This window comes from Bombyx mandarina, chromosome 01, assembly GCF_030267445.1.
Source record: "Bombyx mandarina strain Sakado chromosome 01, ASM3026744v2".
NCBI lineage: Eukaryota > Metazoa > Arthropoda > Insecta > Lepidoptera > Bombycidae > Bombyx > Bombyx mandarina.
In genome coordinates, this window is record NC_143208.1 from 15,460,528 (window position 1) to 15,517,695 (window position 57,168).

Below are 57,168 nucleotides of genomic sequence, written 5' to 3' on the forward strand. Positions count from 1 at the left end.
GCAGGCTCCCGTGATAGGATCACGGATGGGTATCATTCACGGCACGGCATTCAATTTTTTACTGGTGGTAGGACCTCTTGTGAGTCCGCACGGGTATGTACCACCAACCTGCCTATTTCTGCCGTGAAGCAGTAATGGGTTTCGGTTTGAAAGCCACCCCTAATGGCACGGCAGTCGTTGTAACTATACTGAGACTTTAGAACTTATATCTCGGCATTTACGTTGTTGATGTGTATGAGCTTCAGTAACCACTTAATAACAGGTGGGCTGTGAGCTTGACCACCCATCTAAGCCATAAAAAAATAAAAATAACGTCTAAAATGGACGGCTGATTTTATTTTGTGACGTCTATGGCCTGTGGAAACGAGCAAGGCAGGGCACCAACAAGACACTATGAAGAGGACAGTTAGAGGCAGCATCCTCTTCATCATGAGTAATGAGGGTACGACGAAGAAGAAGAAGGGCCTGTTTGTAAAGTTAAAAGTTGACAAAGAGTTGTTAATTAAAAAAAGAACTCCGTGGTTTGTGCACTTTTAGCAACGGATTAAGTATGTTTAAGAGATGATTGAGTTTCTTGAAATGGAGACAATTGGCTGGAATCTTATTTGGCACAACGTTGCCTGATCAATATCCCAGTGATATAATTTATTTCTTGTGTTGTTTGAAGAACAAACTCACGACCCAACTGATGTAAATGCCAAATAATCCAAATACAATACACATTCAATACATGTATGAGGGTTATAATTGTGATAAGAGAAAAAAGAAAATATTAAAATATTCGATAGCTTATATTTAAAATTGTGTCAACGAAAGTTAGGTTTCATTTGTAAGCATAATTTAAATTTACAAATTAAATTCGTGATTATGAATTGGCAAATAAAAAAATTTATGTTAATTTTTAGCATCACGTATTTATTTCGCCACGGCCACCTTTTAAGGTATTGTTTCTTAGACTACGATTGGTTAATTAATGTTAAAAAGTTTAAATTGTGTTACCTACTTTATAGCGGTGGTATTGACAGAATATCATACTAATAACTAGGTAATATAACTAACTCTACTGTCGTAGCTCTCAATACCGCCAATTAAGAGAGCAACCACTAGTTGATAAGTCACTATTGGACCGGCAAATTTCAATGAGCGTAGATTCGGGACGGAGTTAACGTGATAAATCAATCAAGCTACGAGGGATGCGGGGGTCGCAATATTGTTGACCTCGATATCGGGAACACGCCTAGGTATGTCGGGTAAAGTAATTTTGGGAAAGTACTAAATGTTCTTTGGGAATTTTGTCTTTTCCAATAAAATTACTAAAATAACATGGGATCCACTTGAACAAAATGCTTGTTGATAAATTATCAAAAGTTAGTCCGCTATGCAAGTTTTATATTACAATAAACTAGCCGTACTCGCCCGCTTCGCTGGGCATATAAAATTAACATTATTATTTATTGTCATTACTATTAGGGAGTCCAACACTCATATAAATGTTAGCCTATCCATTATGTACATGTATTTTCTACATGGATACCGAGTTTCAAGTCAATCGGATGCATGGTAAAAACCACTGTAGATTTATATATTAGTATAGATATAGCTTGACATATTGCTATCTAATGCCACTTCATATATGAACTTAAACCGGTCAAAGACTTAAGCAGGCATACATATGCACATGCATACATACATGTGCTCGAAAAACATCACCATTTGCGTCAGTAGATTATAAAACAAAATTTTCCGCCACATTTGGATTTCTAAGCGCGATAAATTACCGAGAGCTTTCATACGATTTAAGTCAATGAACGGCGTGTATCATGCGAAAGGCTTGGGCTTATAATTGATTACAGGTTTGTGAAAATTGGATGAAATGTGGCAATGATGGATGGTGGTCATATCTGACCCAGGCGACTAGGCAACGCAAAGACGTCGTCGCCCGTAACATCTTAGGCTCTTGAAGCACCGGTCACGGTCCTCGTCGAACTCGTCGTTCACGACGAAGAATTCGACCAGCTAACTAACCCATAGACACGTCCCACTGAGGCTCTCACCGGATTTTCTCAGTAGGTCGTGTTACGATGCGGTGGTAGATTCTGCGAAACGCCGCTCTTGCTAGGGCTCTTGCTAGTTAATAAATTCTCTCTGGTTGAGTCTGTGAGCTCATCTACCCGTGCGCTTGTAGTCCTTTAGGTTACCAGCGAATAAATAGGGAAAATAATATGGCGTGCGGCGCGTAATCTAATAGTTAAACAAAAACAATGTATTAAAGAATTTTTTTCTTAAAATTATCAGTTGGACTTTAAGAATGCTATATGTATATATGTAGGTATATGTATATCTTCTGACACAAAAACGATGAAGTAATGTTAGAAAATGGTTTAAAACATAATATTTTTCTTTTATATTTTATTTATTATTATAATTATTTACATATTATTTACATGTACATAGGGGTAGAGGTCCCAAACGATGGTCGGACCAAATAGCGGAGGAACTGGGGATACCTGTCAGCGACGCAGTCCACCGGGCTGCAGGGCGGGATTGATGGAGACAGCTGGTTGAAGAAATCGGACGGAATCACGATCCTCAGCAGTGAGGGACCGATCGAAGAGAGAGAGAGAGACATATATTTACTGGTGGTAGGACCTCTTGTGAGTCCGCGCGGGTGGGTACCACCTTCATGCCTATTTCTGCCGTGAAGCAGTAATGCGTTTCGGTTTGAAGGGTGGGGCAGCCGTTGTAACTATACCTGAGACCTTAGAACTTATATCTCAAGGTGGGTGGCGCATTTACGTTGTGGATGTCTATGGGCTCCAGTAACCACTTAACACCAGGTGGGCTGTGAGCTCGTCCACCCATCTAAGCAATAAATAAAAAATAAAAAAGACATATTATTATTAAATTAAATCAGACCATCATCTTACACATTTTATCTAGAGTAGGTACTTAGTCTAGTTACATGCATTTTCTTAGTAAAATGTATAGGTTTGGCAAGATTTTCAATACGTGTAAAGCCACGGCGGGTTGATAATAATGAATAATAACAATAAAGAAAATTGTATTCTGTAATAAAGTGAATTAGTTCGATCGTAGTTTTTTAGAGATATAGGGCCATCTATGTGCCTGTTTGGCTCAAAAATTCCACTAAGTTCGCAAGTGGTCCACAGAACGTAGGTAATCAAGAATACCCTAGATGGCTCTATCTGCCTTTAAAATTTGGATTTGATATTAAAATGCTACTTTAAAGATTTAGGTGGCTTCCTTAGGACTGGACATATAAGTTTAAAAATTTCGCTAGAAAAACGCTGCAATTCTGAATGCTCATTACAACTGGGTAGGTGACTATGAACAAACTTCTATACATAGTATAATGTTGTAGTTGATCTTTGGAAATTAGTGCAAATCTACTAATATCTGGGATGTGCATGCAAACGAAGTGTAAATTTTAAAAGACCAACAAATATATAACAAACTTTAAATTGTTTTGTTAAAAGTAGGTTTTTATTTAACGTAAAGGACAGTTAACTCAAACGCCATCTATGTTGAGCATTAGGTACTGCGTTCAACGGCTGGTCACCGAAGAGGAAATTTAATAGCAGTATAATAAATTTGTTATCCAAGATAAGATTACGAATCGATCCTTAATTCTTATACTTTTATATATGTATTTCCTTTCCTTTGTCGTATCACTCTTGTCAGAGCGGTCGTGGTCGTCATTTAGCATCATTGCTGTGGGCAGATGTTACCTCACGAGCAATCGCCACTCCTCAGTTTGTGGTGAACCTGGTACACACACTGCTATATGAGGCCGTCAGCGCAAAAGTGGCCTAATCTTACCATAGTTATTTTTTAATATTAATTTGAGTAGGCAAAAAAACAATACCTACGCGCTAAAATAACGTTTACAAAGCCATCTGTTATTTATGGGTGAAACTATGGATATGCCGGTTTTGCACCAAAAATTTTTATATTTTAAATAAGCTCCAATATACATATTATAAGCTTGAATATTAAAAATTGTGGGATTGTCCACTTTTGCGCTGTCGGCCTCATATCTGTTTTAGTAGAAGATAAACGAGTTGCGACACGAGCGAAATCACAATGCGCTGAAAAGACAGCTGATGGTTGGTGTAGCACATAACATGATTGGTTCACAGAACGTTATTGGGGAAAGACCTCACACTTGAATATTTTTTAGAAATCTTCTTCATAAGTTATTACGTAACAATGGTGGTATAGAATTTGTCGCGAAGCACTAAGCGATCGGGCGTATGTCAGCCGTAATACAGAGACTTCGAACACATATTTCAAGGTGGGTAGCATCAAGTTATGATGTCTAAGAACTTTGATACACACAACACTGTATTTAGTTAGAATTAAAACACGATTCCAATCAAAGGACATTTATTTCAGAGAGAACAAAACATCGATTGACATCCATTACACAATTGATTATTAAATAGACATTAATTCTAAACACAATCAGTCAGCAAGACTTGGTGACCCCGTCTATTACTCAGAGCGTTTTGCCTTCCTTTTCACGAGACTTAAATGCATTCGAACTCATTGATTAAAGTTATTATGCAGCAAAGGATGCAGAAATAAACGCTCCGAGCTCCATAACGCAGTGCCAGTAGGATCTTATCAGTTTGAACAATTTTAATTTTATAGCGTGGGATCTATCTCGTTTTTAAATAATGTAATGATTGTTGATTCAAAGTTGAAAAGTGAATTTCGTAACGGTATGGCTATTACGCTCTTATAAATTTTAAAAATTGTTGTTAAACTTTATGGATTCTATTCATGTAAGATCTTCGTGTGTATTCGGGGATATTTTAACACCAGTTTTACTTGAGCCTTTGTTTGCCAGTCTGTGCTTACATTTAAATGGTAATATACACCATTGATACTTAAATACTAAAGTTAAATATAACATCGAATATTAAAAGTAATGTGGTATAGTATAGGTCCACGTTAGTTATATTTAAAATGAATTAGGTCAAAGGTTTCACGCCTCCTCACTTATAAATGTTGGCAATTCTGAAAATGTTCAGTACATAGTTAAAAAGATTTTTTTATTCTTGGTCAAACATGAAGGTATTTTTGCAAAATAAAGTAAGAAAACATCAATCTTTCAAGTGTTGCAACTATGAAAATTGAAGTCGAGTATATAGAGTAGAGAAGTATTAGTTTTGGCAGATAAAAAACTGGCGTTTTTATTAGAAACTTACTCCATTCCTTTCCCCCCCGCTATGCTAACTTCCAATACCCTGTTCCCCAATTTTTGATTCTAAACTCGTTTACAATCATTGAACACCGTACCGATGTTTAGCAAGTTTCTTTATAGCACCAATTTTGGCCAACATTTAATTAAGTGAAAAGCGTTTTACCCTTTCGTTGTAAAATAAAATAATGAATAAAATAACCACGGGATCGCTAAGAGATACCCGCTTTGGAATTTTGCAATTAAAATGTAAAAACTTTGAGCATCCCTAAAGTACTTCCTGTTCGAGATCAGGAGAAATTTACAGAAATTCTTAGAAATACAACTGATTGCACTAGATATAAATTGACTTCTGCTGTGATCACGACTCAATCGTTTCTAACCTATTTCTAACGTATTTTCCTTTTCTTCTCAACAACTTATTCCATTTTTTTTCAAATCTAAACGATGTTGATTTTAACCATTTCGAGAGAAAATTCAAATACTTAATATCCAGTTCTTTACAGATTGGTCGAGAGAACAGAGAACTCAAACTAGTACAATCCGCCGTTTGTGATCCACTTGTAAATTACATTAGTTTACAAGCATATCATCTACGTATTACATATTATACTACTAAAGTAGTAAATACTTATTTGACGTTATATTGCGACCCAAATATCGTATAAGCTTACATTGTTAACCGGGTAGGGAAAACAAACACGTACTTTAGACACGAAGATCGCTTATAACGTTATTGGGTCACTTTATGACCACCGTAAACCATTGATAAGGTTTAAAATAAACGACAGTACGGACCATAATAAATTAGTTGTTTTCATTGTAAGCACGCAGTTTTAATCGAATTTAACGTGTTGTAAGACATTGCAAATTTTTTTATTATTGTCAGACGTGTTTGACGGAACGTTCCCTATTTGCCCAGAATCCACGGCCATTGCGATGGGCAATCGTATTTACTCAAGCAAAAAGCGCGCGTGTAACAGCTCCAATAACGAAATCGGCTATCACCTGAAACGGACCATGGCATTCATCAACGTCAGTACACGTACTAGTGTTTCACAATCAGCGTCTGTCGATGTTAGAGCTTTTGATTACATCATTAGCTTGTTAGAGGTTCTTCGAAATTCAGAGCGACACGCAGGACGTAGCTACAGTTCTAACGATGGTTTCAATTGAATTACCTTTACCGAATGTTAACCTCATCTTCGTTATAACCATCGTTCGTTGTACAAATTACACTTACAAAGACGATAAAGAATGATTCTGTATGAATATAAGACGGTGCAATCAAACCAACGATGTTAAGCATTCTCATGTCTTATATCCTTTTCGGAATCATATTGACGCGAAGGGAACTTACATTTCGATACTTGTAGGCAGACCAAACAATACCTCAGAATGCCGGCAAGGCTTGCCACCTGAAACTAACCAGACCTACGACACGTTAAGCACGTACGAGCGTTTCACTATCGAGCATTGCCGTTGGCGTGCCACAAGTATTCAAACGTAAGCTCGGAAATAGTTAAGCACGCCTGGCAAGCCCTCCCAACGATACGAAGCTGACATACTGAAACAGACCAAAACCAACGACACGTCAATACACGTACTAGTGTTTCACGACCATGCTTGTATCGTCGGAAGCGCAGCAATTTGCGCTTGAAGATATTAAATAATAAAAATTAAACGTAATAGAAGATTTATTTCAATAGCGTCAAGGCCCTACGAAACCCACGAAGATCGTTCGGAATAATGTAAACGAGCGGCTGCCATCGTCAATGGGAAATCAGATGTGAAACAACGAGAGATCCAACTGAAACTTATCCAAGACCTACAAAACGTTAAGCACGTACAATGTTTCACATCCTACCCTCGTCGTTCGAACCAACTGATTACATAGTGGACCCTGAACCTAACTCTTACCCCTCAGCCTCTCTTAACCTGCACCCCCGTGATTGGCACCTTGATCTCTCTCAAAGCCCCGAATAACCGGTCCCAATTTATTTAGTGGTTGATTATTTTTAATCGTTTCAGTAGCAACATCCCGTTTTTTATAACATCTCGACTCTCCTATTTACTGCCAACAATTACACCACAGCGTTAAGAGTACCAATCACAGATATTTTCCTTACGTCTGACAATAACAAAGTTTCACATCGTTAACAAACAAACATTCAGAAACGTGACGAACCTTCGATACGTTACACAACGCATGCTATCCTGTTTATACACTACTCCCGATGTTTACAACGAAAACATTTAAATTTAAAATTAGTTGAATTTAAATACTCATACGGCTAGGTATAGTTCTAGATGCCAATGTAAACGTCAATAAACGTTTAAAATTCGCGAGATTCGCTTCAGCGAACGCCAATCGCAATTCGATTGGGTCTATTTAAAAGAAAATAAGACGTTGTGCGACTAAAAAGAGAACCGGCTCAATCTTTTTTCAAAGTCACTCTCCCTTTCGGATGTTCCATGTCTTATCTACATACCGAATTCAGTCACAGTAAAATATATGTTCACACAATCTTTGGTATTTGACAGTTCACATTCAACTTTTAAACGTGGAATCGCTCGGTTTACTCATCAAAAGTAGAAGGTCCAAAGAAAACAATAAATAAAAAACAATTAAGCGAACGTAATTAAAATCGTTTACGGCAGTCGAACCCGTTCACGGTGTGCGTGTTATAATGCGCCCATCCAAAAAATGAGATTAAGGAGCATTCCACACGCCGCCAACAGGAACTTTAAAAAATTATAACCTAAGTCAAACCGCCTGAATCGTTTAGTTCAAACAAATTCCTAAACTAAGTCTAATATTATGCAAGTATTGCCTCAAGTTTACGTTGTATATCGCGCTGTTTGTGTTTCTTTCGTAATATTAAAACATTAGTCCTTATCCTAGTCTCGTCTAGCGCGATGTTTAGTCAACTTGTAATTGTGATTCTTCCGATTATGGTATGATTTATTGCTTGAACTAAACAGACCATGCGTTTTATTTAAAAATACAAGTTTATCTTTGACAAGTCTACCCGTTAAAATTACAATTGTAAAAAGTTAATATTATGCGAATTTATGATGAAATACCAAAAAGGGTTTTTGTTTTGTGTAACCGTATTAATGTACGGCCCAATATGTCATTGTTATAGCAAACATATTGATTATTTAAATTAAATAAAAGTTATGAAACTTCCTAGTTAAATTCTCCCAATCAAAGTCTCCTTTGGATGGACTCGTTTTACGTAATCTGTTAAGATAAACTAAGGTGCCTAGGAAACACCCGTCGCCATTTACAACGTACCTAAATAAATATGCTGTATGTTTTAAGAAGCAGTCAAAAGCGATGAAATATATATTTATAAATATATAAATATCGATATATAGATAGATACACATGCAGTTCCTACTAAGGTACACATACTACCTATTTCACAATAAATTCAAAAACACAGATACCTTGAATATTACGAACATTGAAGATTAAAATTACGTTAAGCCAGCATGAGAACTCATAATGGTGTGCATTAAAAAAATGTTGCCGTGTCAGATTGCGTATTCGCAATTCAACTGAATAAAACTTCACTTTATTCTATTGCACAAAATAAATTTGAACATAACATTGCGTCGTTGACACGGCAACTTTAAAGCGCAAATAGAACGGTGACGCTTAAATCTATTTGCGCGATCCCCCACCGCTGGACATAGGTCTTATAATCCCATGCGTTTTTTTTTAAAACGCCCCATGAGGCGCTGGAACCTCCCCAACCCAGGATATAAACTTTTTTATAACTTGTCGATAAACCTCAACAAATTACATTTTGCTGGAAATTTCTACGTCACATAAACATTATTAGCTCTTTGACATCTCTAGTAAGTTCTTCGTTTTACTTGAAAATCGCACTACTGATGCATTATGCTAACCTGTTCCTGTGACGTCACGGTTGTAACTAACTTCCATTTCTAACTACCTTTCATCAATAATATGAAAGATTTCGCAGATGGTATCACTAATTCAAAATAAAAAGTATTACGTAAACTTAAATTTGTTCTACTTGAATGCAATATTTAAGAAAAAAAATCATGAATGTTGATTTTTTTAATGTTCTCTAACTCAGACACCTAAGGTGCTTCTAAATAAAATAGGCCACATTTTTACTTCAATATTGGCGGCTGGTAGCATAACCGACATAAAACGAATGTCCGGTGCAAGCTCTACTATTTATAACTCATACTGCATAATATCGTCCATCCTAGCCAACACATGGTCAATATTGATTCCAATATGTTGGCTTACCAAATTGCGTAGATCTAACATCGTGTAGATGGAATGACGATTCAATCTTAAAGCTCAAAGATGAACAGACGAGAAAAAGAAAAAAGAGAGTAACGTAACGCAAGGACGCATCACAATTAGCGTTAGAAAGAGCTAACGCGATAGAAGAAAAAGAGAGTAACGTAACGCAAGGACGCGTAACAATTAGGGTTAGAAAGAGCTAACGAGATAGCAGAAAAAGAGAGTAACGTAACGCAAGGACGCGTAACAATTAGCGTTAGAAAGAGCTAACAAGATAGAAGAAAAAGAGCGTAACGTAACGCAAGGACGCGTAACAATTAGCGTTAGAAAGAGCTAACGAGATAGAAGAAAACGAACGAAGAGTTAGGCAAGAAGTAAAACGTGCAAAAATTGATGTAAGTAAAACGAACAACAAAATTTAATAAAAATGAAACTTGGCTTATATTGCACTAAGGTTTTTTTTTTGTCCCGCACAACTACCACAATTGGCTGATGCGAAACATACACTGACTGAGTGATAAGAAATTAAAGCTACTGCCTGTATTAAAATAATTTCGCATTTATAAGGCGAGATTCTCAGTCCCATTGCCTGAACGAATGTTGATATTTTTTTGATGACTGTCTTGAAAGCTGCCTTCTTTGATTAAAATAATGGCGTTATTTGGTTAACATCAACGTAAAATGCTTGTAATGTCCTCATTTTTTAAATTGTACGCTTTAGGTTTTGTTGATTAATTGTGGTTTTAAGACAAAACTAAGTACTAAAAACATTTGAACGTATAGCCGGGTACGAGATATTGCAATTGTTGACTTTATTATCGCTACATATTTCCGTGAAAATGTGGCCCGTTTGGAGGCAGCCCTACGGAAACGACCAACAGTATTAAAAACACAATAATTTAAGAACTATTGTCTACTTTGATAACGTTTGGAGGGCAGCCCTATGAAAACGACAAACAGTATTAAAAACACAATAATTTAAGAACTATTGTCTACTTGATTATTATGTTTGGAGACTAAATTAAGATTTGAATTTAAATTATTCGTTACGAGTTTTCGCAACACAGAATTCTTAAAAATTGCAGAATCGATTATAAAACATAATATACAGCTAAAATTCAATTGAATGTTAATAAATAATTACGCTCGTATTAAAACAAATAAAAACAAATAAAATGGTTGTACGATCCGTACTTGCAACACATCAACGCTCAAACTGATACATGAACTTAAAACACTAATCACATACTTTCATTAAAAGAATAATTAACTTAATTATAACAATTGTATAGTAGTATAATATTAAAATAATATTAAAATTATGCTTTAAATGGTTTATATAAAGAAATACAGGGTCTCATTTATTATGTAATGTATTATGTAAATGTAATGTAATTTTAAACAATTTTATGTTAGAAAAATATATTCAAAATATTAAATTAGGAAACAATATGAATAGTTCAAAGTGCGATGAATATTCGAATTGTTGAATTATTATTACACACATTAATTACAATAATGTAATACATATTGCACAAAGCTTTGTGAGTTTTTATTAACTTCTTCTGTTCATAATAGCATACTTTGTTTTTTTTTGGCTTTAGTACATATTAAATGAGATCCTGTATGGAAATATAGACAAAGTAATAAAACAGTTAACCAAAATGGTATATAAATATAGACAAAATAATAAAATAGCCACTTAAAATGACACAATTCACATGGGAATCAAAACTAATTCTACTAATTCTCAAAATTAATGCAAACTGTTGAAATTAATGCAAACTGGATAGATGACAATTTATATATTTTTTTTATATAAAACAATTATATTGTATAGTAGTACGTTTAAAATAGTTTATAAGTGTGTTATAATTACAAAACAAAAACATTTTGCAATGAGATCAAAAAGCTCTTATCAAAAAGCGATAAGAGAAAAAGACAAAATAATTGATCTCATCGTAAAACGATTATATTTCTCCGACGCCTTCAGGATGGTATTTCCTTCCTTCCATAACGTTCGATGCGGCTCGAACACTGTTATGATGCGTATCTCATTCAAAATCACCAGAATCATTAACGTGGCATCATTTGCTTTTTATTTTCGGCGATTTTTCCCATGTCCACATCGACATTAAAATTCTTGGCTTTCAAAAGCGAGGCTCCTTCCTTATTTCTTCTCAACGTTCGAGAGACAATAGACAAATAATATGCCATTGCCTTTGAGGTCATTTTCAGGTTCGCGCCATGCAGGCGAAATATCAATCCAGTGAACGTCAATACAGAGTAGTCGTCCGATCCGGTAGTTCTTGGCGAAGTTATCTTCTCAATATTTTACGACATAGTCTCGATCAAAATTCGCTTAGAATCTCAGCTGAAAGTTTTTTTTATTTTATTTTCTTTATTAACCACATATACAAATAGATCACAGACCTTTAGGCCAGTCATCACATTAATCACTACAATGACGCAATGTACGCGACAACCTACAACCTAATCGATGCTAACAACAGGGTTATTCAATTGTTCGGGAGGAACTTTATTCAATGTCAGAATTCAATATATGGATCACATTCTAGAAATGTCTCACAATTAATTAACTTTTTAAAAGGTTCTACGGAGTTACGTCACCAATTATAATGTAATCTAAATAAACGTCCTCGTGTATGATAACGAGATAATATCGTCTAATGATCGAACTTGAGTATAGCATCGATGGAGAAGTCTGCCCTGCGGCGTTGCTCAGTGAAGATGAATGATTGTACGGCGCGCAGGGCTTGAGGGTCGCCCGCGGAAGGGCCGGGCTGAGGCACGCCCCCTCCGCCGCCACCCCTCTCCTTTCAGCTGGGCTTTTGTTGCATATCACGCATCATAAGCTGAAATAAATATTTAGCTCATTTATAGAGTACTATTACCGAGTCCAGGCTCCCCCGTGACCGGGAACTAGGGATGACCTAGGGACTACCAGCGCTACACTATAAAAACGCGCATTTTTTTTTTTTTTTTCCTACCTATGCTGATAGCCTTGAGAGGCTATTTCAGCTTCGCCCTAACGTTAGTAGGTGAGCTCGCGGGGCTCAACCGGAGAGTTGCTAACACTGACCCTAGCAAGAGCAGTGCTTCGCAGAATCTACCACCGGATCGGAAACGCGACCCACTGAGAAGATCCGGCGAGAAACTCAGTGGGCTGTGTCTATGGGTTAGTTCGCTCGTCGAGCCCTTCGTCGCAAGCGACGGGTTCGACGAGGACGGTGACCGGTTAAACGCGCCCTCGCTGGACTTTCGTTTATTTTTTGTGCGTGGCGTTCGAGCGCGGCAGTCCTTGTTGAAAGAATGGAATGAATGTTTCATACGAAAAGATATGGCGGCTCTATTCGCTCTTCTGCAGATCTCTTTATTTATGATAATCAAGAATCCTTCTTGGACTTAATTTTGACTATAAATACTAAATTTAAGTCTAACATTGTTTTAGGTACCTAAAAAAACTGTTCGGTTAGCAATTTTATTATGTAAACCGTTTTCGAAGGCGAATTATTATATTAATAATATTATTAATAAACTTAAACAACAGGCAACACTATTTGGAGCTAAAACTGATCGCATTAGCAAGTTGGTGTCTCTCAAACCTGTAATCTGAGCCCAAGGCAGTTCAAGGACAGACCACTATGCTACAAACTGTCCACTGTTCACGTCAGTTGACTGTTACATTAAGCAGAACATTTAACATTATTAGAATCGAAATAAACTTTATGGTTATATGTGATTTTATGGTTACTAGCGGTGCCCGGTAGTCGAAATTCGACTATAATTAATTGAAATTATAAGTTTGTACAGTATTAAGATTATATTGTCAAAGACTATTTATTATGCTTCTATAATCACAGATTTCGCCAAGACTATTTATTATTTACTTTTCACAAATATTAATAAAGACAAACAATATTTAATCTTTCTTTTATTTGGATTTTACGGCCTGGTAACGAGACCTTTAAGCCATTTCTTTTTTCGGTCACTTTCCCTTTGAGAACACTTCACGACTGTTCACTAACTTTTAAATGTTATTTAGAGTACCCTTAATGTATTTGTACAAAGGCTTGAAATTATGTACATCACTTAGCAATATTTCAAGCGGCGATGGGCGGGAAGAAAGATAATCGTTGACTTCACTCAACTCAGTTGCAAGCACTAATCTGTCTGTTGTTTAATCTACTCTCAATTTGACCACAGACTACAAGCAATAAGAAAAGTTTGACAGTAAGCAAATAGTAGGTATGCGTGCGTGTGTGTGTGTGTCAAATGCACGGTAGTGTGTGTAATGTTTTTTTTATTGATTTAATGTAATGTTTATGCATAATTTAAACAAATATTAGAATTCTGCACTCCTTCTCTATATTCTCTATAAGTGTGGGAAATTTCATACTCCTCCGTCCGCGCAATTTTCATAAAAATGGGGTACAAAGTTTTTGCTTTACGTATTAATATATAAATACTAGCTGACCTGACATACTTCATAGTGCCTCAATTGATAAATAAAAGACCTAACTAAACTTTTGTATAAAATATACTTAAAACAAATAAAATGAAGGACGGGGGACACATCAAAGGAAAAACAAAATTATTATTTTTATATAATTCCGAGCATTTTCATATTTATCTACCTTTTAGACCTTCTCTGGACTTCCACAAATAATTCAAGACCAAAATTACCCAATTCGGTCCAGCCGTTCTCGAGTGACTAACGAACATCAATTCATTTATATATACATATATAGATAGAAGATAAGACTAGAAATGACTAGCTCACTCGTCTTCGTAACGGTTCGATAGATTTTCACGCGATACAGTACCTGGTGGGACCGGTCAGAGGTGATGGTCTCGGTGGCGCGTACAGGCGGTGGCGGGCCGCGCATCTGGGACCCGCTGTCCCGGGCGCATCTTGGTGGTTCGGGGGGACCCGCAGACACTGCGTATAACATACACATGCTCTCCTCAAAAACATCTAATACACGAAAAATAAAATAGGGATGTACATACATGCACTAAATAAACAAGCACGCAAACATGAGGGCGAAATTTTTTTTTTCGCAAACTACGCTTGAACCTTCTTTTTTTTTAAATCTAGATATTCTTTTTAATATTCATATTACTTTATTTTATTAGAATCGTTAAAATATTAACAGATTTCATATTTAAAAAAAAGTTTATTATAATGTCGTTTATTTTAATAGCTGTATCCGTGTTTTAATCGGTTTTGTTTACGATACGACGACAATAAGAGCATCATTTTCAAAGTTGCTCCACATAATTCAAAATGTATTTTGTTGGATTCCAACACGATTAAAATTATATATGGGTACGTTTCCTACTGCAGAGTAAAAATAAAACTATACAGAAAATAATAAGTTAGGTAAAAAAAATTGGGAGAGGTGCACTAGTCTCATGAGGTCTTTGTTTAAGATTATATTTTTACTATTATTATCATTATTCTATTGTACACAACAGCCATAATTACTAATAGAGGCTTTTCAACATTAAAATATACGAATTTTGGTTTTGTATCAATTTTTTTTCATTTATTCTGTTATGAATACTAGCGCCATCTATTGTATAAAGGTTACAACGCTTTTGACGTAAAAGAATCTATTTAAATTTAGAGAATGAGAATGTCAAAATATTGATATTGACGGTTGACAGATAGGGATGTCATTAATTTAAATAAAAAAAGTTAAGCTTTCATAAAACATAACATCGCATTCACTACTAAAAACATATGTTTTTATTAATATCATTTTATTAATTTTTATTAATCAGTTGCTATGTACAATGAAGAATAAGATTGATATTGCGACCTGTGAAACTATTAAAATTTATTAAAGGAGTTGCACTGCACGTCAAGCCTTACAAAGCGTTACTTACTGGCGGTGAGAGGTATCGCGAGACGAGCGTTCACTGCAAGCAGATGGTCACGACGCTGTAGCAGACTACCCACATGCTCCTCCAGACGCACGTTCTCCGTGCGGAGCTGGTGCAGGCATGAGAGTAGTGATGCTACTGTTGGAAAATTAACTTCAGTATCCCGATTTATACGGAGCTTTGAAGCTTCGAACTTTATACTTTATCTTTCGAAATTGATAATCAATTGTCTTTCATTAAACAGTGTTTTGATTCGATTATTGCGTTCATCAATTATGGTTCAAAGCTGTAATTAGTTTGAAGTCAAGTAATAGGGTATCGGATACAAATAGCAGAATAATATTTAAAAACATAAATTATACTATTATTTTTGAGACATTAATGATTTTCAAATCACCCAATAAAACGTAAACCCATCAACGATCAACCGAATGCTGTGATATGATTTGAGTTTTCCGGTTCCCTGTTGTAGCTATGGTCGTTCAAACATCGTTAATCTTGGCTTCAAACTTGCCATTCATAGTACGGACTCGATATAATCAAGTTTAAAAACTCACTATCGAAGTGCTGGGCTTGCTCCATTAAAAACTGCGATCCCTGCTCCCACTGACGCTCGAGCAGCTGATCGAGGCTCTGAGCACTCGAAGAACTACGCCCCGCTGGGCCTCCAGCACCCTGGACAAAAATGAACACGATATAATATTTTCTTTTAACACACACGCGTAATTTTGAAATTATTAGAACTAGTGGGCCCCCGGTAGTCGAAATTCGACTATAATTTACTGAAATTATAAGTTTGTACACTATTATGATTCTATTGTCAAAACTTCTATAATCAAAAATTTCGCCAAGACTACACTTTAGACAAATATTAATAAAGACAAGTAATATTTAATCTATCCTCAATTTGACCACAGACTATAAGCAATAAGAAAAGTTTGACAATAAACAAATAGTATGCATGCGTGTGTGTGTGTGTCAAATAAATGTTTTATTTTTATTGATTTAATGTATTTGTTATGCATAATAAAAAAAATATTAACATTCTGCACTCCTTCTCTATATTATCTATAAGTGCGGGAAATTTCATACTCCTCCGTCCGCGCAATTTTCGTAAAAAGGGGGTAAAAGTTTTTTTTTTATATGCTTAGATGGGTGGGCGAGCTCACAGCCCACCTGGTGTTAAATGGTTACTGGAGCCCATAGACATCTACAGCGTAAATGCGCCACCCACCTTGAGATATAAGTTCTAAGGTCTCAGTTTAGTTACAACGACTGCTCCACCCTTCAAACCGAAACGCATTACTGCTTCACGGCAGAAATAGGCAGGGTGGTGGTACCTACCCGCGCAGACTCCCAAGAGGTCCTACCAACTAGTTTTTGCTTCACATATTAATATATAGATGAGCTCACTGTTCCGGCCTTGTTGATGAGCGGTGGCGGAATCAGTGGGTCTGGGCCACCGCTCCCGGCGGCATGTGCGGCCAGCTCGGCGCTCAGTTGCTCTTGAAGCCGGGCCGCAGCCCCACTTTCCGGATTCAATTCATTGCCGAGCATGTGCGGCGCTGTACAACTCGGACCAATCCTGAAAATAGTCACATAACATTATCGTACACATTATATTCAAGGTTTATAATCGCCAATTTATTATACATTTTCCGCGATCGCATATGCGGCGTATAACACAATATACCACTTCCACAGGCATTTTAGCGTATTTTATATGTAATATTTTATTATATCTGTTGTTTGCTTACTTTGTTTCCATTTTCGGTTTCATGGCGCGTTCTGTACCTGTAATTAAAAATTCAAATTGATCTAAGTATGTTTTAAATTAAAATTATCAACGTTATCGCAAAACAAGCCTAAAAACATCAACCAAACATCTGATTAATGTTAGTACACAAACAATAAACCGGTCAGCACACAAAAACAACTGTTTTCGTTAGTAGAAAGCGACGGAAACACCCGCGAGTGCGTAAGGTAACCTTTACAAAACCTTGTTCGCGTAATAAAATGTAAATAAATAATGTTAATGCCGTAATGCTTGTTCGAATTATCGCAACAAAACATATTATGCATGAGTGCAGTGTGGGTGTTGTCCATACATTATTGTAAGCGTTAATTATGTTGGTACGTGTTGTACGATTACCTGGCGAGCTTGGAGGTGAATCTTTGATAGTTTCCTGGTATATCGGAGGCGGGGTCTGCTGCGGTTGACGGCGTACATTAGCCAATGATTGTGTACCCGAAGTTTCTGCTCGGAAATGTACGTATGTAATTTAATTTTACGTTTCGTTTTTGATTACGACTTGAGCGACGACGTTACATTAGCTGCGTGTTAGCTGTTAGTTTGGGTTAGTCAGAATGAGAGTTACGCACAAGACTTACGCACTTGCGGGTTATGTAACAAAAAAAATTGTTAATGAATGAAATTATAGGTTAATAATGTTAGTTGAAGTTCCCAAGCTGTATTCGACCCGTTCAATACCTGTATAAGATCCAAACCAGTTTTAGTGCGTCTAATTAAGGGTACGTACGTATTGCAGACGGTCCTGGTGGACATGGAGGACCGGAAGGACCGGGAAGCATAGGAGCCGGCGCCATGTTGACGACAGACGCCATCGCTGCTCGTTTCTTGTTCCTGATAGCCGGCGGCATCGGGCATATGGGAACCGGGCCCATATTGTCTTTGCTAGTACTGGCCATCCCACTGACGCTGTCGGCAACATAATAAAATATAAAGGCTGGGGCTCATACAAGGTTTATTTTCACAATATTACACAACACACTGAGTTTCTCGCCGGATCTTCTCAGCGGGTCGCGTGTCCGATCTGGTGCTAGATTCTGCCAAACACTGCTGTTTTTTTTCCTACCTAAGCTAGGCTATTTCAGCGTAACCTTAACTAGTAGATGAGCTCATGGGTTCAAACCGGAGTGTTGCTAACACTGACCCTAGCAAAAGCAGTGCTTCGCAGAATCGACCACCGGATCGGAAACGCGACCCACTGAGAAGATCCGGTGAGAAACTCAGTGGGCTGAGCCCCGTGAGCTCACCTAGACGTCAAGGAGACGCTGCAATAGCCAGTCAAGGCTATCAGCATAGATAAGAAAAAGAAAAAAACAGTACTATGTGCGTTATTATGAATGGAAATATTTTTAGAGGTTAAATTGGTAATACTGTTCAATTAAAATCGTATGTTTTTGCATTAGTGCCAATGTCTTTATATAGCAAACACATGCCCAATGAGCAGTCGATACAAGGTTAGTACGTTCAACCAGTTGTGAAGCGATGTCAGATGTGATGTCACAATACAGATTACAGCAATTAGCGATCGCTGAAATATGCAAATTACTCGCCAAAGACGCGCGACTTGGCGAATAATAATTAATCCACGCCATTTCGCAAAGGTTTTCATACGAAGGTAGGCGGAATGCGTAGTAAATTGAAACTATAGTACCTTTATAAGTAATTGAACATTGTGTTTCGTAGAGCACTTGTGACTAGGATCTAATTATTTTCATTGCAATTTCTCAGTTATGAACAATATTGTGCTCTACGCTCGAAAATTAATTGCTCACTATTTAGCTACCTCAAATCAATATGAAATTAGTAGGATAAACGTATCGTAATTTTGATTTTTAAATTACGTAAAGCATACGCACTATATACTATAAGCACAAAAGTAATTTAATTTATTTAACTTTGTATTTCGTTCACATCGCACACACGTGTTGTATATTTTCAAATACTATGATGCTTATTATATGGCCACTTGAAAAACCATTACACATGAAGCACAAGGAAGTTATGTTGATAATGTTATGAGCAAAAAAACCCTGTCGGGTACAGTTGGATAATACAACAGAAATAAACATTCACAACGGCTCTTTCAGTACAGTTAACATAAGTTTTGTTTTCGCCACATGTTTAACACATTGCAATATACAATTCCACTTATTACGATTGATAATTTTCAAACACATTGTAACAAATATGGATAGCAACAAAATTTGACTCAAAATATAATGGTTGCATGACTCATGTACGATGTTAATGAGACTTTATGCATTACGGTCGCTCAAACTATTTTCCAACAAATTTTATTTTTAACCTTAATCTTTTTTTTCTTTGAGGGAAGCGATCATAGGTCTCTCCAGTTTCACCAGGACAGGTTTTCATAAGCTTCCAGTATACTGACAAATTTATATTAAATCAGGCGACATCGTGTGGATGCAAGTAATGGTACATTCGTTTATTATTTTTTCAAATATTCGATATCAGACGAAATTTTTTCGTACTACCTTCTATTACTGTAAAAGAAAAATTGTGCTGGAAAAGACATTTTTTTTTGTGTCACCGTGATTGCATTGCTCAACGTTCCTGCGCAGGTTTATGTTTTGAAGACAAAGGCACTGTTATACTACGCTGATTCGAAAATTTCGATTTGAGCGATTAGAAATTTAATATTTCTCTTGGAAACATCCAGCTCATAGAGGCTATTCTCAACAACGCGCAATGTAATACATATATCATACAAAAAACACAACCTCTGCTGCAAATACTGTTATTTTTAAACATCACTTACCTTCGGTTCATTTAAAAAGACCAAATAAGTTTTATTGTGTTTCCTTTATCTTTGACTTCTTGCTTCTGTACCATTAGATACAAACTCATATCCTACGATTAGGGCAATCATTACTCACATTTCAGAACATAACGATTTAAGAAGTTGTTGTTTATTTTTTGGGTCAATTTTATTTCCACAATATTATAAATTATTATTTTACATTAATGTATTGAACTGACCCTGGTTTATTTGGATCTTGCTGCATTTCGTAGGCAACGTTCAGACCACCCCAAGAAGAGCGACCAGGAACGGTATGCGGTGAATGCCCTGAGACGCCAGGCTGTTCCATAGAAGTCTGTAAAGCATAAAACATGTTTAATGGTGTAATATTCGATTTGATTACCAACTTTTCTTTAGTGGATCAGGATTTCAATTCTTTCAAAGACCTTGCCGCTTAGGTAACTACGACGGATGGGCGAACCAAATGTCTAAGCTAGGGGGTAAGTTTGCTTAGTTTCCCGAGCGATAGAAGAGGAAACCTAACAGTTCAAGGATAGACGCTCCGTGAGTGTGCCTCTACCACCACATCTGAATTCTGACCGCCTGAGAATATTATGCTAATTATTTCCTTTTCGATCATTTTCTAGGCGATAACACAATATTAGAGTTTATTTTCGTATTGTTCATTTTACACTTTTATTTTATTATATTTATTTGTTTAGATTACAAATAATTCATATAATTGAAGTTTAGTATTAAATGACAATTTTAATATTATGTGTCAAAATGTATAATCAAATATTAATATAAGAATAAACGACAAAGAAGTAAAAATACTTCTTAGACGATTGACGTTGTTATTATTTATTGACTTAGATGCTTACACGTGTCCAAAAATTCTAATGTAATATAATTTATGTTTTGTTGTTCAAAAACAATTTATATGTGCATTATTCTAATGAGAGATTCCGTATGGAGTGCGATAAGGATCTAAATACATAGTAGATTGTTATGTCAGAGAAGCCCTAAGATTAGGTGGTCCATTGTATATATGTAAATGATATAGAGAAATAAAAAAACCTCATCTTAAAATACATCGATTTAGACTAGTTAAAAGTGACCTTTGTTCCTCTTAGTGTAAAAGGTTGTTTTTCTATTGCAGAAGATTGTTTATCTAATCTCTGCTATTACGGTTTATGGCGTATCATCAACATATTAGCTTTTAGCAAACTCGGGGGTTAGGGGTGGTAGTGTTTATGTCTGCAGTTTGAAATTTTGTTTTCAATTGAAATGTCAAAAAATGAACAAATCTTCAAAAGAGTTTTTTGAAATTTCGTGTTAGTTAATGAATTTATGCTTATGCTATATATACTCTGAATAAGACTTGAAAAATAATCTAATAGTATATTATATTATCGCTAAACACTGACTACGAGATGTACCAGTATAACGGATTGTTTTATTGTTTGATAAAAATACGTATTTATTCGAATTGTACTTGACGTCCACAAGTGGCTATAACGAGCCGCAATACCAGTGAATAAATTATTTGGATGGTTGACATTGCCAAATCAATTTATTGGGCCTGTATACACCTACAGGAGCATTTGTTTAATAATAGTTCATCACTTAGGTTCTATCAGGATAATCTAGCTAATACGTATTTTTTCTCGTACTACTTACATATATTTTGTGCACTTCTTTTAGGAAAAGCTACTATTTAAATAATGACATTTATTAGTTTTTCAGCTTTATTCACTGGTAATAATAATTAATTTCGATTTTGCTAAACGTGGAATAACTGCTATGCAGTTTCTAGTATGCAAAGATATAATTTACATTTTATTTTAGTACGGCAATGTTTTCATCGAAACTCCACGACAAAAGATATGCAGTATCAACACGTGTTAATAAATTTTAAGATGGCATAATATCTTACCATTATATACATTAAGCTAAGTGTTCACATTATTTCTAAATTTAATTAAACGAAACGAACACGATTTCCCGAGACATTACCGCCGGGCGGCAGATCTCGCCAAAACCGGCGATACTGCGAGACTGATTGAATGGATGGACGCGAGTATTTTACTCCCGTATCCCCGTCGTAGTATTTGTAAATATTTATATCTCACACTCCCGATACCGTAGTCGAGCGAAGAGGAAGCGAGATAGAGTTAATATCTTCGTGACGTTTTCTAGTGTAACATATTTTTAATTTTTTCATTTGCAACGAATGGCGAGCACATGTTTAAACAACGCGCGAACGCTTCATAGTTCAGGTAGTTGATGGGATGGGCAGGTACCAAAACGCAATCTTGGTGTTCCCCGGGGCACATCTCACAGGAATTTCGTCATTTGTCGAAATATCTTTTGACTTCGGGTACTTTCGCCGAAAATAGCGAATGACGTAAGAATGTTTTTGCGTCGAGAATATGGCAAAGAAAAATGTTAAATACCTACAGTACTTAAATAATATATAGACCGATGGTAGCATTAAGAATAGCAATAAAAATGCATAACAGCGCTTATTTTTACACTTTGTTTTTGTAATAGCATAGATCGAGTCTACAACTCACTCGGTCTTAAGTGGTTTCCGGAGCCCATGGATATCAGACGGTTAGCACACACAACCAGGACTACTTTGGGGCAGAAATAGGCAATCGTTTTCAAATAAAAATTAATAATTTAAATAAAGGATTTATTTTGTTTACATTGGGTAATATTTAAAAAATGGTATATTAGTGACAAAACACTTAAATATGTAAAAAATATACTATAAAATTATTTTTATCAATTACCATACAAACATTGAAATAATACTTTTTTGCTTTGTTTTGTTTTGTTGAAACCTAATGATTTATAAAATATAATGAACTAGCGATTTGTACGAATTGGTTTCCAATTGAAGAAAATATTAAGTACCTACCTACTTTTATCTATGAAGACATCCATTCCGTCTTTTTTGTTCATTTTTGTCATTTGTAAGACGGCTAAAGATTTACACCGTAAGAATATTAATTAAATATCTTAATATGATTCCATTATGGTAATTGCTTGTCACAAATTTCAATACAATTTCATTTCACTAATTCCATAAATTTAGACACAATTTTTACCTGTGGGTAATAGACATTAAAATTATATTATTATATGGTATATTTGACCGTGGTAAAAAAGTAAGAGTTCATTTACGTCGGACGAGAATTAAACATTATAAATATGTATTAGTAGGTACCTACCATTCAAATTAGAAAAAAAAAAACACTCACTGGCTTTTGTGGTTGTGGCTGATGGAAAATATGCTGCGATGGACCAGGAATTTCAGATTGAACCGAAACCTGTATAAAATAAGCTACGTGAATATTTTGAGACGAACAAAAATTAACAGCGAATATTAAATAATTCAAACACAAAAACATTGCATTATAAAGGTCGAAACAGTAATGAACGAGTTTCATATTAGACTATTCTTAAAAGAACGCGCGAAAGCAAAGCATACCATGACACCATGCTTCAGGAAACATTAATTTTTAGAAGCAAACATTTGAATTACGTATAAATGTTAGTAATACTTAATAACGGTACCGTCACATTGCAATTTTTCAGTGAAAACTTTAAACGGTTTAAGAACAGCTTTGAAATGTTATGAGATATATAAATATCGAAAGAACATTGCCGTTTTAGATTTTAATATTAAGCACTCCATTCAAATGGCCTAGTCTCGAAATATGATTGTAGCTAATGAGACGGTACCTATAGGCTATGTTGCATAGAACGCACAACTGTCATTTAGGATGCACAAGTCTACCTACATTTAGTAATATTGTATCAATTTAAACTTTTAGCATTTTTTGTGACTGTATTTCTAATAACGTTTTCTGTAAGCATTGTTGTGGAACAATTTTCTTTTTCTTTGTGTCCACCTTATCCCACTAGGTGGGGTCGACGCAAGTCGGTTGTGGAACAATCAGTTCCTTTAATATAATAGTCAATGTTAAGAAATTTAATGATGATAAATATCTTGCATATTCAAGGTATGGTAATGAGAATACCGATTTTAATGTACTGCCATGCTAGTTAGAATTCATTTTTTTATGTGACTAAATACTATTTATTCAGATTCTAATTATTCGTTTTCAATTCGATCTTTGTTGTTAAAGTAAGTTATTAGTTTTACTAAATTAATCTATCTCTCTCCTAATAATGGTAATTAGGGAATCGTTTTTTTGGAAATGAAATTGTACAAACATATACATATATCATATACATATACACCTACGGAAAAATTAAAAAATAAATATTTTGAGAATTCGGTCGCATGATGGAAATCCTCAGAGAAATGAAGTTTAAAATTATTTTCTTAAAAAATACTACCGGAGCTATGCATGGCAAGCAAGCACTTGGATAATTTCAAACCGAAACGCATTACTGCTTCAAGGCAGAAATAAGCGGGTGGTGGGTCCTACCCGTGCAGACTCACAAGAGGTCCTACCACCAGTTTACAAGTTTTGACATATATCTTCATTACGTAGAACACGGATTACAAGATTTTTTTTTATTTACAAAGGCGTCACTTCGCATGCGTAACAATACGTTGAGCACGCGCATTCTAGTGACAATTTTGTTTTGCGAAATTTTAGTGTAAATTTATCAAATGCCAATAGTGTCAGATGATTATAGATCGTTATAAAATAATCGTCGACAGTATGTAATTGATATCCATACTATATAGAGGTTTTTGTGGCATTTTCAGGTGACAGCTATGTATTTAGTTGGTCATCAAATTAAGCGTAGGTACACATTGTCAGCGTGACATGAAACAACATTTCAACCAGAGGCAAAAAAGTTCTACTCCCGGTAGATACATAAATAAATATATTTCTACAATAACGTGAGCGAAGCCGCGTGAAAAACTATAATAGTGATTCAATAACTCATATTATTTACAGATTTTATATTATATTGTAGCAGTATCAGTGCATGAAAAAGTCTACCCTACGAAGGAGTTTACTTAGTTTATTGATCAATTTCTCCGGTCCGCGCGAAGTTGGAATAGCCCCTTCGGCTACTAACGATTAGGTAGGAAAAAAAGGATCAATTGTATTTCTAAACAAAAATTTCAAATTAAAAAATTAAATTTTCATACGCAAAATTAAGGTATTTAATCAATAATTTTCAATAAATTTTATATGAAACCACCGTAAGCCTGGTAAATGAATCATACTCTGAACATGTTACAAATAAAAACATGCGTTGGACCAACGATGCAATCTCATCAGCCTCTTCCGAGATATGTTTAGTTTTTATTATTGAACTTTTATTTTCAATAGATACTACAATGTGTCTGGCCTTTTAAACAATCGTGTAACTATTTCATACTACTATAATATAACCAATTCATAGTATATTGAACAAATATCAGTGATTATACTAGGAGCTAAATGTATCGAATAAAAAATCGTAGACTAAGACTAGGCAAGACTATTTCAATTATTATGATCTTAAGAATTGAGGAAACGATCGGATTAAACGTTTCAATCAGTCTAATGAATTCAATTTTTTTTTAAATATATATAACGAATACCAGTAGGGCTATACGTATCGATTAATCGATTAAATATATTTTATAATCTCAATTTGACTCGAAATGACAATTTCTTTTATTTTTTTTTAAAGTTACGTATTTGTTGTGCCTGTTACAAGAAAGAATAACGTTCTCAAATTTAAATCATAGAATGATGCTTTTTTTAATGTCAGTTGTGCGTTCAGGTTATGCGGTATAAACCTGTGGGTGTGCGGAGAGGTTCAGTCCATGGCTCGTGGAGGGTAACGGCACCGACACGAGGAGCGACGTTGGTCCGTCACGGTCGGCCTTCCCGCCCTACACAGCCCAAGCTATTATTAGTACGCTCTTATTGTTTCCGCGTCAATCACAACAAGCCTTGCGTCCATAGCGATCGTACGTAGCTTGTTAGTGATATATTTACTAAATTATCATTTTCATAGTTGACCTTTTTTTTAACGCTGGGGAATCCGTATACGGATACCCGGTCGAGAGGATAAATTAATTAACTATTCATAGTTAACCTACCGAAATGAAATAATATAGATTTGCTCTAGTAAAGTTTATTTTAGTGAATTTAATTTATTAATGAAATTATGCCCTATTTATGTTTTTTTGTATATAATTCGGACAGGAAAATATCAAAATAAAAAAAAAAACCACTATACTTTCTAGCTATTAATTCAGTTAAGATATTTTATCACTTACTGATGAATGATTTGAGAAATTTCATTAAATTAGCACAAACTTAAAAAAATCATGCAACATAATATTAAGGTATTGTTATTTACTAATCACACATTCTAGTTTTTTTTTTTAGTTTCTATTCAAGCATGCTGTCGCTGTCAAAGCGATTAAGCTTACATTACTCTTACATAAATATAAAACATCTAAAATAACATTACACATATTATTTGAGGGTTAATTGCGTCACAACACAACGACAATATAGAGTATATTTTCATGAAATTAATACACATTGCTAACGTTGCGGCATCGGTGTGAATGTTCAGCTTCGTCGTGGGTTTACGAATGTCAAAGCGCGCACTCACCTGAGGCTGTGAAGGCGATCGTATAGTCGATACAGGATTCAGACCGCTCGGACCGGGCATTGGGCTCGGCAGGTGTCTGTGATGGTACCTATTCACACATTGATACAACTAACATTTTTGTCTGCGGTACGAGAATACCGCGAGATGTGGTAACATCCGTACCAGGGTTGCTAGGTGCTACTAACCATTTTTATTTTAACGTTATTGAAATTATACAACTATAGGTTGTTCTAGCATTTTATATATACAAATAAATAAAATTTAAGTGTCTGTTTGTAATAATAAAATAACCACTTTTTACTATATGCGGTATGTATGTATATACGGTACATATAACACAATAACGTTTTTTACAATTTATATCGGTCTCTTCGTCTATTTTTTGTTCCGACTAATCTCTGGAATGGCTGGACCAATTTTGACGGGACTATCACTGGCAGATAGCTGATGTAATAAGGAGAAAAAATCTAAAATTGTCATAGAATAAAATAAGGTTTTGATAAATTCCACACGGACGAAGTCGCGGGCACAGCTTAAAGTCTTAAATATTTTGATATGGTTGAATTTTTCTTCTTTTTTTTGTCGAGAGCATTTCTGATGAAACGATATGAACAGCAATAATCTGTCTGCGCTTGCGCAGGTCTCGCGTGCTCCATCCAAAAGTAAATTCAGTAGAAATGAATTCGTTATTTGCTGTCTTTCTTCTTTAGTGTATTGAGGACAAACAATTTAGAATACAACGGAAGCATCGCACATATAGCGTCACGTATGAAGTTAGTCTTCTAAAAATGTTTATAAGTTATGTTTGGGTTTTCTTCGATGTCTCTCCAATGGTATTCAATAAAACATTATTGCTCCAGAGTCAATTGGATCAAATGTATAAAAGCAGACCACCTTCAATCATTTCTTGCGTGTCATGCCTAGGATTCAACACTTCTTAAAATATAATACATTACCTTTTGTAATTTTTTAATGTATATTATGTTATATTTATTATATTATATTATTTATTTGTACAGATCCCCTTTCGAATACCCAATCAAATATTTACGGGGCCAACCCCTAGCCCAAGAACACTTCTATATTGTTATCAAGCGAATTTATTAATTATTTTCCATTGTATCTTTATACTACATGCCCAATTAATATTCACCCTGTATTGTTAATCCAATTAATACGAGAATTAATGTCAAAACTACTAGGACACAAAAATAATCTAAAAGCAAACACCATTATCGTTTTGTTAGAAATTATTGTTTTAAGAATTTAAAAGAAATAAAAGAATCTTTTTATTTCGAAAAATAACTTGTGTAATAAATAAAAAAATTGTTGTTATTAAAATATAAAAAGAGCATCGTAAAGCAAAACTTTAATAATTATTTATTTTTATATTTTAACAATACTTTGAGAACTGTAAGAAAAATTTTAATTTAGGAAATCAAGGAAGATCGTCAATAATTTCTTCAATTAATTTAATGTACTCACACACTAATAATGCTTGCATAGTTTAATAAGTACTTTAAATTATTGCGTACAGTCTACAAAACAATAAAACATTTTCGGGCGGGAAATTGGACAACGATCTTTTAATACTGCAAAACAAAACTGTTTTCATTATTATTAATTTTTAAGTTTTATTTACTCAAATACATAAACGCAAAAAGGTGCGTTACTCAAAATTTATATTTTCTGGTACATATAGGTAATTTTTATATTTATGTTTCAGGCTGGTCTGTTGCCGTCGAAAATTATGTGTACTGTGTCTAAGGTTTGTTGAAAATTGTGCCAGAGTTAAAGCTATGGGAATACTAAGAATCATACTAAACTCAAAATACTTAAATTAGTGTTTTGTGTTTATGTCTTTTCATTTTGAACGTGTCTGGTGTCTGGTGATGTCTGTCTGTTAATGTCTGGTAGTTACCTAGGGCTCGGTTGAGAAGCAGGGCTGTGGGCTGGTGGCGGAGGCGGTGGTGGTGGCGCAATCGGGTTGTAGTGGCTCTGCATGTTCAGAGGCTCGGGATGATCCGTCTTAGCCTACAAGGAACTCAACAGTTAGTATGGAAATTCAATAAGTGCTATTGAAGCCGAATTACTCTTTTAATTTTTAATAGACTTTGATCTAACAAATGTGCCAAACAATTTTGAATCTTAAGTTTGTAAACTTTTAAAGTTTAATGCGCGTAATGAATTCACTATTTAATTTCCGCACTTCGTAGCTTATAAACAAAAAATTAATTCAAAGTAATTTTTCTTTTAAACAGTAGTAAGAAATTTATTAGCTGGTTTCGGTTAGGTAGTAAGTTTAGGTGATGCGAACTAATATATATATATATTTTTTGCTCTAATTCTGTAATATGTCGGATATCGTCCGATGTACAAACATTAGGAATTTAATACGTGGTTTATTAATAAAAATAATCTAAATGATGATTAATCCAATAGTACATTGTGCACTGCATATTTCCTCCCGCGTGTAAAATATTTATTTATTATATTTAAAAAAAAAATATTTTGTCTCCTACCAGGCCGAAAGTTCGTAAAGTACCGAGCCGGGGTCCAGGGGCGAAGCCCCGGTGGGGTTCAGGGGCGAAGCCCTGGCAGGGGGTAGGGGGACGGAGCCCCCCCATACTCATAAAAAAACAATTTAACTGTTTTTTAAATTTTTAAATAAACTACTACTAATTGAATAAGAACCGTCTGATGAACTTATCTTTGTCTAATACTTCACTATGAAATTTTATTGCCTTTTGTTTATTTCACTTTTACACTAAACACAATATTGCAAATTACCCGAGCACAACAATGGCGGAGAATTTTAGGTGCGTGAGAGCAGACGTAGACACTAACGCGCATGCGCACTTGTCAGTACCCAGGGAGGAAAAGTTAGTCTTTCTTCCCTGTACAGCGGGAGGAAAACTTTCCGAACCGAACTTTCGGCGTAGGTAAGAGAAAAAAATATATTTTTTTAAATCTAAATATACTGTTTTCGTCGACGTTTAATAAAATACTATCACAATGCTGATGATCCCAAAGATGGCTATATTCATATTATATTTTTTAACACATTTATATCTTCCAAGAATATAAATCCGAGAAACCCTAAAGTATACGACAGATTTTAACGAAATTTAATCTATTTTTTTTAAGATACCGATAATGTATCATTAGGTTGCGTCGTAATAATTATTATTTTTGTTTTATTGCTGCTCAGTAATGATATAGAAAATACTCCCAAGACGGCTGGTCACCGAGGGAGGATTAGACCATCACCCTCTAACAATAAAACAAAAATTAGATACTGCAACCCCAAATATTAGATCTACCCCAAGCCGATTGGTGGGGGATAGGAACCACAACCCCCCAATAACACAAGAAATCAATTGCGAAAACAGCTACACGAAATCAAAAATTTATATTGCAGCCCTCAATGTACTTACACTGAAAAACGATGAAAGCCTTACAGAACTAGTATATGCGTTGAAACATATTAAATGGGACATTGTCGGCCTGAGTGAGGTAAGGCGAATGGGAGAAAGAATTATTTCCCATCCAGACTTCCTTCTATACCATATAGGAACGACCCCAGGTCAGTATGGAGTTGGTTTTATTATAAAAAAATACCTCACAAACTATGTTGAGAGCTTTATAGGAGTATCAGAACGCATAGCACTGATGAATCTTAAGCTACCTGGGTACAAAGATCCATGGACCATCCATGGAAGATCCATGGACCTTCATATAGGAACAAAAGGCAAACTATTCAATGTTTGCATTCTACCAATTTTAATGTATGGAAGCCAAACATGGGCTTTAACAAAAAACATATCCAATAGAATTGCTATTTGCCAACGAGCAATGGAAAGAAGCATGATAGGAGTAAAAAGGAAGGATAAAATAAGAAACACTAACATTAGGAAAAATACTAAGACACAAGACGTAACTCTAAAAATAAAAAGGCTAAAATGGAAGTGGGCGGGACACATGGTCAGAGGAAAAGAAAAATGGAGCAAAATTATTACACATTGGTACCCAAGGGAAGGCAAGAGGAAAAGAGGCAGGCCACAAAAAAGATGGGACGATGATATCAGGCAGGTTGCGGGCATAACATGGAGTAGAGTAGCCAGAGAGAGATCAGAATGGAGTAGGTTAGAGGAGGCCTTTGCCAACTGGCAAACGGACTTACAGAGAGTAAACAAGCACCAAATACACCAATTTTAATTTTCTAAAATACATATATATATACATATATCAGTATAAGTGCAGTAATATAAGAAACTTAATTTTATATCTGTTTTCCGAATAAAGGGCTCTATTATTAATGATATAGAAACATCTCATTCGGAATGTGAAACGAAAATTAAAAGTACTTGAGCCAAAAGAGCTGTTAGGGAAGCTGGTTTATAAAAATTAAAAAAAAAACTGTTACGTTTCATTTTTCACATTATTGACGGTATGATCGATTAAAATAGGGGATGATGCGTGCTCGTTATACAAATAATTCTTAGTGATTTCTGTAAAACCTCCTTGGGCGGCGGTTAGCTTCACTTATTATGTACCTCTCAATCAATACCCATCTAAGACTTTACTGAAGTAAGCACGAAATATATGCGGGTGTTGTTTGGAAATTTCTACCAGAATAAAAAAATAAAAAAATGGTACGTATGTCGTTAGAGAACTGTTCCAATTTTCAACCAATTTCAAATCGAAAAGAAAGGGGAGGTTTTCCGTTCGGGGCGTGGGTTCCTTTCGGTTCATACCAACGTTAACCGGGTCGCGATCCACAAAACGTACCTTTTTGATGTACTTTTCATGTTCTTGCATTTCTGAAGAACACGAGGGCCCCGCCTCCCAATTACAGCCGCCCGGTATGTTACCGTTAGCATCCAACTGTCAAACCGAAACGGACACCATGATACCAGAATCACTTTCATTATTATGGAATGAATAGGAAGGGTCTTCAAAATAAAACACAAATGAACAATTTTATTTCTATATAAATCTAGATTTTCACTTTTGCGATCTCGTGACCCCGTAAATTTTAACGATTATGCATCGCGTCATATTTTAATTTTCGATTTTTTTTTATTGAATTCGCAGATTTTTTTATTTTGGAGATTACGTAGAACAATCTCGTACTCTGTGTTTCTGAAACGGGCAAAGGTTACCTAACTCTATAGGGAGGTTATGGCGTCTGGCCTTATTGATAGGTGACTTTAAATCATACGTCTTATGTACCATGGCTGATGAAGTACTCGGTCCGTAGTCCAGAGCCGCATTGGCAGCGGCCGCAGCGGCGGCGGCTGCGGCGGCAGCAGCTGCAGCGCTGGCTACAGCTTTACGCTTTTTCGTTTGTTTCGTTTCCATCGCTTCAGTGTTCGTGATTACTGTCTCTTGGTAAGTCGGCTTCGGCAGAGGTATTTGTACCACAGACGTCGATACCGCAGCACTATATTGAAAATGTATGTTGTTTACAATTGATTTTATTTATTTCCGATTTTCATCATTTGTTATTGCCGTTTTCGTTATTACGAACCTAGCTGGAGCAGTAATTGTGGACACGGGTGTCGCAGTAGCAGACGCTACCGAGCTTATGACTCCCACTGGTTCGGGAGGCTTGGAACCGCTCGGCGAGGCTGGTGGCGGCGGTGCTTTAGGGGTCGAACCACCCGCTGAAATATAATTATTGGTCGTAAAACCAAAGTAAAATAATTTCGTGTTTCTATTGAATCCATATTTAAAATGAGCTTGCAATCACAGAGAGAGAACACGAGAATCACGTTATCCCTGAGTAATAAATAAAAAAAACCCATCGCAAATTATTTGAACAAGTCAATTATTTGCGAACATGTAGCCAATTGTTTGGATACAAAGGGGATGGCCCATTTTAGGCCCAAAGCGGACAATAGATTATAGAAAAAATACTTAGTGCATTAATTTTGTCATAAATAAATATGCATTTACTTTCTTGCAAATAAGCGCCACTATAGTTTACAATAAGTAGTTTAAAAAAAGTAACTCTATTGAAAAAACAAGGATTTTTATTTTTGCGGGAAAAATATTGCCAGCTTCAAATCCTTTTACGTATGAAATAAATATTTTGAGTATATAAATAAAACATATAAATAAATCATTTTAAGTATTATCATTAATCAAACGATTTTAATGGATTTTATGCACATAAAATAACATCGAAGACATACCCATTGGACTTTAACTTGTAACTATACTTGAGACCTTAGAACTTATATCTCAAGGTGGGTGGCGCATTTACGTTGTAGATGTATGTGGGTTCGAGTAACCACTTAGCAACACCAGGGTGGCTGTGAGCTCGCCCACCCATCTAAGCAATAAAAAAAACTTTACTAGTATTGTTATTTAAATATGTACAACTAAAACAAAAACATAAAAAATAATGTGTACTCGTAAAAAAAAGATTAAGATATAAATCAATTATCGGTTATTTAAAAAAATAATCGATATATGAATTTCATGTAATTATTTTTCTTTATACTGACAACACTGAATTTAATCTGACTGACTGACACTTCGCTTGCTGCTTGTGGTGTTGTGCTTGCGTACAAAATGGATGTGTTTTGATTTTTCTTCGATTTATTTTACTTTTATCAATAACGTTTCATACTACGACTAAAAAACATTGTGTGAATTGTGGTTTTACCCTGACCGAGATTTAAAACCGTGTATATGCTCTCCTTTGCTATTTTTAGATGATACTAATTGTGTATGAAGATGAAGAAAATATAGATATTTAAAGAATTAAGTGTGTTTTTATACCCTATTGGATAAAAATACATTAGGAACATCTTAAACATTAAGAAAAGAAAAGTTCTTGAAGTATCTCACAATCCGACACTTATTTATATAGAAAATTAACCTCAAAACGAGTTTTTATTTTTATTATATTTTTTATAATAGTGGCGTCAATTTCAATATATTTTTTAGATACCCAATACATTTAAGAATTTGAATCAGTACATTTTTATAGTAATATTTGATGTCCATCTTGGGCCTAGCACACTATGGAGAGTGGGCAATCCCCTTTACCGTTTCTAATTAGAGTATTTCGATTAATTCAATTGTAGAGCGGACGGTTAGTGTGCTATGGACATGCGATGCGTAGAGAGAAGATGCATGTGACTAGGAGATGTATGGAAATGGTAGTGCAAGGTAGAGCGGCAAGAGATCGACCGAAAAAGACATGGATGGAGTGTGTGAATAACGATATGAGAGAGAGGAGTGAGCGTTGAGATGACGGCTGATAGAAGAGAATGGAAGATAAAATTAGCTGTGCCGATCCCATCTAGTTGGATAAGCGGGATAAGGTGGAGAAACAGGAGAAGATATTATACTTCAATTGTATCCAGTGAGTTTTTTTCGTGTTTTATATACCTTTAGCGCCTTGAGTTTGCGATGTTTCTGCAGAGTGTTGAGGTGACGGCGCCGGGGTGCTCGATTTGCTTCCAGAACCGCCTGCGTCACCGGCTGACGAGCCACGCCGTGAAGGCGACGGCTTCTTTTTGTCTGACGAGTGATGAGATTTTCCGCCTATACATTGTTGTATTATATTGTGAAATAACTAAACTAAACAGCAAACATTCTCACACAAAAGGACCAGCGATTATTTATTTGTAACAAATTATTCTAGCTTCTTGTTAATCGTTCTGAATAAGCTGCCAAATAATGCACGTTAATATATTATCGCTGCTCCTTATACGACCACATAACATACTGACTTACTACACCTATTACGGATATGCATGCAAGACTAATTTTCAAGAGCAAGTTGAAATAGTAATCATCTTGATTACTTTATGGTTTTATCGGATTTGCCTCGAATTATTGATTGTTTTTTTTAGGTAATAAGTATGATCAGTCAAAAAAGTATCGGGAATTGATTTGTTTATGGTTCCAAAGTCAGCCGTTGTTTCTTTTGTTATTATATCGGCACAACTGTTTTACGTATTGACGCGGAGTTTGAGTTGCATCTGTTAATTAGGATGTACTTTCGGCTGACTTGATTATTTTTCCTAAGCTCAAATTAGCACTTGGTGGCACCCATTTTCATTTCGTAGAAGATACAAAGGAGTAATCGCAGCGAAAACTAACCTCAATTCCCAAAAATCAAAATGTTTTGAAATAGATAATTCGTGGGCGTAAGTGTATTGTTACTATGAAGCATATTTTGGAGATGATAAAATTTGGATGAATAACTAAAATGTTGTGTATCATTGATATTTTCTTGGTACTTTCTTGACAGTGTAGTATAGTATCGGAGTCTCCTAGCTTCAACCTCTTAATTGAGTTCCCTTAACATCAACTTCGTATTATTACAAAATTAATTAGTTTAACATTTTTTTGTTGCTTAGATGGATGGACGAGCTCACGGCCCACCGTGATTATCGAGCCCATAGACATCAACAACGTAAGTACTGCCACTCACCTCGAGACACGAGTTCTAAGGTCTCGGCTCCATCGCATTATTACTTCACGGCAGAAATAGGCAGGGTGGTGGTATCTACCCGTGCGGACTCACAAGATGTCCTACCACCAGTAATAACAGTAATAACGTCTTACTAGCGAAAAGGACTTGTATTATACTTAATTCTGAAAGCTGCATAAACTGAAAACTGAAACTAGCTTGTGCTAAACATGTTGCGAAACTTGTATTTAGAAATTTAAAAAATAATAGCGGTTAAAGTATGAAATTGCCGTTTTATTGTAATAGGGGGTACTTCGAATCGACATAGAACCTTCATGGTTTGAGATTTTTGAGTGAAACTTTTTCAAATGGTACATCAGAGGTTCTTCTTTTTAAAAACGTGCAACATTCGATTATCGACTTTCAGTTGTTTTTTTTATTCAGTTTAGACAAGAAAGATGGATACTTCGAAAATTCGTGTGATTTTTTAAAACGAGTTCCGATGCGGAACTAAGACTGCAGAATCAGCTCGCAATATCAATATTGCGTTTGGAGAGGGGACTGCTAATGAACGCACCGTGCGATTCTGGTTTAAACGCTTTTGTGATGGAAATTTTGATTTGAAGAACGAACCACGTGGAAGACTGTCCACACATGTGAATAATAATGAATTGAAAGAGATGGTGGAAGTCGATCCGAGCCAAACTACCCAGGAATTAACGGCATGGGTTAACGTTACTTTACCAACAATATTGACTCATTTGTGACAAATCCATAAAATAATTTTTTTATGAAAAATGAGTGCATCATGATTTGACGGAACTGAAAAAAGAAACGCGTTTTGAAACTTGTGTCGTAACTTGTGTTGCCTTGTTGTATCGATACAGAAATGAAGTAATATTGGATTGAATTGTGACATGTGATGAAAAATGGGTTTTAAAATTAAATGGCTGACCCCAGGTCAAACGCCGCAGTAGTGTCCTAAAGCAAAGCTTACCAACAAAAAAGTAAATAGTAACTGTTTGATGGTCTCAGCATGGTGTTATTCACTAGGTATAGCTTTCTCCAATCTGATCAAGCAATAATGGCAGAAGTCTAGTGTGCCGAGCTCCGAACAATGATAGCAAAACTTGCAGTGAAACAGCCCCGACTCATGAATCGATCTTCACCATTACTGCTCCATGATAACGCGTGACCTCATACAGCACGAGAAACCGTTTAACTCTACAGGAACTGCAATTAGAAACCATTCGTCACCCTCCGTATTCGCCAGACCTTGCTCTAACGGACTACCATTTTTTTCGTGATTTTTCTACGTGATAAAACAGTTTTCTTCCCAGGAGGCAGTACAAAATGCTTTCACACACTTTGTAGAATCTAGATCACCAGAGTTCTACCGCAAAGGCATACATGACCTTTCTATTAGATGGCAGCAATGTATAAATAATAATGGAAGATATTTTGATTAAATAAATATGTTGAAATGAAAAAAAAAACGAATTTCAATTTTTCAGTACAAATCAGCAATTTCATACTTTAACCCCTAATATTGAATTATTTTTATTCGTTACACGAAGAAAGGTAGCTTCCCTATTAAAAAGTCTTAATAAACAAATACATTATCTATTGACATACTTAATTTGATTATACCTTTGTAATTCGAGTGGAATTTTGTTTCAAATTAATTTATTGTTATTTTTTTTTTGTCTTATATGCGTAATACGAATAAATACCTAAGTATTTTATAAATTTCACAATAAAACATCGTGCAACTAACTATTCACGTGTACGCAAAGAACAGCAAAATATTGACACAATTATTCAAGAGTTCAAAGAACTCTGTCAAAACGACTTACATTTCTCTGCCCTTTGGCCGCCTGTAAAATTAAAACGAGATAACTTGTTTCTAATTCCACAATCGTCTTGTTTACATAATATGAAATGCCAAATAGAACATTAGGGCAATGGAAAATATTTTTGCATTCTATATTTTTCAGTGATCATTTTCTACGTAATTAAATGCTTTCACGATATAGAGAAACTAATTAGAACTTGTAATTTATTTGTAAATTAAGCAAAAAAAATCTAAGTACCTATACATCACCAATACATGGCAACACTGTACCTAAATACCACCAATACATGGCCACACTACGTCAAACCCCGTGGCGGCGCACATCTTACAGCCTTGAATATTTCGAGAGTCAAACGTACATATTTATTTCCTTCTATTCTATTCTTAAAGTTTAAATAAAGTGTACCGTCACGGGACACAAATTCCAGCTACATCTAACAACATCAAATTGACTAATTGCATGCGACGACTACACAAAACATTCAGACACACACTTTTGTCTCCGCTTTTGTGTTTACGCGATACCGGTGGAGCTTCAGGCGGGTCCGTTTCTGTCCGAGCGCGGGCGAAAATGAAAAATAAAATAACATCATCACATTCATTCATCACGTGAGAATTAAAAATAACGTATAATACTATGTTAGATCAGCATTAACTCTCGGCGCGTTTCTAATTTGTAAAGTGAAAACTATGATATCCTTTTATCAAACTTCGAACATCGAATATATTTGCTTAAAATCACACACAGGCTTCACTTTCCTATTTCGATACAAATAATAACAGATTCGTGCCGATTTTTACACATTTGCTTGCTTGGTTGAAACACAATGTTACCGTTAGTGCTTTTAGTAATGACGCAGTTGTGTTGCGTTACTTACCCATAGGCTGAACGGTGCTAGTTGAAGCCTTCGATGTTGAAGGAGCGTTTTTGCCAGAACCAGAGCCACTAGCGTGCGACGATTTACGTCCGGGCTACAAAAAAACACAGTTAAATTTTATCGTCAACACGTTAAGTGAAGCAAACAAGGAAAATGATATTCACAATGTATTATTACATTAGTGTTTCAGTAAGTTAATTGGCATTTTCGTTTATGTTCATCATTCATGTTTTTAAAATTATTTTTCTTTTTCAATTCGTTCATTCATTTCTGGCGCTATTTACCAACGTTTTCGTACTTAAATTAACTGTCGATCAACGATATCTCCAGACGTCCATACTTTTTTACAATTACAATATTCAGATGAATTCATTTTAACGAAATACTTCGTCGATTACATCAACTATATGACGGACACGTTTTTAGAATCAGGAATATTTCGATCATATATCATATTTGAAGAAAAATAGTTCAATTATCAACAAAGAGGTAAATAAGATCAATTCTATTTCACAAAGACTCATTTTTTTTTAGCTTTCCCGCTACGCATGTTTTTTTTTAAATATTTTATTTATATTTCGTTACACATATGGGTATCAATAAACGTTTCTACCGAGTCACGATCCGTGTTTCCGAACGAACACAATTAATTCCCTAACCCGGACAAGTTCTGAAAATATCATAATAAAAAAAAAAACCTATGTTTATTTACTGTATTTCATTATCCTTACGTACCCCTTTAGATTTGCCAGCATGTGTTGGCGTGACACTTCCGGTGGTCACAGGAGAGTTACCGCCCTCCTTTTCGCAGCTCGAGTCACTCGAGTGACTGTCATGAGGGACTGGCTTGTACGGCGGAATAGTCTTCACATTGCCACCCTTTTTCTATAAACAACTGAGTTTATTAGGCATCTTGGTTTCAAATGACCGTAATGTTATTATTATTCATCTTTGAATATACTCAGCAGCACAGCATACACTATAATGTTGTCCCATTTTTCGTTTTTTTTTTTATTTATTTTTTATCTGATATTATTTTGCGTTCGTGTGTGGTTTAATATTTGTTTTTCATTTATTTTGTGTTGATAGAGATTACGTTTATCGCATTTTAGATTCAAGTATTAAGCGTAGGATATGCCACTTAATGTTACAGAGTATTTGACTTAATTTACTAAGCCTTACGATTGTTATTTAATTAGGAATTAGAAATTTTATTAACCACAAACAGTAAAGTATCAAAACAATTTTATGCAATATTCAATAGAAGAAAGTCAATTACTCCATTAAATATTATTAATATTTTAAACAAAAGCAACGATAATTCCAAAGCAATACAAAATCGGGGGAAGTTATTTAGCAATTGACTTACTGGTTAAACTACACTGTACACTTTAGTGTTTTTCGGCGTGAAGCTGTACACTTTTGTGTAACTGATAGAAGCGTAGTAGGAACGTTAGCAATGCGCATACATTAAATAAATATAAAAAAATAATATTATTTGAATGAATGAAATGATTAGTACCTTTGCGACGACGGTGACATCGTGATTGGTAAACTAAAAGAAAGGCAATGTGGTTTTAATGAATGAAAAATTTATATGAATGGTTATACATGCGGACGAAAGGGATAAGCACGTTTGTGGAACCTTGAGACTAATTCTCTGATAAAAATATTAATAAAAAGAAAATAAAAAAAAATAGTAAAAAGAAAACTACAACTAATAGCAACGTCATGTATAAACGGCACGTGTTACCTAAGATGCCTAATATTTTCGAGAAATTCATTCTTGGTAGAATTTAGAACTTTAGAGTTTATATCTAATTATATTTATTATCCATTAAAGATTTTAAGTGACTAAATGAATTCGATCGCCTGAAGCCAAGTATGTATAAGTAGGAAATAACTTATGATTCTTTAGCATTACTCGATTCTTTATTACATACGGTATAAATTCAACGAGAAAAATCCAAAACCCACTTCTGATTTTTTTAAATGCAAAGAGAGTCGCGTCTTGTTTACTGAATGGAGTTTTTAATATATCGAATGATGTTTAAGTCCCCAAGCCGAAGAAATTGAAGATAATATAACACGGGTTCGACATTTTTTTACGATTTTGTGAACAAAAATAACAACCGACGTAACATAACGTAATAACATAACTATCTGACTAAAATTGCTACTTTCCATATTTTTGGTTTTATTGTCATGTAGTAAACATTTTTGCTTTAGAGCATTTAAATCAAACATACAAATATTGACGCCAAGAACAGTGGACCGCCCTCGGGAGCCACTCTAAGCTTATCAGTATTTTCGACAGAATACCTCACAATTGTCGTGTTCATAATTTTCTCGAAATATTACTGAGATAAATGGAAACCTCAAAATTGACCCTAGTATTATTTTAGCTTGCGTGCGATCAAGCTATAGTTATAAATATATAATATAATTGAAAAAAAATAAACATTGCGGGCATCAAAATTGTTCGTTCAATTATTACATATTATCAACTAGGCACATGACATAGCGTTGGTTCTCTTTAACGAATATACACAATTTTCGTGTTTAACTGTCTCAAGGTACCCTTATCGAAATGCATAGTGCCGTACGCGATCGGCTTGCGTGAGAAGGCAGTTCACATGGCGCCCATGTTTCACTTATTCAGCATATAATATATTTGGCATCTGTACGAATACGCTAAAAGTAAATAAAATTAAGAATATGAACACCGTGATGCTAAATGAGAAACAAAACCCAATAAAGCCAATCTGATCGATTTGTCCATTTGAAAATTTATTATGATTTATATACCTACGTTATTGTACATAGATATCGAGGTGATTGATTGATTACCTATCTATCACAACGCCTCTATTTTACAAGGTCTTCTTTACTCTAGTCACCACGTGAAGTGCCGGTTTATAACGCATAGGGTGAAGCATAGTAAGGCATATGAATGTTAATTGTTAATTCCCAGTCCTTGCAAGTCGTTATATACATGTTTAGTATTATTTAACGCCCCATTTAATTGAAAATCATATGTTTACGTGTAATGAGGCTACGATCATCGAATGTGAGAATGATCGAAATATTTCTAAACTGTACTTAATTACCTATACTTAGTGACCAAAGTTATTTAATTATTAATCCCTCGTAAGTGCGTGGTAAGATAGCCACAGTAAATTACAGAGTTAAACAATACAAGACCATTAGAACCCAATCAGAAGATTCTTAGGGCAACCGGTGATGTTGATGGTCTTGTATATTTTAACTTTAAATGGTAATCATATTGCGTTTCCAGTGATGCCAGCTTCCATGCCCATGCATCTTTTTGGGAAACAACGATGTGTTCGGTGTACTGTCGTCGTATTGCTATTTAACAGCAGACGAACGGTGGTACCGATCCATATGCGTTTCGGACGTTGCTCCTTAATCATACAACCAGATTTCTCCACAATAAATTAGTTTACGATTCCATGATGTTATTGTTTAAAATGCGTGTGCTATAATAATTCAAGACTGCATAAAAATGAAAGCCAGATAAGACATAAATGATATTATGTCAAACCAATGTATATGCGTCCTTTGATCAGGATAAAATGATATTCGAGTCAAACGAGTGTTTAATGGAGAATTATGATCTTGAATGAAACTCTACTCGTCTAATTAAAACTTTCTAATTCAGTCTATATTGACTGTGTTTACATGAGCGATGACCTCGACTTCACTTTAGGGCCAGGTATAGAGCTTCCAAAAATTGGAAATTACGAGCCAAATAAAATAAAAGATTTTGAAAAATAATTAAAAAAAAAACGTTTTAACTTTAATTTGTACATCTGACCATATAGCTTTGAAGTCGAGCGATGTATCTAGAAAGAAATAAGTAAAATTAATGTACTAGTACGCACCAATTTGCTGTAGTGGTGTTGGCAGTAGCCGCAGTACTTGACGTTGTCGAGATAGTTGCCTGCTTCTTCACATAGGAAGCCCAAACTTTGGGCGCAAGTCACGTGAAATTGCTGTTTACATCCTAACGATCGAAAATTGCCTTGATAAAAACGAGTCTAAAGCCTTTCATTTAATTTAAAAAAAAAAAAACATTATGGAAAATTATTTTCCTTTTCAATTCATGTAAAAATAGGTTTACTCTGAACAATGTAATGGATTTAATTAATATGCAATCGTCGAAATCAATTCCCGTTTTATTTCGTTAATCCAATCGTTTCAATAACTATTTTTGTTAAATTTTAAATAAAACGTATTTTTAGCAATTCAAAAACCTACTTTAATTTATTATTAGGTGTCGAAATTTTTCGGATAATCAAAATAAATTACTAATAAAAATTTGTGTACCAATTTCAAAATTTTTCGGCCACGCCAGCACATTCATTTTAACTTGCAATGTAATAATAAAATAAATCGTATTGCGAAACTATAGTCATCAAATTCCAAATAATTTTCCAAAGAAACTAGGACAAATGAATTCAACTCAACGTGTTTCGAAATTTATTTTTATAATCTTTTTAATCGCCTAATAAACGAAAAGCAATTACCTGATTTGTTGCATTGCATACAAGCGCCTGCAGTTGCCCTATGAGACTTGCCCAGATCATGGCAAATGTAGCATGTCTAAAAGGAAAGAGAGATTTATTGCACAAGCGTTGTGGTTGATAATCACAAACATTTCCATTTCAGTGCAGTGCAGAATCAATAAAGTACATTCAACCGTCCATAATTGGGGAGGGGCATCTTCAATTGAGTGCCGTGGCGCATGCGCGCTTTGCAATATTGATCGGCGTCCCGGGAAATGGTCCCCGGGCATGCCGGATAGCTCGCCTTGTACATACCTATACATAATACGTACAGAGGGATATAATATTGCGAAATCTGGCGTTAGATTATTGAATCTATGTTTCGCCAGGCATCTATTACACAATTAATTCAGTAATAAATTTACCACCAACTTTGCACAGTTCATGATAACCTTTGATAGCCAGATAGCAGAGTTCACATTAGCTTAGTTTTAGTTACACTGAAATACTTTTAATTATAGAAAATAATAGTAATTGCAAAATTCACCTTGTTGTAACGCTCAGGTGGTATGAGTCTGAGAACAATAGGTTCCATAGAAGTAACATTTCCAAATCGTACTTCTGGTATGTAGAGGGCGCATACAACGTGCGCCCATCCACCTGTGTCTGTCCGTTTTAATGCGCCCGATTTTGATGGGCAAAGCTCACATCTCTGTAACAACAAATCTCAAATTTATAGACATCAAAACCATTTATAAATATCACAGTAGAAATATATAGACAAGACTTACGACTTTTCCCTTTGTGTCAGGACTCTCACATTTTCGGCAGTACCAAGGACCAGTTGGTACTGTAACAATTCCATAGCAAGCTGCAAATAAAATATGTATATTAATAATAACTCAAATCTACAACAAATTCTAAGTAAATATACATAATATCTTTGTGTGATACAATGCCTTGGTGTACGGCAACAGTGCATCCATTTCCATCGCAGTAGACCAAAGGGTTGTCCGGCCAACCCCGCTCGTCAGAGCATACACAGCATCCTCCGACCATTTCCTTCATAATGAACTCGTCATTATTACTTCGATGGCTGAAAATCATTAAAAGTGGCTAGTATACTTGCCAAATTATAGCTTAACAATAATATAGTAGAAAATGGTAAAAGCAATGTCATGGACATCTCCCATATTGATTGATGAATGTATAAGCTGCAACTTACTTACTAAGTGAGGGTGGTCTAATAAAACAAGTTTCATTTAAAATATCACATTTTTTAACTAAGGAATAAACAGTCTTACAAGTTTCATTTAAAATATCACATTTTTTAAATAAGGAATAAACAGTCACTGTCGTAAGATGCTGATGAATTGTTGAATTTTAAACACATTTTGATGTAATTTCAATTCACAGATCCTATAAGCTAATTGTTCTATTGCAGTTCTTCTAAAGGTAAAAAAATTAAATATATAGTTGAAAGGGTGTATGTATTCCAAATATTTTAGATTGTATTGCATCTTCTAGCTGTATTATTTCTTAATTCGTAAATTATTATTTGTTTCACTATTGATTTTTTCTTACTGGACAGAGAAGTGAAATTTATAATTCAATGTAACAAATTACAAATAAAAACTAAATGTGGAACATAATCATTGAGAATTATTGATTTTCAGAATTGTGAAGCACTGATACCAGTTACGATAACAAGATTTATTCCGAGAAGAGGGTGTGGTCTACATTTACATGAAACAAAAGTGAAATACTTCATATTCTGATTTGTGTTGGGCTTGTGTGACCACAGTTTGAATGCCGGCAAGATTTTTCTTGGCGACACCCAATATTGACTAGTATTGATTTTCCAAAAAAGCAATAAAAAAGCAAAAAGTACCATGATATCAAATATATTAGCAATATAATGCAAATTCGATCTTAATTTAATAAAAACTTAATATCCACACAAATTATATTTTATTATTCAATTTTCTAAATTAATATTTTTAAATACATTTTATACCAAGTTTCTAGCTTAAGTTTATTATAATTTATAAGATCCTCGAAAATAAGTCAAATTTCAACAGATAGACTCACCAAAAGAAAAATCAATACCGGTAAAAGGGGATGAAGTAGGAATGGCTTTTCACCTACTTCAAATTTTTTTTAAAACAAAGCACATCACTTTATAACATACTTATTTGAAACTGATTTTGAAAGGTAAAAGATAAATCTAAATTCTTTAAAGATTGAGGTCAAGTGAGGGCGAGTGGAGAGTACTGCACGGTCTGAAGCCCGGCGAAGCTATGAAAGAGGCTCTCGCGTATATACAATTATGGAATATTACTGCGCCGTGTCAATAAACTGCAGTATTGATTTCCCCGGGACCGGAGCTGCTCACTACCTTTGTTGAAAACGGTTGCTGCGCAGAACGAAGTTGTCATATAGAATTTATAGAAAGCACTATACAATTTAAAATACATGAGATGAAATGTGAACTTAAATGAACATGATTGTAATCTACTGCTTTTAGTTAATATTTACCACGAGAAAATAATCCTTTATTAATTGAAGGCTTACGTACTGTCGGCAACAACTTATTCATTCATTTTTACTCGATTATTGACAATTTTATCACCTCACCTGCGGCCAGCGACAACGAATAAAATGCAGAAATACACTGAGATTGAATATTACACTGACAAATACTTTAAAGAAAGCCGTATTTGTTACATTCAATTTGATTTAAATAAGTAGAAATAAACTGAGGCTTCGCAAAACCGAAGCCCGAACTGGTATAATAATATTAATAAAGCTCGCACTGGCTGCCATTTGTTCACAAAGAACAAGCTGCCAAACAGAAGCCGCAAACACCATAGAGTTTTTATTCATTTAATCCATCCAGGCAATGGGTAAAGGAGTTAGAGCCCATTCAGCCAAATGTTTTATAACAAAGCCAGGTGTTTATTGATTAAAAAATAAAATTAAATGAAATGAAATGGTATGACATTGATTATAAAATGAAATTTAATTCCATTTTCCCACACTTCTACACAAGTATTAAGCTGTAACAGATATAGCCAGAAGACAGTATCACAAGGCGTGGTGCCATAATTTTTAAAAGCTTCTACCAAAAGTTTCGTTGTAGTGGCTAGAATGGCGGCAACAATCTCGTATTAGAGGATTGTAAGCATTTAAAAAACATGTGCAAATCTCTCATAACTTCCAACATTTAAATAGATTATCATTACACTCACACGCTATCTTAATTTAAAACGTTTTAGAAAAATTGGTGCTTTTTAACTTCAGAGGTAGTCCTATTCTACCCGGCATCTTTTATTATATAACCAATAACCCATCACATGGAAATATTGTAAGCTTTTTCCAGCCCATAATATAGGTTGCCTCAGTTGTAGGTATTGCGATTGCGGCACAGCCTGGGCGACCTGGTGGGCCGTCAACTGGGATAGCCAATGTCCAGTCCAGGCAACAAAGCTTCTTTGGGGTGAGTCACGTATTAGGTTTCAGTGTTGAACACTGTTATCCTTCCTACACGTCCCGGGACGACGCCGACTAGTTGAAGTCTCAATTTTATCGGAATAACCCTTCAGAGCGGAAGATAATATGCTTCTTAGTAGAATTTGACAATCATACCGTGTACCAGCAATATATCCATGCGGTTGTCAAAAGTTTTCTTAAGATAGATACGGTACATGAAGATGTAGAGTAAGATCCCAGGGCCCCCATACGTCACGTATTTTCTGATGAACGAAATGTGGCCGATTGCGTAGTGTTAGTATGTACTAAGAACGCATGCCTACCTGCTACCTTGCTTAGACGGCCAGTTTTCAGGTATCAGGTACTCAAGGTACCTACATAAAATCATGACCTACTTCACGTATTTTCTGAAAGCTGATTTTTACGTATATTTTAGGCAATATCCTTAAAAATAAGTCGCCAATACTCCCAGACACTTTCCGTCGTGCTTTGCAGACGTTTTAAGGGGCCAATCATCCCCCAAATTCAATTTAATACCTCTGTGGGTAAAAGCGCGAGGGCATTATCGACGCGCATGAGACTGAGTGAGACATGTATTAGGATATATTGACTTCTCTCTCTCTCTTTCTCTCTATCTCTCTCTTAAAGTTGACTCATATTAATTAATTATTAATATTAAAAGAAAATCAGTTAGGACGACATGCTTAGGGCGACGTCGACAGTTTACCATTCGGTCCAACAGGATCGGATATGTAAATTCCGGCGGCCACGACAAGAGGGTTTTCATGTCGTGCCGCCTTCTCAAAGTGGCGCATTGATGTTGACTATATATACTTACTGATTGAGTCAAGCTCCAGGTCATCATGGAGATCCACACTATTTGCAGAATCACGGTGCTCCGACGGCAATCCTGCAAAAATGGGATTGAATGACTTGAAGGGGTTTCAAATTAGTGCGGGCCGCGTAAGCGAACACTACACTTGCATTAATTTAATGCCAGGTTCATATATGATGTATAATCTATATCTAAAACATACCTTGCTTTAAGTAAACGACGCACGCATTTCCGGCACATACCTAAAGCATTCTACTAACTTGTGAAGAACAACACAAATTATTATTTCATATTTTTTCGCCAAGATTTGTGCGCCCACGGGGCTGAAATTGAAATGGATTTTAAATTAGAATTTGATATTTTTTGCATAAGATAAGCTTCGAATGATATTAGGGGTTAAAGTATGAAATTACTGATTTGTACTGAAAAATTGAGATTCATTTTTTTTTTCAATTAACATATTTCTTTGATCGTAATATCTACCATTTATTATCTATACATTGCTGCCATGTAATAGGAAGGTAATTTATGCCTTTGTGATAGAACTCTGGTGATCTAGATTCTACAAACTGTGTGAAAGCATTTTGTACTGCCTCCTGGGAAAAAAACTTTTATCACGTAGAAAATTGTCCAAATCACGAAAAAAATGGTAGTTCGTTGAAGTAAGGTCTGGCGAATACGGAGGATGACGAATGGTTGTTTATATTTGCGGTTCCTGTAGAGTTAAAACGGTTTCTCGTGCTGTATGAGATCTCGCGTTATCATGGAGCAATAATGGTGAAGACCGATTCATGAGTCGGGGTTGTTTCACTGCAAGTTTTGCTATCATTGTTCGGAGTTCGGCACAGTAGACTTCTGCCGTTATTGCTTGACCAGATCAGAGAAAGCTATAGTGAATAACACCACGCTGAGACCACCTAACAGTTATTATTACCTTTTTATTGGTAAACTTTGCTTTAGGACACTGTTGCGGCGTTTGACCTGAGGTCAGCCATTGCATTTTTCGCTTACGGTTATCGTAAGGAATCCATGTCACAATTCAATCGAATATTCCTTCATTTCTGTATCGATACAACAAGGCAACATAAGTTACGACACGCGTTTCTTTCTGCAGATTAGTCAAATCATGAGGCACCCATTTTTCATATTTTTTTATCTTATTAATTTAACGCAAGTGAGTCAACATTGTTGGTAAGTTAACGCTAACCCATGCTGCTAATTCCTGGGTAGTTTGGCTCGAATCGACTTCCACCACCTCTTTCAATTCATTGTTATTCACATGTGTGGGCGGGCGGTCTTCCACGTGGTTCTTCAAATCAAAATTTCCATCACGAAAGCGTTTAAACCAAAATCGCACGGTGCGTTCATTAGCAGTCCCCTCTCCAAACGCAACATTGTTAATGCGAGCTGTTTCTGCAGCGTTCGTTCCGCGTCGGAGCTCGTATTCAAAAATCACTCGAATTTTCGAAGTATTCATCTTTCTTGTCTAAGCTGCATAAAAAACAACTGAAAGTCGATAATCGAATGTTGCACATTTTTTAAAAGAAGAACCTCATAGGTACTATTTGAAAAAAGTATCACTCAAAAATCGCAAACCATGAAGGTTCTATGTCAATTCGAAGTATCTATTACAATAAAACGGCAATTTTATACTTTAACCCCTATTAATTAATATGTTGAGCTTAAAGTGTTATTTCATCATCGCCTTTTTAGTTTCATCACAGTTAGGTAGACAAGTTTACTTAAGTAAAGTTTATTCGATACATTCATACTTACCTACATAAATACTGTTTACTCCTTAAACGCTGTCAGGAGTTCACTGACACCAGATTCTAAATATTTTTCAGACTACCACATAACACCATACCATTCGTAAGTACGATTGACCAGGGAGAGCAATAATAATACTAAATTCAAAAGGTCCAAAAAGTTCAATTTTGGCAAATGCAAAGCTACTTAGGTGTAGATATATACGCGTTAAATAAAAAAAAAACATATCAAACAAATGAACATAGATACAGTCTTTTTTAAATTAATAGACAATTTAAGGCATTAAATAATAAGACTGGGGCTTATCAATTTTAAATTTTTGTGAAAAATTTTCTCCTTACTCTTGGCAGTTTGGTAAAAAAAGAAAAAAAAATACACACGATTATTATTATGCAACAGTTAAACAGCGCCCCTTCCTTGGCAAACTGTAGCGGCGCACCGCGGCTCTAAACTGGACCGGCTGGATGTGGCAGCTGTCTAGTTTCCCCCTAGTGGTTACCTTGATTTGTTTAACGGTAATTCATTTTAAAATAACCAATGAACTGGCAATAACAATCACAGCATATCGCGACAACGCATTTTCTTTTATGTGTCATTTATGTGCCTAAAAAGGATAAAGTAAATATTTTGCATACTAGATTTCGTTATTCGTACTTGTAATGAAACGGTTAGATAACAATTGGGAATATCTCGATTAATCCTATAAATTCATTGCATTTGATTTTTAATTTAGACGTTTTTTTAACAGATCATGTACAGTCATTTTGCCTTAAATTAGCATTCTCTGTTTTATGGAAACTGACATACATAATTATTATATAAGTTTTAAATTTTTACAATAAATAGAAAATAAACACCCAGACAAAGAGCAAGCAAACCTGCTCGTCACACGAATGTTTGCCCGATGTGGGAACCGAACCCCCAACCCTCGTCACAACAGTCAAGGCCGCTAACTACTGCACCACCGAGTCAATCTAAAATTAAAAACACTTTTTTTTCAGTACAATAAATGTTGGTACGTATAATATTGATGTTGTTGTTGATTTTATAGTTTTGATTTTTACAAATAGTTAGGGTAGGTATTGGACTAGATGGCAAATGTGCAACTTCAATTTTATAGAAGAATTTAAAGACCGCTTGATACTTCAATCAAAGACCAAGTTAATTTCAAAGACACCGTCAAAGAGTAGGTATACAAACACTATGCTAGACTCACTAGTCAATATAGATATACATATTATGTATGTCTAATAGTGTGGTATGTAGTCTCACACCGATATACCTAGTCAGGTCATAAATTCTGTCACATGTTTAATGTAAAATAATTGAAACAAGTTTATTCATTATGTAACCATTCATATACCAAAATGAACTTAACAAAACATAGATTCTTATGACACTAAAGTTTATGCAAAATGACCTCCGTGATTTTGAAAACAGGCCTTCAATCTGCGCGGCCAGTCGTCTATCGCAGCACGAACGAGGTCCATGTCAATATCGGCGGCTGCCTTAATCAAGGATGTCTTGAGTGACTCCAAATTGGGATGAGGCTTTGAGCACGCCTTTTCCTCCAAGTGCTGCCATATCTTGTAATCTAACGGATTCAAATCTGGACTGGAGGAGGGCCAGTCTTCGTGCCGGATGAAGTCGATTTCACGCGCCGCCAGCCAGTCTTGTGTGCTCTTCGCTCTATGAAGTGGCGCCGAATCTTGTTGGAATACCCAGTGCCTGTTATTGAACATGGTATGAGAAACAGGTTCCACAAGGTTCGTTAGGACTGTATTTTGATACACAACTGCATTCGTTTTTACACCTTTCTCACAAAAATGTACCTCTGTTAAGCCGCATTAAGAAACTCCCAACCATACCATGAGCGAGGATGGAAAAGGACCTCGTTGGACACGCGGAATACGGTTGCTCGCTTCTTCACTACTGTGTGCGTACACCTTATCATTTTGTTTGTTGTAGCTCTCTTCTACGGTAAAAATTTTTTCATCCGAAAAAAGAATTTCCCGATATTTTTTTCCCGCGTACCGCTTCAACAAAGCGCGGCATCTCTTCAGTCTCAGGTCCATTAGACGAGCATTCAAACGATGTCCTGTTTTTCTTCGATATGCCCAAAGCCCTAAGTCTTCATTTAACACCCTTTTCACCGTGGTTCTGCTTAATCCCATCTGAAGGGCCAACAGTTTCTGCTTACGTTTGAGATTTCTTTGAATTCGCGCTTTCCCAGCTTTTATCACTGCTGGAGTCCTAACAGACCGAGGGCGAGCACTTCTTGACCTGTCATCTACACTAGAGTCTTCATTGTATCGTTTGATGGTACGATAAACGAATCTTTTGGATAAATTCAAATTTTTCAGTATGTTAAAAATTTGAATTGGCGCGTAACCGCAACGATGCAACGCAATTACTGCAACACGGTCTTCTTTAAGCGTCCACTCCATTTTTAAAAATGAGTAAAACTCTTAAAGGTATACATTTTTATTTTCATGAACAATTCGAGATTCGAATTCAATAAACTTTTTTGTGGCCAGCATTCGAAAAGAAAAGTTTTTACTGTGTGACAATACTTATGACCTGACTAGTTAGAATACTAGAGTCTAGTAACTAGACTGATAGACTAAGACTTGACCACTTCAATCAAAAATATTCAAACTTAGGTGGACCGTGGACTGTAAACTCTTCCGGTTTTGAACTGAAAAATAGTTTAAGGTTTTAATACAATTTAACATTCTTTACAAAATAGGCCACGTCTTTACGGATCCATCAGATCCAATAAACTTTGCATTAGACGCCTTCAGCTCTAAAACTAGGGGCAGGCTTAGGGATCCCGGTAACCGTACTCGTCGGACTCGACACAGAGTTCGACGTGCAACCTAACCCATACATCAGTCCGCTGAGTTTCTCGCCAGATCTTCTCAGCGGGTCGCGATTCCGATTCGGTAGTAGATTCGTTCGCGAAGCAACTTTTTATTATTATTTTTTTATTGCTTAGATGGGTGGACGGGCTCACAGCCCACCTGGTGTTAAGTGGTTACTGGAGCCCATAGACATCTACGACGTAAATGCGCTACCCACCTTGAGATATAAGTTCTAAGGTCTTAGTATAGTTATAACGGCTGCCCCGCCCTTCAAACCGAAACGCATTACTGCTTCACGGCAGAAATAGGCAGGGTGGTGGTACCCACTCGTGCGGACTCACAAGAGGTCCTACCACCAGTAATTACGCAAATTATAATTTTGCGGGTTTCGTTTTTATTACACGATGTTATTCCTACACCGTGGAAGTATATCGTGAACATTTGTTGAGTGTGTATTTCATTAGAAAAATTGGTCCCCGCCTGAGATTCGAATACCGGCGCATCGTTCAACACGAATGCACCGGTCGTCATATTCGTTAGGCCATGACGACGTAATTAGATAATAGTCATTAATCAAAAAAATTTAAGGTTGTTTTAATTTTTAAGCTAGTTCAACTTCACACTCATTGGCATTTGTTTTTAAATTCTGTTACCATACCCACCCGCGCGGACTCACAAAAGGTCCTACCACCAGTAAAACTGCAACTGCTCTTGAGTTGTTAGGTCTCCTTCGGAGGCGCTCGGGCAGCTGTTAGCAAATCCCACCCCTCTTGGCAGAGCCTTTGCACGCCCACCTTTCCTGGTTAAACTGGAAAGGCCTCAGGGCCACCAGTAATCAAAACCAGAAAAAAAAACGAAATTTGTCAAAATCAGAATTTGTGAACTCGTTGAACAGATTTTAAAGCGCCATCTGTTTTAGTGCTGTAGCTTTTATCTTTTTAGCATTCAAACGCTTGAATAATGTCGATAAAGGCCGCTAGATGGTGCAAGCATCTTTTAGAATTTGTATATTCGGAATTTATAAAGGCTACTTTACTACGATGAGCCATAATTGAGCGTAATAAAAATTGGTTTCCATTTCAATTATTTTCTTGAGCAACCCTACATCAATATAGTTTCGTTATAGTTAGTAGTCATGATCAATTCAAGTAGCTGCTAACAAGTTCTGGAAATAACCAAGGAAGCGGGGAAGGCCCGTCGTATTATTAATGAAATTGGTAGAATATTTTTGTACTCTTTAGATTTTATCAATTATGAAATATTTGAAAGTTACTTACGCGTTTGTGGAAGTGAGATGCGTGACACCTATCATCTGTTAATGGTACTATGATAAAAACAATTCCGAGGTGTTAACATCAAAATTCCAATCCAAACGAATAAACGGTGTTGGAATCTATCAATCTCAGTTAGATATTTATACCAACATCAATAATCAATCAGTAGGTATGTATAATATAAATGACAGTATTAGTATTTATTTTTATTTTCAATATTTTTAGACGAGAAACGTCTGCGGTACAAAAGTGCATTTTGTTACGAATTATTGGTGCCATGGAGTGGTGCAGTCTCAGGTATCACAAGTCCTCTAGCTGGCCTGTGATTAACAACGCACATAAAATAACTGTTTTATGGTCGAAAGTTGAAAAATTCTCTACATTGTATCAACAACTAACATTCCAATACAATCCTTTTTGACTTTAAATATTAAATAATAATAATAAATATTTACTAACAATCACGCCACGTTAACTGGTCCCGTGGCAAGTTCGTAAAGAACTTGTGTTACAGGTACCAGATAACGGAAATAAATGTAATATTTTTATTATACACATACATATATTTAATATACATCCACAACACTGGAATAGACATTTTTATATTTATCATAAAATATCTTCCCTTGGCGGGATTCGAACCCGCGACCCCCTTGTGTAGTGACCATGTCACTTATCACTACACCAGACGGCCGTTATATTTATCACAAGATACTTTTTAAACGAAAATTTTACTGCGTTTTCGAGCGTTTGTTTGTTGTATAGATAATACACATAATATTTTGGTTTTGACAGTTGTAAAAATTCCTATTGACTTTTACGTAGCTATTAAGAGGCTTTATTAGAATAATTACCATTTTAACCTAATGAAATTGTGTTATATTTATTGTAGAAATAAAACAGAAATATACCAACCTGTTCTATTTTAGTTGATAATCGAACTAAATTATCCTTAGGTACTTACTTTGTTTTAAAATGAGAAAAGCCTTGTCTCCTTTGGAGTCAGTTAAAAATAACGAACCTAAATTCATTATATCTTACTCATGAGTTTTCGTTAATCCTGAACTAGCTAAAACTAAATTTACGATTTAATATCGTGTTTTTTTACCATTATTTTATTTTGAACATTGCGAATAAAATCTAAGTCGCCTGTGACCACTAAAACCGTTTAACATTCTAAACGCCGTAAATAATAAAATGACAATAAAAGACTCGAGAATAAATCCTTAAATTAGTTTTAACTAAAATCATTACTTCACGTTTCGGGAAAATAAAATAGAACTAAATAAATATGCAAATTAAAAAGAAGACATCACGCGGCACGATACCAATGCCAATAAAGTTAATGTTTCTGTAATATTCTTACTCTTTGTTTTTGTAATAAGTAATGCGTAATAAATGAACACACATTGTGTGCATCTAATTTATCATACACACAGAGCGTTGAAGCGGCTTCGGTGACATGGATACTTTTATACGACGTACAGCGTCTTCCAATTTCACATAATTTTATCACCCACGCACATCCAAAGCTCTTAGTTTTCAACTTGTTAGGTGCTGTAAGTATTTGGTAGAGAGACGTATTAATTTCTGATAAACTTACTAGTGTATCGTAGTGCTTATACTAATTACTGACATTTTAACACTCTTTTATTAGCTTGGTACGCATGTTTGTAATGAAATCTTTAAATGTCATTTTCACCAACTTTAAGACATCCTCGTTTTAACTTGAGAATTCGCACACGCAAAAAGGACCGTTCACAGTATAATAATTTTATAACTTCGGTCTAATATCCTGATTAGTATCAATAGTTTAAAATAAAGATGAAATTAATTTTATTATTGTGTATTAGCCTAATTGGGAACACGGTTTTAGATACCGTTTCATCCTAATCAATTCTCGATAACTCACATATCTCACAAGATGAAGAATCAAACCGAAGTCTCATAAACCTTTCAGACCAAAACGCATGTAAGCTTCTTGTGTTAGAAATAGCCAAGAGCCCGCCGGTGCGGTGGTATAAGCAGATGAGAGTTCATACTAACCTCTACCCTCAGACACAGCCCACTGAGTTTCTCGCGCGATCTTCTCAGTGGGTCGCGTTTCCGATCTGGTGGTAGATTCTGCGAAGCACGGCTCTTGCTAGGGTTCGTGTTGGCAACGTCATCAGGTTTGAGTCCCATGAGCTCACCTACTAGTTAAGGCGACGCTGATATAGCCTCGCAAGGCTATCAGCATAGATAGAAAAAAAAGTAACCTCTTCCGCCAATACTGTTAAACTGCAAATCTATCTTTGATATAAATAGCCGATTAGACGTTCCATTTAGAATTAGCGACATTTTTTTTGCCTCCCCATTGCTAGTTACCCCGAGGGGTTATGTATGCTAGCTTCACAAAGCGTGTTGTTGTTGTTGTTGTATTCGTAGGGTACCCAGCTGATACATAGGGCCCTCATAAGTTGTCTCCACTAGACCCTGTCCTACGGTTACTGCTTAACATTACTCCAGGTCACGTCAAACGTATAGACACGGAACTAATTTTTTTTTTATGTAACAGCAATTCCGATACGTAAACCGGAAACAATCTCATTAAACAAGATATAAAAACGAAAACGATTTCAATGAAATTTAAAATAACAAAATAAGTTCTATTATAGCAAACAAAGTTCGTTTTCGAATAGCAGTCGATGTTTTTCCAACCGCCCACCCCAAGCTAGTCCCGTCGTTTTGGCACCATAACGAGACCTGTAATAGCACTTTCTTTCAGATGACGTCAAACAACAGACAGACTGTGAGACGCCATTGGAATCGATTTCAGAGCCAGAATCCATTCATGCCACATCCAGGCCAGGGACGAACTACCCACGGATGACCTTCGGATCTGTTGTGATGCGTCTTTTTAACGCTTCTGATCTAGTTCTAAAATTGAACATCAGTTAAATTTCTTATTACAATACATTATGATGCTGTTGGATGGATTGTGAAATACACGGTCTATGTGTATATGAAAAGGTAGTTAAAAAAAAATGAGAATTTGAATGTTTTTATTCACTTTATTGCATTGATTGATTTTGTTTTGTTGTCCATACAAAATCATTTTTGTTTGAACTATCGCGAAGTTCGGTGGGGCCTAACAAGTATTTCATAAGTCGTAGGTATGGAAGTAGAAAGATTTTCTCTTATTTTACAATCATCATGAAGCTTATTGTCTTTAATAAGGTTTCATTGGTGTAATGAACAGTATGTAACCGCTTTATAACTGAACGGTTCATTGCACTGCAATTATTCTATTCTCCGATAGTCATTGGTCAGTTATCATTAAATGTAAAACTTTAGTAACTATTTGTACGGTCTCTCTTGCAGCACTCCTTGAGTACTAAAGCTTTGTTTAAGAACTCTATAGAAATTAATTAATTGGCTTTGTTTTTGTGCCTTGTCAGATAATTAGGCTTCAAAGAATTTGGTAGTCGTGAGAAACGTGAACACAATTGGTATAACAGTCCTTGGTATTTCTGCCCTTAAATACCGTATTTACAACGCAATTTTATTTATTTAGATAAATTTATTTATTAAATCAAATGCAAGCTTCAATTAACCCATTAAAATTCAACCTCGTGCCTCATAGTGGAGGGGAATCTCAATATTGTGACACTTATTAGTTTTGGTAAAACTTTGACTACAGGTGGAGAAGTTGAGTCCCTTGGCCCACTTATACTAATCTCTTTATTTTAATCCCGAAAACTTTATCAGCACAACAACAAAAAAACCAGTAAACTTTCTTTGCATAAAATCTTTGACGAACTATATAAATAACCAGTGAAAATATGACCGTCCGTAAAAAGGTAGATAATGAAGAAATCGTTTTACGGGCTTAATCTTTTTACTGGTGGTAGGACCTCTTGTGAGTCCGCACGGGTAGGTACCACCGCCCCGCCTATTTCTGCCGTGAAGCAGTAATGCGTTTCGGTTTGAAGGGTGGGGCAGCCGTTGTGACTATACTGAGACCTTAGAACTATATCTCAAGGTGTGTGGCGCATTTACGTTATAGATGTCTATGGGCTCCAGTTACCACTTAACACCAGGTGGGCTGTGAGCTCGGCCACACATCTAAGCCATAAAAAACAAACTTTTTTTTTATATATTAATTGTATCAATTTATTTCAACAATAATTATGCTCTTACTAGAAATCAATATTCAATGTTAAACTCAATATTAAAACGAACAAGCTAAACAGGAATTAAGCGAGCGGAAAATTTTGCGAGCCACATGAAACCTAGTCGTCGTTGTTAGCAGGAAATCCAGTGTTTGCGTTCAATTAATTACTTTTTTAACGAATTTCCTAATAAACCATTACTTATTCACTAAAATATCTTTTATTATCGTTTTATTAGGCAAACACGGTACCACATATCCCGTAGGTAATTTTTAAAGCGATTTTAATAATTTCTATAGTAACCACTGCCGAATTATCAAGTTTTGGAAAAGTAATCGTATTTTTACTCAGCAATAAAACATCACATAAAATTTAATACATAAAATTAATCAAAACCTTGAAGACTCCGTGATTTCGGTCGAATTTCGATCACTAAGCGAACTTTACTTACTACGTA

The 57,168-nt window shown here is 35.5% G+C and overlaps 1 protein-coding gene across 50 annotated transcripts; it reads right to left on the minus strand.

Annotated features, from left to right (window-relative positions):
- Positions 1-11,104: 11,104 nt before the first annotated feature.
- On the minus strand, positions 11,105-48,537 carry LOC149503599 (uncharacterized). 50 transcript variants are annotated; one of them, XM_089730963.1, is made up of 29 exons: positions 48,426-48,537; positions 46,852-46,972; positions 43,282-43,418; positions 43,114-43,193; positions 42,870-43,034; positions 42,344-42,419; positions 41,699-41,820; positions 39,316-39,348; positions 38,529-38,678; positions 37,794-37,887; positions 37,410-37,466; positions 36,917-36,982; positions 34,031-34,186; positions 32,157-32,292; positions 31,859-32,069; positions 31,415-31,510; positions 28,545-28,657; positions 26,624-26,711; positions 25,794-25,889; positions 23,278-23,346; positions 20,245-20,360; positions 17,975-18,153; positions 17,587-17,691; positions 17,192-17,228; positions 16,848-17,019; positions 15,992-16,109; positions 15,438-15,470; positions 14,369-14,484; positions 11,105-12,397 (listed from the first exon to the last, which is right to left on the minus strand). In XM_089730963.1, the coding sequence occupies exons 2-29, from the start codon at positions 46,887-46,889 to the stop codon at positions 12,362-12,364; spliced, it is 2,895 nt and encodes a 964-aa protein (XP_089587089.1). In that variant the 5' UTR covers positions 46,890-46,972; positions 48,426-48,537; the 3' UTR covers positions 11,105-12,361. The 50 variants fall into 50 exon arrangements, with proteins under 50 accessions (XP_089587089.1, XP_089587013.1, XP_089587002.1 ...); XM_089730887.1 differs by having other exon boundaries at positions 15,438-15,569; positions 48,426-48,441; XM_089730876.1 differs by lacking the exon at positions 48,426-48,537 and having other exon boundaries at positions 15,438-15,572; positions 43,117-43,193.
- Between the last annotated feature and the right edge of the window lie 8,631 nt (positions 48,538-57,168).

Coding starts and splice junctions, on each gene's coding strand:
- LOC149503599 (XM_089730869.1), bottom strand. CDS start 46,889: ATGTGCCGGAAATGCGTGCGTCGTTTACTTAAAGCAAG. Junction 32,293..34,030: donor GCAAACTCAAGGCGCTAAAG/GTATATAAAACA, acceptor ATTATATTTCAG/CGGGTGGTTCGACCCCTAAA. Junction 17,020..17,191: donor AAACCGAAAATGGAAACAAA/GTAAGCAAACAA, acceptor GACTATTTTCAG/GATTGGTCCGAGTTGTACAG.